We start from the raw sequence: 55,926 nt of genomic DNA on the forward strand, positions 1-55,926 counted from the left end.
TTAAAAACACGTCTCAAAATAATTATTCCTACCATTGGCACAATAAGACAATTTTTTAAAATTAAAAATCAACCAATTAACACGATTTTAGGGAAAGATAAAATTTTAAATTCAATTTGTTATGAGCAATATGTTTTAAAGGTATTTACATACAAAATTTAAATTCAATAATTTTATAAATATTTTGGAATATAAATAATCCAAGATGGTTAAATTTATGTTTGTCATTATTTTAGGGATATCAATCAAACACCGGTTTAGGAGAATTTACAAGAATTTAAAATCAATTTTTGAATGGTAGTAAATAATATCTATAGAAAATATTTCTAATAGTAAATAATATCTATAGAAAATATTCCTAATTTAATGATAATTACGTAACTAGATTGCATTATCGTTACAATTTATTTCCTAAAATAATGCTTTACCAATTTATTATTATTAATATGGTCAATCCGAATATGAAATAATTGCTATATGCATAGTTATAGGGAAGATACACCATTTATATGAAATTGTTATTATATAAAATGCATAATTTTAGGTAAAAGATATTATTTTAAATTCAAATTTTTGAATTTTCCAACGAAATCGATATTATTTTAAATTCAAATTTTTGAATCTTCCAACGAAATCTACAATCAACCAATAAGATAATCTGTTATAAATTTAAGGCATGGATGTAGAATTTAGTTAAATGAATCCAATACATAAAATAAATATTTATTTAATATTATTATAAAATTGAATGATATCCAAATACATCGTAATCGTAATTATGTGTTATGTTTTATTATTTTACATTTCACAAACACATTGTAATTAACAAAATGATATTCATTCTAGCAATGGGTAAAATCAATTGAAAAAATCTCAAAAAAATATATATCTTTTACAATTTTGCTAAAAATCAAATTATTTGTAAGTTTGCTATTTTCCAAACTTCACTCTATTATTTTTTCACTCTCACAAATTTGTCCAATGATAATAGGTTCCAAATCAATTTTGTTGTCACTTAGAATTTTAAATGTTGTATTTTAAGAAAAATTATGGAAAAACTATTATGGTGTTATAAAAAATTAAAATTTCAAAAACTTAAAATGGGTTATTGAAGTTTAAACATTTAATTTAATTGGTGGTAGGAAGTAGATAAGAGTTGGTTTAATTTAATAAGGTAGAAAGGGTATAAAAGTAATTTAACATGTTAAGTTTTGTTTTTCTACGTCATTCTTTCATTATTAAGGGGTCCAAAAATCAAGTATCCAACTTTCCAAACATAAAAATTTAGAGGGGCCATTTTTGCCAATTTCTTCATTTATTTGGGATCTTTAACCATTTAAAGATTCTAAAAATTTAAATTTTACAGTAGATGCCCCGCCCCTCTCTTCATTGTTTGAGTTTTCAATTTAGACATGCCTCCTCCCCCTCTTCTCCCTCGTTTTAATTAGTTTGACATAAAGTGACAGATTAAAAGAATATATACAAACATTGTATATTGTGAATTGATATAACTATCCTACAATTATGGTAGTCATAGATTCGTTCTTGTGATGATTTTGGTGCTTGTGATTAGAATGTTATGGAGTTTTAGGATTAGAGTCCCTTCAATGTTTTAGAATGTTTGAATTTTCAATTTAGACATGTCTCCCTCCCTCTTTCCCTCCCCACTCATTGCTTTAGAATGTTTGAGTTTCATCCATTTGAGAGTAGTATCATTATGCTTTGAAGTGCTAAGTTTCGTTTATTTAGTTCAATCATATTGAATTTGTTGCTTTTGATGTAGCTAGACATGCCCCTGCCTTTCATCATTATGGAGTTTGTTGCTTTCCCTTTAGACATGTCCCCTCCCTCTTCATTGTTTTAGAATGTTTGAGTTTATCCATTTGAGTAGTGTCATATTTAAAGTGCCTAAGTTTTTTTTTCTTTTTGCATGCTTACATGTTTTACTTATTTATTTTGTTATGTTACACATTTCAATTTTGATGCACAAATGGTCTTTTATACAAGATTTTGATGTTCACTTCAAATGAATATGAAAAGAGTTTTTTGGTTCGTATCTTATATAATTTTGTTAGGAAAGATCATTTCATGACTCCAAGATTTGTAGAAATTTTTTGTTAGACTAGAAGGAATTCCAAGACATGGAACTTCTTGATGTAACTTCATGGTTATAACTTTGGAACTAACTTTGGACATCCATTTATTTGATATAACTCTTATAACCTAAGTTGACATTGCTTGAACTATTTATGTAGTTATTAAAGTTTCTTGACATATATTTCTTGTGATAAAGTTGGTGTTATTGCATGTTGCTTAGTGATAGTTCTTAAGATTATTATATTTGACATTTTATAATAGGTTTATATAATAAATTGTATATTATTTTATATATAATAAAACACTTTTACTGGCATTTTTAATAACGTTGTCACAAAAGCATTGGTTTTTTTTTTAAAATAAACTCTAGGAATTTTTAGTGCAGCACTACAATACATCACAAAATATATTTGTAACGGTCATAGATTAACCTTTAGTGACAATATTATTTGTTACTAAAACATCACCTTTAGTGGCGAGTGCAATACGTCACTATAAAAATTAAATAGTGACATAACATATGTTACTAAAAGTAAACTTATAGTAATGCGAAAATGCCACTAAAAGTATATATTTTGCTACGCGTAATTGCTGCGTTGTTAAAACTTTTAGTGACAGTCCTAGCGACGAATGACTTTGTGTTGCTAATAACTTTTAGCCATGTGTTTTGTGTTTTAGTAACGTTTTTGGTATGCCACTAAAAACACAATTTCTTGTAGTGAATAAAAGAATAATTTGACTTCATTGTAGTTACAAACAACTTTGATTGATCGACTTATACGACTTGTAATTGTTATATCCTATATGGATACAAAAATATTCTACAGTGTTAAGAGCGCACCTATGAGTCTTTAGTACAATAACCATAATAGTTAATAAATGTTGATTAATGTAATTAAAGAGTTCAATTAATTAATCTCATATAATTGAAGTTTTAGGTTCATTAGATCCCTTCCAAGATCACTAACGGATAAAATCGTAATAATAAAAAAATCGAGAATCAGGTTTAAATTTTGGCCATATATTTGCAATTTTAGAAAACCATTGCTATATTTGTCAATATGTTATACGTACCATTTTCTTTCTTGGCTATCTATTCTAATTTCCTAAACATATTTCTATATTTTTTTCTTTGAGAAACTTTTCTTCACAAAATTGCTTAAAATATTTACTAATTTAGCAAACGTTATTCATAGTCCATCAAAGATATTGATAGACATCAATATACATATATTATTATTGATCAACAAATATTAGTAATATTTTATTATCTATAAATATTTTGATTCATTTGGCTATATTTCCAAACAAGTCTTTCTTTTTCTTTTGAACATATTTTAAAGAGCAAGAGAAAATGGAAGAGGTTATCAAATCATTTTTGGAGGTGGATGGAAACCAATTTTTTCCTATATTTTTATATAAGTGTTGTCATAAAGGTTTTAAGTGAATTAAACATGTCAACGTAATTGGATTAAAGGAGAAAATTATTTTAATAACCTTTCAAAAATTAGAGAATTTGCAATTGATAACCATTTCAACAATAATAATTAAGATATAGCAAAATTTAAAAAAAAATGCAAATACAGCAAAACTTTCACTAATAAACTTGTATTGTTAATAGACTTCGTATGATCTATCAGTGATAGACCAATATTTGCAACATGGTTTATCGATGATAGAATTAGACAAATTTTGCTATATTTACAAATTTTTAAAAATATTGCTATATACTTAATTATTTTGAATCTAATTACTAAATTTGCAACTATCTAAAAAATTATTAACAATGAAAAGTATGAAAGATAAGATTTCAAAATTGACATGTACTTTACTTACTTCTACGTTTCTTTCTTTCCCCTTTTAACTTCACTCATGTCTTTATATAAATGTCATCCCTTCACATTCTCATACACAATTCTCTTTCAATATCAACTCTCCGCTCTTAACTCACCTTTTTTTCAAATGGAAACAATGCAAACCATCGACTTTTCTTTTCAAGTACGAAAATGCAAACCAGAATTGATTGCACCAGCAAATCCTACACCCTACGAATTTAAACAACTTTCTGATATGGATGATCAACAAAGCTTAAGATTTCACATGCCATTGGTAAATATTTATCACCATAATCCAAGTTTGGAGGGACGAGATCCAGTGAAGGTAATAATCGATAATTACTTGAGACACCATCTCACGGGCAATATTTCACGATGAAATGAGCAAAATATATATTTCACATATGGTATTTTGTATCGTCAGATCCTCTTATATTTCTAATGTGCAGTTCTTAACAATATGATTGTTCTCTTTGTTTTCACTATTTAAATTTTTTTGTTTTCGACAAAAATAGGATGAAAAAAGAATCAGTCAGCGCTCACACACAGACATGTGTGTTAATTAGGTTAACATCTTTTAGAGCCAATTGATCAACTGTTCTTACATTATTTTTCTTACTTGTCTTGATTCGAACTTCCAGCTCTAATATCGTATGTAAATGTATCTCACAACCAATTGGTCTACTTAAAAATTTTGTGTTCAACAAGTGTTTTAAGATACTGTATTCTTTAAGTCAACTATGTTCTATATGAAATATACACGAGGTTCGTTCTATCTCACAAGATGACAATGAGGAAAAGATGTAACTCATATACATGTGAGATTTTCAATCTCGCAGGATGAGAATTAGATAAATGTATCCTATAAAGTTTGTGAGATGTCCCCATCATATTTTTTTAACATGAGATTTTCTTCAAACAACAGGTAATAAAGGAGGCAATTGGGAAGGCATTGGTGTTTTACTATCCTTTAGCAGGAAGATTGAGAGAAGGGCCAGGTAGAAAGCTTTTTGTAGAATGTACAGGTGAAGGAATCTTGTTCATTGAAGCGGATGCAGATGTTAGCTTAGAACAATTTAAGGATACTCTTCCATATTCACTTTCAAGTATGGAGATCAACATTATACATAACGCTTTAAATTATGAGGGAGTCCTTAATTCTCCATTATTGCTCATTCAGGTATACCATATTTGTCTTCCTTTTATGTTATGCTTTTTTTTTTTTTCATTAATATGAGGGGAAATGTAATTTTAAAAAGTTTAAAGCTTGGTTTTGGAAATCATATTTCGTTATACTTGGTTCTTTTTATTTGATGGTACGGTTCTATCCATCTTATAAAAAGTTTGAGTATTTTTAGTTATTTTCAATCACCTTTTACATAATATAATCTTTGAATTCTTACGTAAATTGTTGAAAGAAAAAATAATTGCTAAATTCGAAAAAACAAGTGCTTGGAGAGTTTTGAAAACATGATTAGAAAGTAGATAAATGAAACTAACAAAACTCAAATTTATTCCTTTTATCCTTCATCTATTTTTATAAAGAAACAAGACAGTATGAAATTAAAAGTTAATCCTAATTAAAAAACGAAACTAACAATTAGTTTGCCCTTTAATTTCACTTCATAGTTTTATTGGTCATGTAGGTGACACGACTCAAGTGTGGAGGTTTCATCTTTGGTCTTCATTTGAATCATACTATGGCAGATGGTTTGGGCATTGCCCAATTCATAAAGGCTACAGCAGAGATAGCTCGTGGAGCTTTTGCTCCATCTATTTTACCAGTATGGCAAAGAGCTCTGTTAACCGCAAGAGACCCTCCCAGAATCACTTTTCGCCATTATGAATACGACCAAGTAGTCGACACGAAGAGCACCCTCATTCCAGTCAATAACATGATCGATCAATTATTCTTCTTTAGCCAACATCAAATCTCCACTCTTTGCCAAACTTTGCCTGCCCATCTTCACGATTGCTCCTCCTTCGAGGTCTTCGCTGCCTATGTTTGGCGCCTCCGTACCATAGCCCTTCAATTTAAACCAGAGGAGGAAGTGCGGTTTCTTTGCGTTGTGAATATACGCTCGAAGATCGACATACCATTAGGGTATTATGGTAACGCCGTAGTTGTTCCTGCAGTAATCACCACCGTTGCGAAGCTTTGTGGGAACCCACTTGGTTATGCTATAGACTTGATTAGGAAGGCTAAGGCTAAGGCGACGGCGGAGTACATAAAGTCTACGGTGGATCTTATGGTGATTAAAGGACGACCCGGTTTCACTACAGTTGGATCATTTATCATGTCAGACTTAACGAGAATTGGGTTCGAAAATGTGGACTTTGGATGGGAAAAGGCCATTTTTGGAGGACCTATAACCGGAGGGTCCGGAATTATAAGAGGTATGGCAAGCTCGTGTATACCTTTCATGAATAGAAATGGAGAAAAGGGAATTGTGATAACTTTATGCTTGCCTCTTCCAGCCATGGAAAGATTTAGGGAAAATTTCCATGCCTCATTTCAAGTGAAATAAGTGGTTGATGAAGTTATTCCATCTGCTTTGTAATAAATAAGATTGTTTAAGGTGGGTCTCACTTGACTATATATATATATTATATAGTCATAATTGTGGTTTTAAAAATTATATTTGGAGTAAAATATATGTATAAAATTTCCATCCAAATAAGATTTGTTTTCAGGATCCTACTTTTGAAATACCTTTTTAAAGTACTTAAACTGTCCATTCAGACCCACCTTAATCATGTTTAATTATATTAATAATTTACTCGTCACATAACAAAAACATTTAGAGAAAAACAGTTCATGACAATTTTTTATTTTATTTTACGAATACTACAAAAATAACTACATGCCAACACCATTAATCAGAAATGCATTGGTGAGGATTTCCACAATGCCAAATGTTACGTTTGCAACGGCGTCACAAATAACACGTCTTAAGAAGCAATGGCGACGAACCAGACGAATGACGTCGGTATAGGCCATATGACGACTCATAATATGCCGACATGGTCAACACGTCGGCCTAACCCTTATCCCGACGTTGTTTCAGCACATCAACTTTAAGCCAACACCGACAACATTGTTGAAATCGCTGATGTGGCATCGCTCGAAGCTACCACGATGTCGTTTCTGCATCAGCGAAAGGTTTTACCCCTTTTTTTAATTTAATATGAAGTTTAATATTTATATTTTCATAATCCAATTCGATTTAATTTGATTAAAATTGACTGTGCTAAAATTAATAAAACATAAAAGTAAACGAATATATATTAAAATTAATTATAATATATTCGAAAAAAACATGTGTTTGGCTAGAAGAAAAATTACAATAAACTTAAACTAAAAACAAAACAACCAAAATCTAATATAAGTGGAGTTCCCCATGCCTTCCAACCCAAATTAAAGGATAAATATATATATCACACAAAAATTAATGAAAGAAACTACCTAAAAGTAGGAGAAGTTATTGAGTAATGGTTATCGATTTGAAGTATAATATAAAAGAATTAAAATGATACATAAAAATAAATGATGATGATGAGAAGTTTTCTATACCCATTATTGCAAACAAAATCTCATGAACAATAACGATGCAATTAACTATTTGACAAACAAAAGACAAAAAGAGAATAGAAATTGGTAATATTCAATATCATCAGTCATTCTATAACTATTACACCATCGATAATAAAAAATATGGTTGTAGGGTCTCATTAATAGATTTAATGTACTAAAATAATAATAAAAAAATATAGTTCATAATATAGAAAACTATTTAGTGAATATATTACTATGAGCATTCCCCCACCGTTTCTTTTACTATTTGACCGTTGGATATAAAATTTTGATACAATTATTGTCCTTTTTAACCCATCAAATTTTAATAGAGTTTCAACTTTGGGTACCTAAGACAGCTTGATAAAAACAAAAACAAAAAAAGCATGTCACGATACAAAGAATGCTTTAAGGGTCCATATACATTGTAAATGAACAACTATTAATCTCTAAAATTGGTGCAATCCGTGCAATGTGCCACACAATCAGTTATCTGTCACTATAGACCATTTCAAATGCAAGAAGATTCAATGAGCACTACCTTTACGTGAGGGTATGGTCAGCTGAACTTGAAAACATTATATCAAATAACTTCATAGCATTGATAAAATGTTATAAATTTTCTAAGTCACTGGGATACCCTCCGAAATAAATAAAAAATGTTTGAACAACCAATAAAACTGCATCATTAAGAAATGAAAAAAGTATATGCAAACAATCGAAAGTAGTTAATAACTTTCACGAAAATAAAAATAAAAAGTCTATCACTGATATCCCATATGAAATCTATCAGCGATACAAGTCTATCAGTGATAGTTTTGTTATATTTACAATTTTTTTTAAAATGTTGCTATATTCTTAATTATTATTGTTAAAATAGTCATCCATTGTAATTAAACTCTTATTATTTTTAGCTCAATTGAACTTAGCCTATGTAATTTAAACAAAATAATTAACTTGATCCAACGATTATGATGAAAACATGTGGCATGAACATAATTGGTCAATTTCTATTTTCAATTTTAATTTGGGACACGTCAATTTTTTAATTAGTCTCGAATTCAATTATTTATATTTTGTTAATTTAGTAAATGATGTGGCAATTTGTGATTGGTCTCAAAATTTTCTATTCAACAAATGTTCCTTTGCGAGATTTATGCATGTATATGGATGAATACATCTCGAAAAAGATAAATTTGAAGTCAAAGTAGGAGCTTTGTTTTAGTTATAATCAAACTATGAATTTTGTACATGAATTTGATTTAAATTTGAAATAAGAGTTGGAATATAGCCCAACCTTAATTAATTTGAGAAAAATTTAAAATTTTATTTACAATTTAATTTGATTTGAGGGTAAAAATTTTAATTTAATTTTTTAAAAAATAAAATTTGTAACATAACCAAATTTTAATTTAAAATAAAGATGAGGTTTATATGATACATTAATTTGTCTTGAGGATGCATGACAATTTGGAATGACTAATTTTAATTTAAGATAAAAATGTAGCCTCAATCTTGAGATAAAATTGGATTTATGACTCCGATTTAAATTTGAGATAAAAAAATGTCATATATGCAAGTTAAATTAACTTGAATTTTGAACCTAAATTTTAATATTAAATTTGGGATTAATTTTTTTTTTTTTTTTTGAAAATTTTGAAATATTTTAATTATCTCAAAAATGAATTTTGAGGTTTATCCCAAAATTAGTATTACAATTGTATTTTTTTAAAAAAAATATATATAATTGAATTATCTTTTCGTTATTTTAAAAAAAAAAGGTTAAATATCATTCTTAATGTTTTAGGAATTAGATTTGTTATATATAAAAAAAAATTAAATATCATTCTTAATCTTCCTAGAAATTGGATTTGTTGGCAACCAAATGTAGGAAATGTATGAAAAGTTTATCTTTCTTCCTTTTTCTCTTCTTTTTTTTCTTCTTTTTTGTTCGAGTAAGAACTTCTTCTTTTCTTTTTGCAATGGCTTGTCGTCGGCGATCCAACTTGTACTTGCAGTTAGATCCACCTTCTTAGTAGGAATGACTAGGCATCTCGGTTGGTTCTTCTTCATCGTCAGCAATCGAGATAATTGAGCATTCGTCGTTAGATGACGCAAATTTTGGGTCGTTGAAGTCCTAATTTTCGTCAATTTGCATGGTTAAAGTCCTAATTTGTAGAAGTGATCCCTCAAACTCCATCCCATAATCCCCCCTCTCATTCTCGTAATCCCTTCTCTCCATTCCTTTCCATTCTCCTCTTCTTCCCTCTTCTTTCATACTCCCTCTCTCTCTTTCCTCTCGCTTCGTTTCCATTCTCCTCTTCTTAATTCCCTCTCTCTTTTCGTATCCAAAAATTCATTTTCTCTCTTTCCCTCTAATGTCGAATTCACTAAGAAGGCCACCTTGAGTAGAGCTGGTGGAAGTCGCGAAAATCGTCGAGTGGAGAGGTGCAATTGAAGAAGGAAGTGGATATTTTTATTTCTGATTTTTGTTGAACAATTGCAGAAACCATCGCACTCTTGAGGCGGGTTGATTTTGATTTTTGTTAAAATTGGTTGATTTTGTTAGGCATTTTGTGGAATTTAGAGTTGGTGCAAGGTTCCAATCTGGTGAGTGAGGAAGCACCCGACGGCGGATGACATCGGAAAACTCTTATTCTTCGTTTCTTCGTTTCTTCGTTTCTTCTTCCTCTCTCTTTCTTCTTTCTTTTTTCTTTTATTCTCTTTCAGTTTTAAATTTGTTAATTGAAAACTTCTAAAAAGCAAACAAAAACAAAATCTAGAAATTGAATGAATTAAAATTACATACTACTTGATCTCTTTCTCTTTCTGTATGTTGAAATTAAATTATATATGTTTGTTAATTAGGCCAGCTCCTAAAGGAGTCCCTCAAAATTTCTTGTATATCTACATTGTAAAGCAGAATGAAAGTGTCTGTGGGTAGATGGATGTAAGTAGGGGTGTAAGAAAAATTCGATCAACCCCATCCAACGTGTAACACGGTATTATATGGGATGGCCGGTTGGATTAGTTTAAAATGTGGGTTGGGTTGGATTGAAAATTTTGAATTTTTTCGGGTTGAGTTGGGTTGAAGGGTTGAATTCCGGTTCAAACCAACCAAACCCGAATTAATATATATATATATATATATATATATATATATATATATATATATATATATATATATATATATATTATTTATTTGATAAAAGTTAAATAATTAGATTATCACTTTGAAATTTGCATTGCATTCCCCTCTTTTCATTTTGAACTTTTTTTTATTGAGAACAAGAACAATTTTGAACTTTATAAACATTAGAATCTAAAAAAATAGAAAAAAAAGTATAACCCGACAATCCAACCCAACCCATATTTTATGCGTTGGGTTGAAAGCTTAAATCCTATTCGGGTTGGCAACCCAACCTACCCAAAAATATGGGTTGGGTTGAGAATGTCTCTCAACCCAACCCATCCCAACGTGTTTACACCCTAGTTATATGTAGATCTTTTACTTGATTGGACTACTGTAAGGTTGTGTTTTGTCTAAATACGGTTAAGGTGGATGTAATATATTGTTGATGGAGTCAAAGTTGAATGAATAAAGTGCTAATGGAGCCAAAGTCCAATCACTTTAAACAATGGAGAAACATTAACTCAATATTGCTGATGGAGCCAAAGTTGAGTGAATAAAGTGCTAATGGTTTTAGGTAGTTTCTCTATTTCTTTCTCAATTAAACCGAAAAATTCATGATTTTTAAGACTTATCTGTTTTTCAGGAAAGAAACAGAATCTGGTGATGGAGATACAAGGGATTCTTATAGTGATTTTTAAGAATAGAGAGTGATAGTGATAAATTAGGGAGATGGGAAGGAAGTGGAAGTATTTCTTCTGAAGATGGAGGATCTGAACAAGAAGCACTTTTGCATCTAAATGATCGATTGGGTTCTCTTTATTTTCAGTTCTTTGAGAAACCAACTCCATATGGAAGAGTGCCTTTACTGTAAGGTTGTGTTTTGTCTAAACAAGTTAAAGAATTTAGAAACTTGATTAACACCATACTGTAAGGTGGATGAAATATATTGTCGTTGATGTTTGTATTTAACATGTCTCTATTTGATTAGCACCATAGTTCCCAGGAACTCTTTCTCTTTTTGTGTGTGTTGAAATGAAATTGAGAGGAAAAAGGATGGAAAAACTCATTTCAGATTCACTTATAAAAACACATTCACTTGCAAAAATTTAAAATTAACATTACATAATATTTTTATATATTCTTCCTTTAGTTGAACTTCAACAATGGTGGGATATGAAAGAAACCATTTAAGAAAATTCGATCTTGAATTATATGTTTACTTAAGTAGTTTTTTTTATTAAATTATTCAATTGAGTTTAAACCTAAAATCAACCTACCAATCTAATGTTTAGAGGCATTTCAATCTTATCTATAGAAAATTATCTTAGATTTTATTGTTTTTTAATAAAAGTTAGTACTTACTTTATTTTGTTTAAAAAATAATTTTAATTAATTTTGTTTTAAAAATATTTTTAATACACTCTATAAACTTTTTTAAAGGTTTAAAATACTTGCCATTAGTACGTGGTAAAAGAAAATAGTGTTTAGATGTAATGTAGATTTTTGTACTTATGTTTTGTGTGCTGACATGTGAGAAAATAAAAAAACAACTATGCCCAGAATAGATAGTTTTTAGGAAAATATTTTAATCAAAAATTAAATAAGATGAGCAACATGGAAATGTGTATTTGAAATGTCTTTTATATTGGTTTGCTATCAAAGTTACGAATAGTAGCGATGTATGCTTAATTCAATTAGGATTTCGCACAATAACGTAACTTGTTGAGATAAGTAGTATGTTGTTTTAGATTGAAATGTATTGGAATAAGAATCATATGTAAGCAATTTTATTATATTAGCAGTTTGTGTTTACTTGTTTACGAGTATCATGTATACACTAGACAAAGAAAAAATAGGAGTGAAATATAACAATTTAATAATAAATTTATGTAATGAATGTTTTAATATTAAGTATCTATTGTCGTGTACATCCCAAAATTCAATGGATGAAAATAGACGGTCACAAAAGCTAAAAATCCACATTTTTTTTTTGTAGGAAAAGACGAATTTTTTTTTATTTCACTTTTCGCGACAGTTATTTGGTGTCATAAAAGATACACAAATAATTTATTTAATTTATTAAAATAAAATTCATTTTAAATCAAAAGTTTATTAAAATCAGATTTTTTCCTAATTCTAAAAACATTACATAGTTTATTTATTAAAATAAAACTTATAAAATATTTCCAAACCCTTTCTCTGCCTCCTTCTCTTCTTCTTCTTCATGGAAGATCCACGCGCCGCCCCTCCTTCTTCATTTTTCCTCCCTTCCGCTAACCATTTCTCTCCCTCTCTCACGCACGTCAGGAACGACGCGACTTTTCATCGACGATATGTCTGCACCCCTTGTGCTGCTAAACTCGCCTGACATCGACGATATGTCTTTTTTTTTTTTTTTTGTATTTATGCATTCAATTATTGTAAATCTAACATATTGGTTATTTTGAACATAAAGATTATACGTAGGTACCTAAGCAATGTGCTCAAATTTAACACTATCTGGAATAAGTTAGGATATGCTCTTAATTACAGTGTAGTTCCGAGAACGACTTGTTATGGGCATAGTTTAATTATATTAATATTGACTTTGTCCCTCATTATAGGATAATTTATAGATTCAAAATATAATGTATTTTAATAAATCCAACACGGGGCAGAATATCATGCATTTGAGAAAGGTAGTGTATTTTACAAACAACCTTCAACTTTAGTAAATCCTAACTAAATTTGAAATTTTGTTTATGGACGAGATTGCAACGTCTCTCTATAAAATATATTGTCCTTTAAAATAGTTAATTTGGTTAGTCCTACTAAGTAAGTACAAACAATACATCTTCATTGATCGTGGTAATGTTGTTCAGAACCAATCGTCTTTCTAGAAGCTTGTGACAAATAAGTCTATAAGAATGACCCAACCATCCTTAGACAACTTCACGATACCAAATTACTATCAAATATTCAACTATTAAGCATTATAAAATAGTAATTTGAATTTTGTACTAAAAGCATTTTTGGCAAACAAGTTATTTTTTAGTACTTAAAAGCACATGTCATTGTAGTTGATTATCAAAGGTGATTTTCATTGAAGTTTATTGTAGAAAGGTAGTTGTTGGAGTCCAAAGTAGAAGTTTTTGTTGTGGAAGTTGATCATCAAATGTGATCTTCACCAAATTAAAGTTTATAGTTGTAAGTGGTCATCAGAGACAAAAGTTGGTTGACCAAAATTGATGTTGGAAATAGTCGCCTGAGTTTGTTGTCGGAGCCTGAAATTCATCACATGCAAGTGGTCATCAAAGTTGATTTTCATTGGAGTTTGTTATTGAAGCCCAAAATTGGTCGTGGAGTTGGTTACACATAGGTGGTTGTTAGAGGTGGTCATCGCAGCTTATCATTGGAGGTGGTTTGTTGGAGCCAAAAAACGATCGTTGAAGGTAGTTTTCAAAGTCAGAAATCGATCATCAAAGGTGGTTGTTGGAGCCAGATATCGGTTGTCGAAGGCGTGGTTGCAGGAGTCAAAAATCGATTGTCGGAGTAAAAAATTAGTCATTGGAATTGAATGTGAAAAAATGGTAATTGTCAATAATATATGGTTGATGGATGAACCATTGGAAATATTGGAAAGGGAGAGTTGGGGTGAGTTGGTATATTGGTGAGTTGATATATAATATACCAACTCAATACTATATTTAAACCACAATAATTTAGTACAAAAATCATTATATCTTAGTATTAGTATTAGTTTAGTACTAAACATTATTGCTACTTTTTAATTTTTTCTAGTTTAAAAGCTAAATCTTTCCAAATTGTTTCTCTTCATTTCACAACTAAAATTTTAATTGCCATTATTTAAAACCTACAACACACATAATCTTAGCTTAGATTGAGTCAAAAGATTGTATATTATAGTAATTACAAATTTTAAGACCCATTTGATCATTTTTATTCTAAAATTTGAAAATTCACCTTATAATTCTCACTTCTATTCTACTATGGTTTTCATGCTATTTGCCTATTTTCTATATAAAATTTGCAAAATCAAGCCAAATTTTCAAACGAAAATAAATAATAAATAATAAATAATAAATAATCTAATTTTGTTTTGATAACCATTTCTTTTTTTATGTTTTATTTATATTTTCAAAAACTAAGTCAACAAACACTCTTTTATCTCTCTAAATTTCTTACTTTGTTGTCTATCTTTTATCAATGTTTTTAAAAGTTGGATTTAAAAACTAACCCAATTTTTTAAAAGTAGAAAAGCTAAATTTTAAATGTTTGTTTTTGTTTCTTAAATTTCATCAAGAATTCAACTTGTACCTAAATTTATGTGTAAAGTATTGAGAGAGAGAGATTTTATCAACGTAGTTGGAAAAGGAAAAAAAAAAACAAAAGAATGTATAACTTTTGGAAAACAAAATCAGTGTAAAATGGAATAGCAATTGCAAAGGAAGATTATACTTCAATTTCACAACAATTTCTTTTAAAAATGTTGTTTGAAGATAAGAACAAAACTTCCTTGAATTAGATTAGAAACACCAATGAAATTTCATATAGAAAACATTGACTGTATTAAAAAAATAAATGCCCTTTGGTATATTTTCCCACTTTGATAGGGACTCTTCACCATTTACTTTTTAAAGTCTTACAGATAATAATGTATATATATTATTACAAATTGTTGTTGCATACACACACCGCTTATTTGAAAAAAAAACGGGGTTTATTTTGGTAAAAGGAGTAATTTTTTTAGCATTATTAGAATGCATCTCTTCAGAAAAAACGTATTCCATGTTTTTACCATTATTATTGTTATTATTATTATCTTTTCTATTATTATTATTATCTTTATTATAATTATTACAATATTAAAATTTTAAAATAATAAAAATTATGTAAAAATTATTATTTAAAAAATTATGAATAATTGTAATTTATGGTCATTTCACTAATAATAATTAGGGCTTAGGGTTTAGGAAATAATAAAAAGTAAACTATCGCTAATACTTACAAAAAAAATACCAAAAAAACCACATATTTTACCTAAATAGTTTGGAAAATATCCGTTTTCTGAATCTTTTTTAGAAACAACCTTTTTTTTTCAATTGCCCCACACACACAAATGTGAAAATGCAACACACACATACCCACCACATGCAATACCAAAGCCAAAAATCTAGTCTTTAAAGCAATGAAAGTTCGTTGATGATATATTTGACATGAAACTGCCACCACAATTTCTAGTATCCCTCCTAGCTACCTCCCTCTCACAATTTCCTATTACATTCCTAACTACTTTCCATTTCTTTTCCCATTTCTTTCTCTCTATAAATTCATCCTCCTCTCCATTTTACTCTCACTCAAATCTCACACATCATATAATATTCTAATTATATTCAATCCCTCAATATGGCTTCTTCTCTTGTCTTTCAAGTTCAAAGATCCCAACCTCAACTAATTCCTCCATCAGACCCTACTCCTCATGAGTTCAAGCAACTCTCTGATATTGATGACCAAGAAGGCCTTCGCTTTCAAATCCCTGTTATTCAATTCTACCGTCACGATCCGAGAATGGCTGGGACTGACCCTGCAAGGGTTATAAAGGAAGCCATTGCCAAGGCCTTGGTGTTTTATTATCCCTTTGCCGGTCGGCTTAGGGAAGGACCCGGACGGAAGCTTTTTGTTGAATGCACGGGAGAAGGTGTTTTGTTTACTGAAGCGGATGCGGATGTTAGTTTGGAACAATTTGGCGATGCACTTCAGCCTCCGTTTCCTTGTTTGGAAGAGCTTCTTTTCGATGTTCCGAACTCTAGCGGGGTTCTTGATTGTCCGTTATTGCTCATCCAGGTTACGAGACTCAAGTGTGGTGGTTTTATCTTGGCTCTTCGTTTGAATCATACCATGAGTGATGCTTCTGGTCTTGTTCAATTCATGATGGCTGTTGGTGAGATGGCTCGTGGAGCAACTGCTCCCTCGGTTCGTCCTGTTTGGCAAAGGGCTCTCTTAAATGCACGGGATCCGCCAAAAGTTACATGTCATCATCGCGAGTACGATGAAGTTGTCGATACCAAAGGCACTATCATCCCGCTTGACGACATGGCACATAGGTCCTTTTTCTTTGGCCCATCCGAGATCGCAGCTATTCGTAATGCCTTACCTAGCCACCTTCGTCAGTGCTCTTCCTTTGAGGTCCTCACTGCTTGCCTCTGGCGCTTCCGCACTATATCTCTCCAGCCCGATCCGGAAGAGGAAGTGCGAGTACTCTGCATCGTCAACTCTCGCTCCAAGTTCAACCCTCCATTGCCAACCGGATATTACGGTAACGCGTTTGCTTTTCCAGTAGCACTCACAACTGCAGGGAAGCTTTGTCAAAACCCATTAGGGTATGCTTTGGAATTAGTCCGAAAGGCTAAGGCGGACGTGACGGAGGAGTACATGAAGTCAGTGGCAGACCTTATGATGATAAAAGGAAGGCCTCATTTCACTGTGGTGAGGTCGTACCTTGTGTCAGACGTGACAAGAGCGGGGTTCGAGGATGTAGACTTCGGGTGGGGAAAGGCTACGTATGGAGGACCGGCCAAAGGAGGCGTAGGAGCAATCCCAGGCGTGGCGAGCTTCTATATACCATTCAAAAACAAGAAAGAAGAGAGAGGAATTTTGGTGCCTCTATGTTTGCCTGCTCCAGCTATGGAAAGATTTGTGAAAGAACTTGATGCTTTGTTGAAGGCAGAAAAAAGCATTGATAGAGTTGAAAATCAGAAGCCATTGTTCATTGCATCTGCTCTATAATTAGGGAAACCAATAAAACCCTTCAAAAAAGAACTCTTGATTATTATAGCCATAATACAAATAAGAAGAATAATATACAATGAGGTATGAGGTAGTGTGTAATACATGTCGTGTAATGTTTTATAAGGTTTGTAATTTATAAAATTTTGTGTTTATTTGTAACTTATTACCTTATTAGTTTGGATTTATATATGATGGAAAACGCATCAACTCTCAATAAACTTTCTCTTTTTTCTTTTGAACTTTTTGAAAGACAAAATTTACACTCAAAGCCAAATTGAAGGATGTGTTTGCCATCTTCTCAATGTTTAACTTATTGGTTTACTTATTTAGGGAATCAAACAAGAATGGCATGAATTTTCTGGTAAGGCTTCTATAAAGAATATTATATGAATTGTATTTTAAAATAGACAAATTATTTTACAAAACGTTTACAAATATAATAAAAAAAATTCATTTGTTTTTCATTTGAATACTTTATTTTTTTCAAAATTTTATTTTAGATGATAAAAGCTCAAGTGCTTTTTTATTTATTATTATTTAGTAGAATATAAGATGATGGGACGAGTTGAATGATAGATGCAGTGCTGCGTAATAGTATCATCTACAGTTCTTTAACTATTAAGACTGTGTGGTGCACATTCATTCTTTTTACATTTATGATCAAATATCTGCACACCCTGGGACAACTGGAAAAAAATGTTGTTTTTAAAAAAAAAAAAATTGGGGAAAAGTGACATTTTCAAAACTATTTAGGGAAAAATGGTGGTTTTTTTCAAATCACCCCAAACAAATACCTAAGCTAATGTCAATTATTAAACCCCAAACCCTTTTTTGTATCTTTGAAAGGGATTTCAACTGTACTCAACTCTTTGTACTACCAATTTGGAATAGTTATTTAAAAGAAAAAAGTTCCTTTTTTAAGTATTTTCTTTTATTCTGCTTAATAAATGAAATGTACTTTAAAAAGTTGAGTTAATTAATCTAAGAACTAATTTTTGAAGAACCACTTCGAAGATGGATTGCGTACCAAGCTGGCTTTGTGATAATAATAATTAACCAAAAAGCTTCCAAATATGTAGTAATCTACAGTATAACTTAAAGTAATAAAAACAAATTTGTTTAATCTCAAACACTCTTTTACAGATAAAAAAAATGAAATATAGAAAAACATTTAATTAAAAAAATAATAAGAATTGCTTAAATTAAGAAGTAGCTTCTTAAAAGTGGGATTTAAACAGATAAACATAACCACGAAATTTTGAGAGATTTTGAAATGAAAAAGTGCTTAAATTAGAAGTCAAAATGTTTTTATCAAAGTCTTTTTCCAGTATATATGTATGATAACAATATTAGAAGTTTCATCGCTATTTCTTGAGAAATTTATAGAAATTTTCTAAAGAAATTGTTGATTAAAATCAATCATTTTGCTAGACCTCTTATTATTATTAGCAGAGAATATAAATGAAACACATTTTTAGATATATGTTTGCTATGCATATTATTCATTAGATTTATAAACTAGATTCAGTTTAAACAATTTCATGAGATGTATTTGATATTTATAAATCATAAAACAAGGTTGATTATCCTCTTGAGTATTAGGTTGGCTATAAATTATTATTAATTAATCTATCAGCGTGGTTTGCATTGAAAAATAATTAGTCTATCTATATATGATAGATTAAGTAGACTCTTATTTTTGCATATCGTAATTGATACAAACATTAGTCTATTGCGATAAATTGTAGTATATCTATAATATAATGATATTTTTGTTGTATTTTTAAATATTTTCAACATTTTTACGATTAAAATATATTTTGTAATACATATTTTAATTTTAAAAAATGATATAATATATTTTATTCAAAATATTTTTTATATTTAATTATTTAAAACATGTTTGACTATTTGTTTTTTTTTTTTTATTTAACTTTTTTAAAAAAACAAGATGTTTGACAACTAATTCATTTTTTGATTTTTTTTTAAACAAAAAAACTTGTTTTTAAATTAGGAAGGTTAATTGAAAATGAAAAAAAATTAAAAATCATTTTCTTTCTAAAAACAAAATTAATTAGTTACCAAACATATATGGATTTTGTTTTTTATAAACAAAAGTTAAAAAAAAAAAAGTTACTTAACGAAATCTTAATCATATCGTTAGAACATAATTAAAATCGTCTTTCACACACATATTCAAAATTAGTAAATTATAAGTATATATATATATATGTAACATAATCGAAATTTCTTAATTAAGTGTGTGTATGACCTTCTGCTCCAACTCATAAACGAATAAAGGAAAGTTCAAATAACTCTAATGTGATATTCAGACAGGTGAATGGAAAAACTTGTTTATTTTAGCTTTGATATAATATTGAACTCACCCTTACAATCATGCTCAGAAAGGTGAGTAAAGTTGTAGTTTAAAAACAAAGAGAATAAGCATTTGAGAATAGTATGATTCATAATTGATTTTATGTAATGTGAGGATATATCAAATGCTAAATGGAAGTTGGAAATATCAAGCTATACTAGAAGGCTTTCCTATAAAATGGTTAGAAATAATATAAAATATTTTGAAGAGTTCAATTAATTTCTAGGGGCTGAATTTTAGAAGAAATTTTCTTCAATTAAATTACAATCAGAATGGTAAGCATACCATTGTTTACGCATAAAGATTATTCTAATGTTTTTGGAAGTTAATATAATGAGTAATTAATAATTGCAATATATAGATGGGTACAATAGAATAATGACCATGTTTTACAGAATTAGATATCTAAGGTACTCAAATGAAGCACGTAACTTTCTTATTCGTTGATTTTGTTGTAGGCAAGAGGGTATTTGGGCATATAATTAAATCAATGGATAACATAGCATTTTGAGTTTTTCATTTGTGACAGAGAGTTATCCTTCTTGATTATTTTATGCTAATTGTCATGTGTGTTGGTGATGAGTTTTTAATTGATAGATATTAGATGATGATGATGGTCAAATTTTCTTTTTAAAGAATTATTTCATGGGTGAATTGATTTCCTTCTATATTCATTTTTTAAATGGTGTGTTGACCAAGTTATCCGACTGATTCAACATATTAAATGTTCACTTTGTGATGCTTATATTGATTGTCATTTATGCACCTAATAGATAGTAAAATATTCCCCATTTACATGATTGTGGTTAAAGGTGGTTTGTTACGTAAATGCTTCTGATTTTGTTATTTCTAAATTATTCTCAATTTGGATAATCATGGTTTAATTTGGTGGTTTGCTTGATTGATTCAAATACATTGAATATACTTTGATTGGTGGGTTGTTCCACATGTGAGAATTTAGCAAGTTTATGAGTAGCAAGAAAATAATAATGCTATGTCATTGCATTGCTTTCCATACCCCAAATGAAATGCTATTGCGATAAATTTGAGAAAGTTTAATTCTCATAAATGAAAGTAATATTTCATATGCTATGGTTGACAAAGATTATGTATGGCTTATGTCTATATGTATTTTCCAATAAAGTTGATGAATGTTAAGCATATAAGTTCTAGGTTATCTAAAATAAAATATATCCGGTTTATTCCAAAGAACAATCCACACAAAAATTGGTTAAGACACCATACGAACTTTATAGAGACGGTATAAATTTAAGTATCTGAGAATGTGCGGTTAATTAAAGACGTGTATAGTATGATCTCAAACATTTTCCTGTTTTTAATAGTTATGATAATATTGTGTTATATATATATATATATATATATATATATCATGTGCTTAAACTGAAAATTAATTTGTGAATATAGAGATACCAAATTTTTTAGCATATACTTCTCTCATGATCAAAATAGTTAATAGGTACATAGTGCACCTAATAATGTTAAAAACAATTATTTCTTTACTTTCTTCTTCTACTAGTGTGCATGAAATTGAATCCACAAGAAGTTAAGACAAATAATAGAGAAAAGTTTTGGTCATGAGTTCTTAAGCCTTAACTACTTTTTCAAGTGTCGAACAGTGAAACTTCGAAAGTACTAATGGTGTGATTGAACTCTATCAGACAGAAGGTATGCTTTGATGAAAAGAATTAAGTTTGTCCAAATAAGAGTTAGATGGATAAAGGACTACTTGAGGGTAGGGGTGAAAAAAAATCAAACTGAACCGATTCGATTTAGTTCGGGTTGGACTGATTTACAAGAATATTAGTATCGAACCAAACCAATTTGGTTCAATTCGATTTGGTTGGTGGTTCACTTATTAGCACTACAAGAAAAGAGACTCTCCCAACGCACAAAATTGAGCGTCGAAAAAAACTTTCCCAATGCATAAATATATGTCGAGATACGAGTAAAAAAAAAAGTGTCAGGAGAGCAACTTCTGACACACAATATGCAGTGTCGAGAGTTCCTAGACATCTTTCGACGTATGAATGTCGAAGACGCTGTCAATATAGCGTCGAGAAGTTAAACATCAAGCTATTTAAACAATCTCAGTGTATCCAATATCTTGCAGCAAAATCAATCTCATCAAAATCAATCTCATCAAAATCAATTAGTAATTTCAAATCAAATCAAGTATTTATGACCTATACCTACAATGGAATATGGAAGTAGCCCCATATGGGTACCACCACACCTAATTTGGAGAAGTTTATTACTAAAATTTCCAATTCAGATAACAATACTCGAAGTTATGGAAAAGTTTATTACTAAACAAAACTAATAACTTATCAAGTACTTCAACGAACTAGTAGTCTTAGTAGCAAGTTGAACAACAAATATTGATACAATAACAACATTCCACAATATTCATCCATAAACTAACTCCAATTCAACCACTCCTACAAAATCAAATATAAATCCAATTCAACCACAAACTAACTATAAATTGTAAAAGCAACATATTTTAACCAAACCTTAACTAAAATGTACTCAACAATAACATTCACCAACAATATTCATCCACATACAAATTATTTAGAGCAACGTCTACAATCCACAATATAACCCCCCCTCCTCACCCACTCAATTCAATATAACCCTCCTCGAATTCAATATAATTCCTAAATTCAAATTGGAGAAGAGAAAACGAAAACATTGTTGTTGCTACCATCAGTAGAAGTATAGTGATTATTACTGCTCACATAGTATGTGATTCTTAGTTTGTTACTATTAAAAATGGGCATTTAACGTGGAAAATGAGTAATTATAGCCTTAGATTATTATATAATTAAATTATAATAATTTACGTTGAACTATAAATTATTTTAGTTTAAATTAAAAATAATATTATTTGTTGTAGCAGAATTTTAGATGATCGAACATGGAAGTAGAGAAGAGAGAATAAGAGAATGAAGTGATTGAAAAGATGAAAAGAAAAGGAAAAGATATGATAGTGATGAAATAGTTGGGAGGTAGGGTTTCTAATAATGAGCTGTGGGGTTCAACTTTCTAAGGTTATTGTTTATTACATTTTATAATTATATATTTGGTTTGGTATCATTTTATTGGCTTTCCCATCAGTTCAGATGCAAAATTAATCCCAAAAAGTTATTCCATTTGGTTTGATTTCTTGTGTTTTTTCCATTTCTTCCACATCCGAGTATGAGCTCCTACATTCATTCAACCACTCGTTTTTTTACGGTTCATTGTTTTTACCATATTTGTTTTGAAAATGTTTGAGAATATATAATGTAATTTCGACAAGTTTCTTACAATTATTTATTAATTTATCATTATTTTAGTTTAAAATTAAAAATGAATATTTTTTTAAAAGAAAATAAGGAGTTGCGATATAACAAAAAAAAAAAAAAAAAGAGATATGTGTGTGAAATAAAAAATAAAAAGAACAAAAAAGTAAAATAGAGATGGGAACCATGTTTGAAAAAGGAGTCCCAAAATTATCCTCATGTCGTCCGTCTAACCATCCTATAATGCATGAGAATCTTTAGATATTAGAGAATCTTACGATATTACAAAGTAAATTACACATGATAGTCTAAATGCTCACCCCATAAAAATTTAAGATGTATGTGAAACAAACGATTCCTAAAGAAGTTGACAAAATGAAAAATTTCAACATATTATATCATTAACAGACATGGATAGAAGACTACTACTAACTATCAATAATAAAAGTATATCACTTTTTATCACTAATACACAATGATAGAAGACTGCCAAACTATTGGTTACTACTTATTTAAAGACTAAACTAATTTAAAGAATTTGATAAGAAATACAATTTTCATACATGTTCTATCGGTAATAGATACTTTAAATTTATTAGATACAAAATTATAAATTTAGGAATGAATTAGATAGTTGAAGGAACTAAATAGACGTTACCTAAAATTCATAAACTAAACTTGTTATTTAAATTTACAAAAATATTTTTCAAACTTTGCTCTTGTTTGAAAAACAGTGTTTCTATACTTTGCAATCTTCAACTTTTCATAAACGTTGAAAACTACTTTTGAGTAGAAATTGTTGAACTGGTGTATGAATTTTATTTTTTAAGGTCACCACTACATCTTTCCTAATCCTAATTTTAGTTTGAAGTTTGAAACAATTTCTATTACAATAGTAGTTTTGAAACGTGAGGGAAGTTGCTAACAATTTTTTTAAGCAAATGGGCATACTCATGGGTAAAGTTTTTATAATTTAATCAATTGAATGATAAAGTTTGGTCTACGTTCTCAACTCTGTGTCTAGTCTATCTATGACATATTTAATTTTTATAAAAAAGTAACTTATCTATTAGATGTGACTGAATTTTATGTCCTATCAAATTCTAAGACTTACAATTTAATAAGACAAAACGTCTTAAAATTTTGTAAAGAATTTCTAAGATTCAAAGAAAAAAATGACATAAACTCAAATGTTGAGGGAGTTTCAATATGGTCAAATATATATACAAATATAAAGATAAAAGGTAAGAGAGATTTGACAAATAAATAAAACCAAATCAACCATAATTATTTCATTCAATTGCTTTCATGTATTCAAGAAACATATGTCTTTCAATTGCCTTTAATTCCCTACAGGCAATGAATTCATAAACGGTTTGCTCTATATAACTTGACTAAAAACTCCATGTAAAAACCATAATGAACTTACTGTTACATATATCCTTAATTCAATCTCTATAAATACATTGACCAATTAGAAAAGTTAAATATCAACAAACACAAGAATTTGAAGAATATCGGCTATGGCACGAGTTAATTGCCTCATTGCTGCTCTATCACTACACACAATTTGGCTGCTAGTAGTTCTCACCAAACCGTGCAGTTCTCTAGAGCCAAAAACTACTCCATCATTTCCTGCCATTCTCATATTCGGCGATTCTACAGTGGATACCGGAAATAACAACTTCATTCCCACAATTTTCAAGGGCAATTACTCCCCATATGGCAAAAATTTCCCTGGTCATCTTGCTACTGGAAGGTTTAGTGATGGAAAACTCATTCCTGATATGGTAGCTTCTAGGCTAGGGATAAAAGAGCTTGTTCCTCCATTTTTGGATCCAAAATTGTCAAATGATGACATAAAAACAGGTGTTAGTTTTGCATCTGCTGGCACGGGATTCGATGATCTAACTGCTGCTATATCCAAAGTCATTCCTGTGATGAAGCAAATTGATCATTTCAAGAACTACATTCAGAGGCTTCAAGGGGTTGTGGGTGTGGATGAAAGTAAGAGGATAATTAACAATGCTTTGGTTGTTATTAGTGCAGGAACCAACGACTTGAACATCAATTTTTATGACCTTCCCACTAGGCAGTTGCAGTACAATATTAGTGGCTATCAAGATTTTCTTCAGAATAGGCTACAAAGTTTAATCAAGGTAAATTATACAATATGCACATCACAAGAATCCAAAGGCTAAATTATAACTTTCCATTTCAGTTTATCCCTATACTCTTAAGAAAGTTTAGTAAGTCTTCAAACTACAGTCCTATTTTCAAAAGGTTACTAATTTTGTTACTATCAGTTTACACTCGAATCAACTAAAAATAAGGACTTTAACTCTGTCTATAGGAAATTTACCAACTTGGATGCCGAAACATAGTGGTTGCCGGCCTCCCACCTGTTGGTTGTCTTCCCATTCAAGAGACCATAGCATTTGAGAATCCCCTAAAGCGAAATTGTTTAAAAGATCAAAACTCAGATTCCGTAGCCTACAATCAGAAACTTTCAAAGCTGCTGACCAATTTACAGCCACAGCTCGCAGGAAGCAAAATTCTGTATGCGGACATTTACACCCCTCTCATCGACATGCTAAACAATCCTCAAAAATATGGTAAGTCAGTGCCCTGCCACTCAAAATTTACAGAACCCATCCACTTATTGACTATAATTCAGTAAATATTAGAGAGAAATCATGTTCTGAAAACAATTTTCACCTCATTATCTTTGGGGCATTTCATCAAACAGGTTTTGATCACACGAACAGAGGTTGCTGTGGAACTGGATTGGTGGAAGCAGGGCCTTTGTGTAATCCAAAAACCCCAACGTGTGAAAATTCATCAAAATTCATGTTTTGGGACAGCATTCATCCGACTGAAGCAGCCTACAAATTCATCGCCGAGGCACTTCTTAAGAAACTTGGAGACACCCAGAATTGGAATTGATGGCTTCACCTGGCGGATTTTAGTTCGCTTGAAAATTGTTAGCTCATTTAGAACTCTAAAAAAATTTTCCTTCCCAGCTGTAGCAAAAAAAAAAAAGATTATAGTTATTGAAAAAGAAGAGAATAATAGATGCGTAATTTGAAGTTCAAATTCACTACAAAATGTGTATTAAATTCACTAACAAAATATGTATTTCTTTTCTAACCAAAACAAACCATTTTGAAGATTTTTATTTTAAACATTTTTTTAAACTAAGGTCACATTTACTTAGTGGAAACATATGTAATATAAACTATAAGTTGCCAACATGAGCTTAGCTCAACACATGTATGTTCTTGTAGACAAGAGGTTCCGTATTCAAATCTCCACCTAACATTACACCCACTAATACTAACTAAGCGATATCTAACCCCAACATTTTCTAACATATTAAAATATGTAACATATGAGAAGTGAAAGAATTGAGAGGGAGTGGTGACCAAGTAGGAAAAATTTGTTAAAATTTGGTGGATTTGTAAAGGTTTGAATATTTGTTTTGAAAAGATAAAAATAAATAAATAAGATCGGAGATGAGTTGAAAAACGGTAGAATCTCAATCTCGAGATGTGTCGAGAAAATCCAAAACAATCAATAAATTGGAAACTTTTAATATTCTAGGAAAATCTCGACCGATCAGAGTCGAGGTTGACATACAAAAACAAAATTAAGATTTTTTCTAAACTATCTAATTTTGAAATGCAAAACAAAAAAAAACATTATTTCTAAAAAATTACACATCTTCTCATATGGTTGTAGTTTGTTTGAATCAATTTGAAATTCTATGTTATTTTGTGTTTTCTCTAATACTGAATTATCAACCACCCTATGTTCTTGGGACAAGATTTTAAAGAAAGAACTCAAGTTTAAAGGGGCACTTGAATCATTAGAAGAAAAAAAAATTAACTAAATTAGGTTTGTGTTAGTTCGATTTTTAAATTGTAAAAATAGCAAATTTAATCAATCCAACCCAAATTTGCTGGTGGACTTGAAATAAAAAGTTGAAAATGCCCCTCATTTTTTAAAACAATTTGATTGTCACACTAATACAAAAACAACATTACTTGACGCATGTAGTTTTGATATACTTGACAGTTTTAAAACTGTGAAGTAAAATGATAAAACGTCAAGAATAACAAAAAAGTGAAAAAATGCATATATTTTTTTTAAAGAAAAATCAATATTTGACAGGTTAAAAGCGTCGTGTCAAACGTTTGATGTACTTGACATTTTAAAAATGTCAAAAAAAAAAAAAAAGTTTTCCCTTTGTCTAAATAAATTTATATATCTTTACTTTTTTTACTTTTCTTTACTTTTAATTTCCTCTTTTCCATATCCACAAATTAAATCCTCAAGCTCTCTGTTCCTCTTAGGTCAAAGGTATGTATTTTTTCTCTATAGTCAAAATATGGTCTGTCTCATGTGAATTGTTCCTCACACACGCAAAGTTAGTGTATTGTTTTCACTAGTGAATTGTCTGCTAAAACTCCATCCATTTTTACTGTGTTTGGTGTTGAGAAGCATTTTTTTTACCTACTATTTCTTTCTATTGTGGTGCTAAGTTGATAAGAATACTAAGTATTAAGATTGACAGTCAATGACTTTGATCATGAAGTTTAGTTTGTTTGTGTAAATTTGATGACTTTGTTGACACCCTTACTATTTTGTTTAATGGCTTTGTTGATCATGATTTCAGAATGTGTTGACTGTTTACTGTGTACTCAGGTTTTTTGTTTTTATTTCAAAAGGATTAAGAAAGTGTTCGTGAATTGGTATCTCTACGTCTTCTATTTCAAAATTGTTTAATTGGTTTTGTTTTCTTTTCATTTTTTTTAGAATTGGTTAACTTTTTATTTGCAAAAGGAAAAGTTTGAAAGTGTGAACTCCATATGATACAATTTTTACTGATTCCACCCATTTTATAGAAACATTTTAATTTTTTTTTGTTAGATTTAAGATAAATAGATTTATCTTAAAAGGAGCAATTTTTTTAATAAAAAATTGAATATGGAAGAGGAAACATAATAAAATTATGGTTGGCTTTCAACTCTAAGAAAGATTTTAAATTTGGTAATATTTTCAAAATACAGTTGTTTCCTTCTACGGAAGTGTTATGTGATAAATATTAGTCAAACAAATATTGAAGTCATTATTTTTTATAGAGTTGTAAAATATTGGTGGTTATATCTCCAAAAAGAAGAAAACACAAATGTATTTAAAGAAGTTATGGAGATGAGCTATTTGCACCATTAAATATATACTTTTTGGTAATTTATGTATTAGAATGTTCTTCCGAAGTTGGAGTAGTTGAATGTGGGTACTATGTGATGAGATACATCAAAGATATAATCGTTAATGGGAGCATAGTAGTCATAGATTCGGTATGTTGAGTTTTAAATTATTATTTGAATTATTTTCTACAATTCAAGTAATCAAAGTATTAACTTTAATATTTTTAATTTCATATCAGATTGATACAAGAAGTTCATATAGTCAATTCAAGTTGGATGAAGTGTGCATGGAGCTTGCTGATTTTTTGGGTGGCCACATATGATTTTATGGTGAATTTTATGGCCACAAGAAGTACATATAGATAGACAAGCTTTTGTTGATACAGGATGTACATATGTGTGCTATTTTGTTGATATACTTGGATATATCTAGGTGAATTAGGTTTAGTTGATATTTTTGTTGATACGCTTATAGTTAGGCTACACATGGATGGAAAGTTTAGGTGGAAAGTTTAAGCTGTTGTTAGAAAAGTTAGGCTAACTACATGTATGTATATGGTTCATTGATATATATATGTTAAAATATTTTTAGTTCTTTGATGGAAAAAGTTTAGTTCATTTAATTATTCAATTAGTGCATGTGTACTTTAGCACATTTGTACGTGTACTCTCTTGCTTTATTTATATACGTTTGGCTTCAAAACAGGTACACGAAAGATTAGGAAGATATTTTTAAAAAAAAAAAATTGACGTGCAAAACGTGTCAAGAGTAACACACATTCTTGACATGTAAAAAATGTCAAGAAATCTACATTTATAAACTGTCAAGTATAATTCTACTTGACGCTTAAAATATGTCAAATAAAATTGTTCTTATTCTTAACATTGGATTACTTGACGAGTAAAAAGTGTCAAGTAATCTCATATACTTGACGTTTTTTACCTGTCAAGTAAACTAGGCTTTACTTGATGCTTAAAAACAGTCAAGTATACCTTCCTTATTCTTGACATTGGATTATTTGACACTTTTAAAAGCGTCAAGTAAACTTTTACTTAGAAATCACAAATTAAAGTACTTTAAATAATCTAATGAGAATAAAACAGAAATCACAAAGTAAACCCTAAACGGCAAGTCTAGTATAGGTTTCGAAGTCTTTCTCCTTATTTTGCAGGTATAAAAACACCGTTATGGTTCCATACAAGGTAACTAAGAGCTATTAACTTATTCCCAAATCTATAATTCTCTTGCTGACTTAGGCATCAGAGCTCTTCTTCTTTGTTTTTGCAGGCTCTCTCTTTCTCAAATTAAAATTTATTATTGCTGTCACATGAATGTAATTGCCAGGTATGTTTTCCTTAAAATATCACGTGAATTTGCATTACCATATTATCATTCAACAAAACACAAACAGAAAACATAGCATTTTACACCCAAGAACATAAAACACAAAAGGATTGGTGATAAGAAACACACAACCAAGCAAGTTATTATGAAATGGATGGTTGTTCAGCAATTTGGGAAAGGAGTTCCATAATCATTAGCTACTTTTCTTACATTTGGGGAATTAACAAAGTTCTTAAGAAAAGGGTTTCTGAGGTTTACCTCAGAGACGACAAGGCTTTTGCTCTTTGATCTTGCTGGAACATTGGTTTGATGGTGGAGTTCCTGATATGATTGAGTTCATACAACTACAAGAACTCATTTGCATTGGATTGCATGTCACTTGAAGTGTTTGCTTCCACCATCACTTCATTTGAGTTTGATATTGATAATATCACTCCTACTATTATTAGGATTATCCCAATTCTTGATGCCTTCATCTTTTCTTTTAGTACTCTTCTTGATGATTCTTTGGGTTACTGTGCGTGTGGGGTTTAAGAAAAGTTTGCTACTTGAAACTTGAAGTTGGCCACTTGGGTGAATTGCAAAAAGATGAGTTTTTAAATGTTTTTTTAATTTTTTCTCTTATGTGGTTGAAGTCGACCGCAAAAAGATGAGTGCAGCACATGATACAATCGTGTGTATATATTCCAAGCACATATCTAGATGAGGAGGAAAGTAAGTTGTACATTTTGAATTCCATGTTAATTAAAGTCCTTGGCAATTGTGAGTGTTTTGGGATAATAACTGATATTATCTACAAGTCTCTGAGAAATCAAATTGTTAGGAGTTGATAAGTCATGAAATTGATGTTAATACATGGTGAAGCCTATAATGAATTTAAGAACTCCTTTAGCCAAACAAGAGGTGAATTTCAAATAAAACAGTCATCATTCCTCGACAATTTGACCATGTGTAGTCATTTGACAGAACTACTCGTGGATGTGCACCAATAAATCAGATAGATAGAAAGATACGATCAAGATTTACATCCATAAGGTATGCAGGCTGATGAATATTGGAAAATAAGTACTAAGGTATTTACCCATATTTATTTAATACAAAGATCAAAATTCTAAATTACCCAAAAAAAGAGGGAAAATAAACTCACAATGCAATGTTATCCCGATGAAGGAAACCGCCATGGCCTCTGGACTTTGTGAACTTGTACACAGCACCAGAAACAACATTCAAAATTTCACTATAATCAGATCACAGTTACCAGATTACTTCCGATGTTAATTTTATGGGACTTTAGCCTGTTTGATAACAACATTTAATTTTTAGTTTTTGCAAAATTGTGATTGCGTTCTTCCTAACAGAACCATTTGAATTTATATGCAAATTTCAAAAACGTTTAATTTTTAGTCTTTGATAGCTATTTAAGTTTTTGAAAGCGTGTTTTTTTTACCGTGACTTTAGATGTGTTTTAAGGGAAGATTTGAATTCTTAGCCAACTTTCAAAAACAATAAAAACAAGAATAAAAACTGGTTTTTTAGGTATCGTCTCCTAACCATGCTGTTTTTTGTTTTTGAAACTTAAGCTATAATTCACCTCAAAATTCCTTCTTTGTTGTCACCAAAACAAGCCTTAATTTTAAAGTTTTAGGTTTGATTTTGAAAGCATACCTAAAAAGTAGATAGCAAACTAAAGAAATCCATAGGCAAGACCACAAGGCTCGGAGTGTTCAAAAGTTTAATTTAAAAAACAAATAGTTTTAGATGGAAAATATAAAAGTAGATAGCAAAATATTTACACCATATAGAACAATTTTGGAAACGAAAAAAATTCACATACACACAATAAAAAATATAAAAAATGTTTCTCATTAGTTGATATCTAACCTACGTAATATATTTGGAAAACAATAATTTAGATTTGGGTATTCTTCCTTATTTACACTTATTGTTTAGATTTGAACCCAACTATTTTGTTCACGATATTTTATATTTGGCACAAAATCTTAAAAAACCAAATAATAGTTTGAAAAAAAATAGCACGATTTTGAACCAAATAACAATTTGAAAAAATATAAAACAAATTATCGAAGAAAGAAAAAGACGATGGAAAGGAAAAGAAAAAAAAATACAGAAGAAGAGAAAAAGACGACGAGAAAGAAAATAAAAATTGGAGAAGAAAGAATATGAGAAGGAATGACAAGTGAAAATATTTAAAAAGAAAATTGCAAAATAAGAGAAACAAACAATGAAAAGAAAAAAGATCGCAAAAGAGGAAAAGAAAAAAGATCCCACAAGAGAAGAAAGTCGTTTTGTTATAGACCGTCAATATTTTGCTAATTTATTATATTTATGGATAGTTGCAAATTTAGTAATTAGATTCAAAATAATTAAGTATTTAGCAACGTTTAAAAAAATATGCAAATATAGCAAAATTTGTCAAATTATATCGATGATAGAAGTCTTGTGGAAGATCATTAATCTATCGTCAATATTTTGCTAATTTATTATATTTAAGATCTTGTGGAAGATCATTTGTGAACGTTTGAATAATTTTTTTTTATAAGATAAAAATAAATAAATAAAATTGTGGATGATTTGAATGATAAACCAACGTTAATAATCCGTCTTTTCAAAAACGATATTATTTCATTCTTTTCTCCGACATTAAATGCCAGATTTCTTGTAGTGTAACTCCAATACCACTGTGTGATGCGACCCATTTTAGGCTTTGGCTGCTTCCAACTACGAACTTTAGCGAAGATCGTCTTCAATAATCAACTGGAACAAACACTTTTGACTATTATTTAAGAATGATAACGGTTAAATTTGTATGTTGTAGGGTTTGATTATTTAAATAATAGTATTTAATTTACATTAATTAAGTGCAATTTATAAAATATATTTTTATTTAATTGAACTCACGTTATCAAATGAATGTAAAAGGTATTTTGAAATATTGGTTGTTGAAAAGTATGTAGCATATAACAAAACAAAACTATAAAATGGAGATTTTTTCCTACAACATTTCCTAGCCATAATTAGTGAAAAATGAAGATAATGTATTTTTTATGATCCTCCAAGATTTGAAGAAATTGAAAGTGAAAGTGATAAAGAAATGTGTTAGCATTGAATTGGTTGTTAAGGTGACGGGGAGATTAAATAAAAAAAAATTATTTAATAAAAGGTGATCTACGATAGATTTCTATTATCGATAGAATTTGATAAATTTTGCTATATTTATACATTTTTTAAAATGTTGTTATATACTTAATTCTTTTCGGCTAAATTTACACTATTCTTTTTATTTAATTATTTTAATCATTATTTTTTTTTTCAAAGAAATGTAGAGTATTAATTGTTATTCATTTTACCAGAAAAAAAAGAAATAAAATCTTCAAAAATTTAAACAACAAAGTTGCAATCCATATTTTATACAAACCTATGGGAAGAACTATGTAATAAAAAAAATTTCAAAACATTTAGGCTTTATTTCAAAATCATTTTTTTTTTCCGTTTCAAAATTTAGTCTATTTCTTCTCTATGTTTTACAATAATTTGCATACTTTTTAAATATAATGATTGAATTCTTAGACAAATTCTAAAAACAGATTGTTAACAATGTACTTTTTGTTTTGTTTTCAAATTTTGGCTCCGATTTTTAAATGACTTGATAGAGCAGATATATAATAAAAGAAGAAAGTTCGAGGTGAAACTAATGTCTATAGACTTAGTTTTCAAAATCAAAAATCAAAAAACAAAATGGTACTACACATAGAGCTTTAGAATTTAAAAGACTGCACCAATAGATACCTTAAACATATGAACTCAACTTTGCACCTCAAACACATACATATAAACTTAGACCAAATAGCATGCACGTCAAACATAAACATATGAACTCCATAGATATATGAACCATTCACATAATATACGAACATTACATAGAACTTTGCAGTCATCCTATCAACCTAAGCACCCCAAACAGGTCCTAAACACACATGTTGATATCATATCATATAAACCATGGAACAATCAAATTTATAATCATACTTGTCCTTGCTTAGATAATCTTACCCTTTCTACTAAGTTTGAATTATTTGAATTTCTACTAAGTTATTTTATTATTCCCATGATTTTTTTTTCATAACAGGAGGTTTGTACATATACTAGAGTTTTAAAAACATTAAAGGTAAAATAGATATAAATAAAATATCAAGAACTAAGGTAGAGAATTAGTTATGGGAAGTATTGCATATGTTTAAAGTGAATAAAAGAAAGAGGAAGAAAAGAAAAGAAAAGAGGAAATGTTTACACGAGTCTATTTGATTGTGTGGTTCAGCCAACTTCACCAAATTTTATTGTCTTATATATAATATATAGTTCTTAAATAAATATTTATTTAAAATAATAAGGAGAAAAAGAAAAGTGTAATTTACCCAAAGAGTTTTGAGACCACTCAAGGGTGGGCCCAATATCTATTCCAACCAATAGCATCTCAGCTTCCCATATCTCCAATTCTCAAACATTTTCCTCTCTATTTTTTTCCCATTATCTTACGTTTTTTTTTCCAACATTCTTGCATTCCCATTTTTCTCTCTATTTCTTTCCATTAATTGTTTAATTCAACCCCACCAGAAATTTTGCATCAAATTCTCAAAAATATCCTTGATATTCATTCTATCAATCCAACACCAACAAACCATTCTGCCTTCTTCTTCCTTTGGATTCACCGTCCTCTTTCTCTCTCTCTAGTGTTTTGGAGTGAAAGACACCACGGTTTTGTTCTCATTTCTCCTTTTCAGGTACCTTTTTTCTTTCATTTCTCTTTCTGGGATCTCCCATTTTTGCTGTTTCCATGTTCCATTCAAGTAAAATTCAATCTGAAGTTCGTTCTTGTAGACTCATTTTGTTCTGTTTCCTCTTATTCTAATCCTTGTGCGTTGTTTTCGAGTTTATTTTCTTTGATTCTTTGTCAATTTCACGTGGGAATTTAATCTCCTTTCTGCTCTGTTTGATGAACTTAGGACTGTTTGTGGTAACAATTTGAAGTCATTGATCCACTGTTGCTGCCGAAGAAAATAGAGTTTGAAGTTTGATTTGGTGTAACTGATTTTGATGATAAGAGTTTTGTGCACAAGAAGAAGAGAAGCCATATGATGGCAACAGCTGCAATAATTGGGCTTGGTGCAGCTAAGAGGCTGTTGAATTCTTCATCCTATTATTCTGATTTCACAGAAAAGATTTTGTATGCTAATGACTATAGGTTGGGACAAACTCAAGTTTCCTCTTCAAAGAGTGTGGTAATAGCAAAAAGTTCAGCTAACTTCTCTCCAAGGTATCCGTCGTCGAATCGGCACTCTCAGCAATGCATCAAAGCTGTGAAGGAACATGTAGAAACTCCATCTTCTCCGATAGCAGAGCCGTGGCATAACACCACAAGCTGGGAAGATGAAGAAACTGAGCTGAAATATACTGTGGAGGCTCTTCTTTTGCTGCAAAAGTCCATGCTGGAGAAGCAATGGAGTCTATCTTTTGAGCAAACCGTGTCAACCGATACACCTAAAGAAAAGACGCTGAAGAAAGTACCCGTCACTTGTTCTGGTGTGTCTGCACGGCAAAGGAGAATGAGTTCTAAAAGGAAAATACAGAGTAAACATGTTTTTATGGCTCAACCAAAAATCAGCAAACAGTTGAGACCTACCATTAGTCCTGAGCTACTCCAAAATCGATTAAAGGGCTATGTGAAAGGTCTATTGAGTGAAGAGTTACTTTCTCATGCCGAGGTTGTTCGCCTTTCGAAGAAAATTAAGGTTGGTCTCACATTGGAGGAGCGTAAAACCAGGTCAGGACGTACTTCTTGTTCAGTTTCTCATGGTTTACTTCAGCTCTGATGTACCTATACAATTTAGTAGATAGATAGTATTATTCCTGCTTTGTTTTCTGTTCATGATTAATCGCTGTTTTTATCCTAGCTTCCTGATGTGAGAAAGAAAAATATAAAGTGTTTATTTAGTTCTATTACTCCATTGATAAAACACAGTTCTAATAATGGTATCATGAACTTTACACTTGCTCTCAGACTGAAGCAAAGACTAGGATGTGAGCCCTCTGAAGACCAACTAGCAATATCACTTAAGATTTCTCGTGCCGAATTACGATCAAGAATGATGGAAAGTTCCTTGGCAAGAGAGAAGCTAGCGATGAGCAATGTTCGTTTGGTAATGTCTATTGCACAAAGATATGATAACATGGGAGCTGAAATGGCGGACTTGGTTCAGGTGAAAAGCTTGTGACAACACAAACAACTTAACTCTACACCCTTTTAGTAGCTTCCTTCCAATTGAAGAATTTGTTTGTGTTTAATGTAGGGCGGCTTGATTGGACTTCTCCGTGGGATTGAGAAGTTTGATTCTTCAAAGGGGTTTAAAATCTCAACCTATGTGTATTGGTGGATACGGCAGGTAAGGTTTCAAATTCTTAGAAAAAGAGATGGATACCTCATTACCAGTTTTGTAACTGTTTTCTTATTTCGAAAAGTTGAAAGAGGTATTTTCCCATAAAAGAAAATGAAATACAAATTTGCTGGAGGTAAAATGGAATAAGAGACGTTATCATACATGCCTAGAATAAAAGGAGAGATGAAAGGAGTATTGATAAACCAAAAGAAGAGCCTTTTGGGAGGAAAAGTGAATCTTTGAGCTTAAACAATTAATGTAAGCATCTTTAACTTGGTGCAAGTGCAAGCATTGATGGTTCAATGTCTTCATCCATACACAGGGTGTTTCAAGAGCATTAGTTGAGAATTCAAGAACGCTGAGATTGCCTACACATTTGCACGAAAGATTAGGATTGATTCGCAATGCCAAAGTTAAACTGCAAGAGAAAGGAATCACTCCATCACTTGATGTAAGTGAAATATTGTTCCCATTCAAAGGCAAATTAAATTGCAAACTAAACTAATATAAACTTATTGAACTTTTTGGGATTGCTCCTAACACTCTATTAATCTCAGAGGATTGCAGAATCCCTCAACATGTCCAAAAAGAAAGTCCAGAATGCCACAGAGGTATTATAAATTTCCAATAAACAATCCACTTTGCTCCTTCCTGTTGAGTATCTGCTTTTCATTTTCTTTATCAAACCAACAATTCATCTCTTTCAGGCAATCAGCAAGGTGTTTTCGCTCGACCGAGAAGCATTCCCTTCATTGAATGGTCTTCCTGGCGAAACCCATCACAGCGTAAGCCTCGAATACCAACTCTGTTTCTGCAAACATAACATGATTAGAAATTTGTTCTCGGTTCTTGCCACTTCTTGAATTTTTTTTCATTGTCATTTTGTTTTCACAGTATATCGCAGATAACTGCCTTGAGAACAACCCATGGCATGGAACAGACACATGGATTCTGAAGGTAAAATGATGATAGATAGACCACCAAAAATAAATAGACTTAAGGGAGTGAAAAACTACACCATTTTCATCAATATAAGATGAAGAATGGACAGCTAGTTTGCCTATCTAAATGAATAATTGACCAAATTACACTAAAAAATATTGGCAGGTTGAGGTTAACCAACTCATAAATATGACACTCGGGGACCGAGAAAGAGAGATCATACGCCTTTACCATGGTCTGGATAATGAATGTCTTACATGGGAGGAAATAAGCAAACGGTAAGTCAAAGGAACTTATGTCAGCAAAATGCTAATTTCATTTTAAGTCAGCTGACAAAATGCATTTTGCTCCGAGTTTTTCAGCATAGGGTTGTCCAGAGAAAGAGTAAGGCAAGTTGGATTGGTGGCACTGGAGAAACTAAAGAAGGCAGCCAAGACAAGGAAGATGGAAGCCATGTTGCTTAAACATTAATTTGTTAAAAACATATAATTACAAGTCATACATTGTAGAGACCGTCCATTGTCTACTGTATATATACAGAAAGCGATATTGTGTTATTCGCCATTGTGATTTTGATCAGAAATAGCGATAACAGATAATAGGGAAAGCTTCTGGAACGAGATTTGCATCCGTTGCCAAAGGAAGTCTTGTTGATTTGTGTCGCCATCTACTAAATGTGAATCAATTTTTTGTGAAATTTGATTTCGAGCCATGTGGTCTCATTGGTGTCATGATCCTGTACAATGCTGCATCATCTATTGTAAGAAAGTATTCTCTCAACAATTAGAAAAATGTCGAGCAGAAAATAGCTAGATACTGCAAGCGTTGGGGTGGGGAATTCAATAATCAGATTTCCTATGTAGCATAATGAATCCATACAGGAATACTTTGTTTCCCAGTTTCGCAACACAGAAGTGAACCGCTTGAGATATATGTTTACCCAATAAGATGAAAATTTCTAATCTCCAATATCCCTATACCACTAAGGTCATCTTTGGGAGTGATTATTTTCCCGTATATGTTTTAACTGACTGCTTTCCGTCCTTTCCCTGATGTTCTCAAGTGGAAAGGAGTCGATTTTCTTCAATGTTTTTAAGACCTAAGTATTAAAAGTTCAAAATGCTACAACTAGAGCGTTTCTATCTTAGAAGAATGGGACAAATTGGTGTTACTCATTGAATTGGCACAAATAATTACAGTACATTTATATAGAGTTTTAAGGAAACCTAACTTTTCTTAGATAAAATGAAAGGACACTAATGCTAAAAAAAAATACATTAACCTTCAAGAGAACAGAGAAGTTGAGAAAACAAAAAAGAAGAGGGAAAGACATCACACAACAAATACTTCTAGGAGGGGAGGAGTATTTAAGATCAACCTAAAAAGACAAAATATATATAGATGTATCAGGTTTGAAACCATGATCATCTAGAAAACCTCACTTAATAGGAGGGAAGCAGGGACAATTAGCCAAAATGAATCAAAATAGGTTCTCTGAAAATAACAGCACATGACAAGAAACCAGAGATTTGGATTCAGGAACCCCCCAAATAAATAGAACATTATGCTATGAAACTTCCATTTCAAATAAAAGAGAATACCATTAATAGTAGTGAATTAAAGTTAAAAGACTAAAATATCTACCTGGAAACTGATTAAATATTAGATAAAGTAAAAGAGACATTGTATATTAGTGAATTAAAATTAAAACACTAAAAGTAGATATTTTGATCTTCTAGTTTTAATTCATTAATATAAAAGTTCTTCTCTTCTAGTTGATCTCATATTTAATCAGCTTTCAGTAGATATTTTAGCCTTTTACTTTTTAGTCTTAATTCACTAATATAAAAGGCATTCTCTTCTAGCTGATCCAATATGAAACTTCCATTTCAAAAGATAAATTTTTACAACTTTTGTAATCTGATTTTATTTAAAAATTTTGGACGATTATGCACAGAAAGAAGAAGCATAGATTCCATAACAAACATATAAAAAGATGGAACGAAAAGAGAAGTTAAGACAAGGATGGTGAGAAAACATGTCAATACAAAAGGCTTTGAAAATACAATGGTTTGTATTACCCATGCTAATGTTATGATTTTCTTATGCAAATTCTCCAGTCCATACAACAAAATGAGGTCAAATGTTTAATAAAATCAATAACAAAAAACTCTCATCTCAAACATCAAGCCCACTACTTTACCTTTTTAGTAACAAACAATAGGAACTCTTATACTCTCATTCACTTGATAAAAGCTTAAATTTTACATTTGAGAACAATGAAAAGGAAAAGAAAAAAAAAAGAGGGAAATCCAACATCTTCCCTCACCAATCAATAATAAATTTGAAGTGCATTTATTTAATTTTTCTTCTCTTATCCTTTTTTATTTTCCTCTGCAAATTCCCAGATAATATTTCTCATGGATCTACCAGCATATTGATAACTGCGCTAGGAATTTTAAACACTCCTGTTTTTCTCTCTAATTTTCAAATGTACTTTACCAGCATCGTAACACCATATAAGGGACAAGACCCATAGTTAACACAAGTCAAAACTATATTTCATCAGTCTCTCATCCTTGATGAACCAGGCCTTGCACCTCCTTGCAACCATCGGCATTTGGATTTTGTCTTACTGAAGCTTTTTTAGTGTTTTGTTTCTCTACTTCAACAGTACTCAGCTTAACTCTATTTTTCCCCACCCAGAAAATGCTCCATCATCCCAATAAATTTTCTCTAGCCATCGACAACTGCCCCAGTTGCAAAATCATATTCACCTTATAACAGTTGTTGGTTTTTTGTTTAAGGAGACAAGCTTCTTTATTAATATAAAACCCAAGAGAAATATACAATGAGGATAATAGAGAACTCTAAAATAAAAGGAGAGGGAGAGAGAGGGGACTTGGAGGTGCACCCAAACATCTCAACTTAGGTTGACACCCCTAGCGCCATCAGCAAATCCCAAAAATAAAAAATTCAATAAAACAACTAAAAACCAGCTACTCTGGGAACATACAAAAGCAGAAACCAAAAGCAAAAAAGGAAGAGTACAGAAGAGATAAAACCCCCAAGGCCCCTAAACATATAATCTCCTATATAGCTAAAAAACTCAGAAGTATTTCGTCTAATAAAAGCAAAAGCCGCAAAGATGCAAAGTCTTGAGCTTCTGAGGAGTGCATAAAATCAGCCCCCATTAAAGTGGTTGATGGATGAAAGTCGCCCACTTTAAACATATATCCTGAATTGAATAATCTTTGAATCCCACATTTAAAGAGCTTCAGGCTGTAGCATTCCTCTTTGTTGTGTCCAAAGTGTCAAACCAGCCCCTTTCCTTGTCGAGAAAAAATGCACTGATTGCATTCAAACCAGATTTGAGAGCCCAAACCACATTAAAAATAGAAAGAATACTCCTCCAGCAATTATTGATATAGGGGCATAAAATAAATAATTGTAGTAAGCCCTCACTGTCCTTTAAGCAAAGAGGGCACACTGAAGGCAAGAAGCACTTGTCAGCGATTTTCCTTTGCATGATCAAGGAGCAGTTTAGGAGACTGAACTTCATATCCAAATTAATATGTTGACTCTCCTTGGGCTGCTGGTCTTCCAAAGAGCTTTATAAATAGCTTTGTCCAGCAGACACTCTGGAGTTCTCAAACTCTTCTTCCCATTTGCTATTAATAAAAAAAACTATCCAGCAAGGACCTTGAGGCAGATCCTCCCTCTCTAGACCATGTGTATCTGCCGTTTTGAAGAGGAAGTTCCATGATATTAACCGAATCAATGAAGTTATTAAAAAGCCTTATTCCTCTTGTGTTTCTGCCAGTGAGCCCAGTGAATAACTTTGAAATCTCCTCAACACCGCATTCTAAAATGGATAAGAGCTCTGGCCAAATGAGTCTTCTTTCTCTGTAACCACACAGACCATATACATTGCTAATCCAACCGCATTTCTTGCATATCGTATCGCCTTTAATTGAGAGAGAAAACCTCCTTTTGATAATCTCAACCACTGTAATTTTGCTCGTCCCACATTGTGAGAATACCTCCTGATGCACCGACTGATTCCACAAACTCCCATATGATTTCTTTGGAACTCCATATTGATTTAATAAATAATGCATCAAAGCTTTCCATTTTCAATTTTTGAATCATAACCACATCCGAATGATGGTTCTTGATGGATTTCTTAAGGGCTATGCGCTTGGTAGGATCTTTCAGCCCCTTGTATTCCATGGAATTATCTTCATGGGTTAGGTACCTTTGAAAATATCAACACAACAGCTTACTCAAACCAGCACAATACCACTATCATTTATAATGGGCAACAACTCCTTTGGAACTTCTGATAATTTAATAGGGGAGGACCAAGGAGCTTCACCAATATCAGCATCATTAACTTTAAATAGTTCAAATCCACTCCTTCTACTTCAGCATTTGTTTGACCCTCATAAGTGTATTTCAAGCCTGCAGATTCTTTTCTGCTACCACTATAGGGAGAGAATAATTCTGTATTCTTCTTCTTCAGAACAAAATCAACTGAGTGGCATGGAGAACCTCGTAATAAGGTGATTTTAGTGTTAGGATCCGTGAAACTCGAGTAATTGAAAAGTTTAGGAGCTGGGGGAGCTGTAACTGACCTGTTTTGAACTGTATCAATTCGAACTTTGGAGCTGCAGGCCTCCAGGAGATCCGAGTTATCCTCAGATAGAGAGGGCTTGATAATTAAGTTCTGCTGTGGAGCCACTTTTGTAGCTTTGAAAGAGCAAGCAACAAGTGATTCAGACTTTAGCACAGCAGTCCAAGCATTATCAAAAGATGTTTTTTTTCTGATGAAATGCTTTAGGGGGGATTTTCGGAGAACTGCCTTTTTTCGTTCAAGCTTGATTGGGGTAACAACCTTTGTTGAGGATTGGGCATCACCGGCTAACTAAAATTCTTTGATAGAGAGGCCGTTTAAAATCTACAGTGAAAAGGGTGGGCTGGCAGCAGCATTTTCAGAACCACAGTAATCGAAGGTGCCATTCTGTTTTCTTTTTCTCTATCCAACCCTTCGGCTGACTTTTGGAAAAGGAATCAAAATTTGTGGGGCCCACAGACTTATTCGAACATTTGTCTTTAGCCGGTTTAACAAAGGCCATTAATTGTGACCCTTCATTCTCCGACGCAATTAATGCTATTTTGGCATGCTTCCCTCTTCTCTGGCGCCGCTAGGAACCTCTTCTTCTTCAGATAGGCGATTACTAGGTCTCCAATTTGAAAATACCTTCTTCGAATTAACTCCATCGTTTTTTTGCTAAGAGGCATTAGGACAATCTTATTATTCATCCACTGGAATTCATATGTATTCTCCCTTCCTCTATGGACTGCTTGAACATCATACTGCCACGACCTCCCAAGCAAGATATGGCAAGCATCCATATCTAACACATCAGACGATTTGGTCTTTATAACTTCCTCAAATTGACAAAGGAACCGAGCAAATCTCATTTATCTGTGTATCTCCACCTTTCACGATCCATCCTATTTTGTAAGGATTGGAATGAGGTTCTGTGTTCAGTTTAAGGCCAGTAGCTTCTTAGAAATGAAATTCTCACTGCTGCCACTATCAATAATCATGTTGCATACCTTACTTTGAACAGTGCAATGGGTCTTGGAAAGACTATGCCATTGCTGGTGGAGTTGTCATTTTTAGGTGCAATTAGTACTCTTTGAAGTACACAAGAGTCTTTCCCCTTTATCCGGCTCAAGGATCTCTTCATCTTGATCAAAATTTCCTTCTTGTTCCTCAACGAGGTCTTCATCTTCCTCTAGAATGGCTACGGTCTTTCTTTTAGGGCAAGAGTTGGAAAGATAGCCAGTTTGTCCATAACGAAAGCATTTACTCATATTAGGCCCTTGATACACGTTCTCTGTTTGTTTCTTGGAATTGCTTCAGTCTTCTTCCCATTTGGATCACTTGTATTGTCTTTCTCTTGCTTTTCAGTGGACTAAGTAAGAGAAGAGTTTGTAGCTGTAGTCTTGCTGGTAGTATTGATATTCCAGGGGCTTCTTCTGGTATTCTTTCTTGAACCTAGTTCAATAATCTCCTCTACAGGTTTTGCATAAGTGATAGCATCAGAAAGGGTTAGGAAAGGTTGAAGTTTAACATTTTCTTTTATATCAAACCTCAATCCTCCAACAAACCAACCAATGAGATGTTCATTCTCCATCAGATTCGTTCTAGCCCCTCATCGGTGAAATTCTTCAATGTAATCTGCTATAGTTTGAGTTCCTAGCCGGCAGTTTTGATATCGGTTGTAGAGAGTTTGTTCATAGTTGGGTGGAAGAAACCGAGCTTTCATCAACTTCTTCATTTTCTCCCAAGAAGCAATGGATCTTTTACCATTTCTCCTCCTATTGACTTCGATTTGTTCCCACCAAGCTCAAGCTCCAGCGTTCAACTTCAAAGTAACTAAATGCACCTTCTTTCCCTTGAGTGAGTTCATGTAATTAAAAAAAATCAGTATTCTTGAGCCAATCTAAAAAAATTTCTATATCTCTTACCATCGTAGCTAGGCAAGTCTATTTTCATTTTATATTCGGCCAGCTCCCTTCTATCATCAAAACGTGGCAGGAACCTTCTATCTTGATTATTTACTAACCTTTCTTGAGTTTCATCATCAATAGAGCTCCATTCTTGAAGTTCTTGATAGTAATCTTGGATTCTTGGAGGGAGTTCTTGATAACCTTGAACCGGTCTCTAAGTAAATCTGATATTGCTGTCAAAATCCATTGGAGATGGTTTTCAAAGACTGATAGAATTCTGTGAGCTTCCACATCTTCAATGCGAAAACCACCATCCTCTTTCCAAATGCAATAATGCAACTGACTTACTTGCAACTAACTACCTTCATTTTGTGACTTGAAACTCATCGAAGGAGGCTGGAAGGGAACGCTGGAAGCTAGATAGGGGAGAGGCGAGGGGAGAGAAAACTCACCTATCATACCTTATTATAACAATTGTTGGCATTCTAGTCAGTTACAGAAAACGACCTCTTTCACTCCTATACCTCTCCAGCCAAAGAACAAAGCATTAGGCTTGTAAGTTTTAGGAACAACATAATTTTGGATATCAGCATTCTATAGTGCTCATTAAGCCAAACAAAATGTGTTTGAGTCCTTCTCTAAAGAAACTCATCCATTCTTTTTTTCTTTCTTTTCTTTTAACAAAAAACAATTTCTAATAGAGTTCATCTTCAAAGAAACTCTTCCATTCATTACCTTCAATCAAAACCTAAATAAATCCCAATAGATATAATAGTTTAAAGAAATCTAAAATACATGTTCTCAACCCTAATCTTTTTGAGCGGCATATATTCATCTTAGAGAGCATATATCATATGACCCTTTCTTAGTTCTTTTTGAGTTTTGAAAGTTGGATAACATCTTCTCAAGATGAAAGTGTAGTCTATGTAGATCTTTCAAGAAGAGTGTAGAAAAAGACATTTTTTAGATGGCAAAGCTTTTTTCTAATTATCATTTAATGGTTTTGTTACTTAACTGGAATGCCCTGTGTATAGCTGGCCTTTGCCTCCCTGAAAAGGGATTCCGATGTCCAGTTCATTAGAAGTGTCCATGTTTGATTATGGCACCATGATCATATAAACAATTATTAAAGACAAAAAAAATCTCACAATCTCAAAACCTTATGCTCTTTATTCAACAAAAATTATGAACAACAATTTTTCTTCACATACACTTTTAATAGAAAAACTTTTTGTTCAAAGTTTTTAAGAAATGATAAATTAATGTCCCCCATTCGGTAACCATTTTGTTTTTACTTTCTTACTTCTGAAATTTGTGTTGTTTCTCACAATTTCTTACTCAAGTTTACACACTTCTCCTATATAAACATTTGAATTCTTAGATAATTTTCAAAAACAAAACAAGATTGTAAAAACTAACTTTTTAAGTTTTCAAATTCTGGCTTTAATTTTGAAAACACTCCTAAAATATAAACAACATATAGAACACAATAGATGGAACTGCACTTATAGGCTTAATTTGCAAAAACCAAAAACTAAATAATTACCAAATGGACCTATAAAATAACTAATAAGTTTACCCTGTTGCCATTTTAGTTCCAAAATTTTCAAAACGTTAATCTCAGTCCGTCTACTTCCATCCAATCTTCATCTTAGTCTCAGTTCCTAGACTTTTAGAAAGCTACTTTTAACCTCAAGTCTTATTAAACTCCCTTTATCAATTTATGACACCGCACATTTACTCAATCTTTAGCCGCTATGCAAGACCTATGTTTCTTTTTAAAACCTGTTCATTATTTAAATGTCACATCCAAACTGCATATCTAAACCAATTATCAAGTATAGTTATTAAGACATGAACCCAAACCTAATAAGAACCAATAAATTTAGAACGCAAATCATCATCAAGAATACCCATTTGTAATTTCTCCATGCCTACTAAAAATGCAATATAGAAGTTTACAAGAAAAAAATTGATGATAAGATAGTAATTCACATGAAAGAAAAATCAGTACATATTGATGAAAAAAGAATTTTCAGATCATATCTAATGATTTTTTTGTTTGAGGAGAGACCAGATCATATCTAATGATGAAAGAGACTTGCTCACTAGTGGCTGAGAGATTAAAGACATACTAACCTTTTAGTTTCTCCTATGGTACAAGCAGTCTACATAATCTAAACACTGCTTAAAGTTGCTTCAAAACATGGAAAATTCTTCAGAAAGTTATGTCAAGCTTACATCTACCGTCTCTTAGTTGTAGAACTACTGTGCATGTCCAGCAATCGTTCAAGGGATACTAGGGACCACGATTCCTCAGTTTGGGCATACACTTTTTGATTTAGAGCGTCCACTATTATGCTTATATTTCCAAAGCCATATATCTGGTGCCCATTGTGCATCCTTCCAGGTTTAGGCTTAAAGAGCAAACCATGCTGTTGGGCATGGGCCTCAAGTACTTCTTTCAGAGTCATCTCAAGTGTACCACCCATACTATCCAAATTAGATGTGTTACCCAATCCAGCTGATCCTTGCTGTTTAGCTTGCGCAGCAGCCTTCTGCTGAGCTTCAAATTGCCGTTGCTCAAGAACCCGAAGGTAAGAAATATTTTCTTTCAAACCTGGTTGAACCACCTCCATCCCTTCAACAGCTTGATTCATCATATCTAGTCCACAACTAAGCTGGTACCGGATACTTTCATTAGCCAGAAGCTCCTTTGGAAAAAGTTCTTTCCAGCCCATATACCACTTTGTAACCTCCTCGAAATTTGGATTCGAACATAACCAGTGATATAATACCTGTAGCCACTTGGAGAAGAAGAATTTCTCCATCATATCAACCATGAGGTGGATCGGTAGGGCAGAAGCCCAACTAGTAACCCAGTAAAACTGATCGAGTTTTTGATTTCCTGGATTTACTTGGAATTCTTGCAAGACAAGCTGCAGTTTAGGTACTATAAAGCGACGCATAAGCTGCTCCCAACTACCAGAATCAAATACAGCTTTCCAAGGTGACAATATAGTATAGGCAGAAGCATCACTTGGATGCCAAGCACCAAGAACAAAACTCAACTTCGTACGTATGACCTGATACATACCCTCCAGCTTATGCCCTAACAATGGCAGCCATGGATGTACCCACATATGGATAGGAACAGGATCTCGCTGAGGTTCCCACAAATCTACTGCACCTGCCAGTTTAGGCATGACAACATTGTCCAATACGGTATGAAGCACTGAAGGAGGCAGCAATTTTTCCCAAGACTCTAAGAACCGAAGCATTGGTTCAGGGTCCCTAGCCTGCCATGTATTTATGCCAGAAATTCTTACGGCGGGTAGCACAACTTCTGAAACCAGGAGAGTATAGGGCGATGTCATGTCCCAGATGTCAACACAGTCTTCATCTTGAAGCAGCATCTTCCACAACGATATCACTTCTAACCCATGAGAAGGATTTTGAAGAGGATCCCAGCCCTGAAATACTCTAATCAATAAAGGTAGTGCAAATGAACATGCAATGCAAGACAGGTTGCATAACTTGTAGTCTTCACCAAATTTTCTTCGCAAGCCACTGAAGCACTTGGCAAGTCCATCTAATGTCAATGTTCCAGCAGAATTATCTTCTCCTATTCGTTCAATCGTGCTCATAATTTCTTCCATACTATTCAACTGCTTCTTCTGACGAGCCAGCTCAATCTCTAACTTTTGCTTCTCTTCCTGTAAGCTCAATGCAGTTTCCTTCTCATTTCTCAAATCTCTATCAATTTTTTGAATATCCAACTCAGCCAAATCTACAATCAACCTCACATTATGCTGAAGCTCTGGCATAGGAATGTCATTTTCTCTGGCTTTCTCTTCAGCATTCAGATTCTCTAAATTAGTCAACACCCGCACCTGAGGTCCACGCATATCAAACACCTTCTGAACAACTTCCAATGCCTGGTCCTGCTTGCGAGCCAGTAATTCCTCAGCTGTTAAATATGCTTCTTTCTTCTTTTTAGACCTAACTTGCTTCGACCATAGCCTCTCCTTTGCCTTGGACGTTGGTTGGGGCAATGTTTTCTCCTCAACTTCCTGCAAAGCAGGTATCTTAGGTGCCTCTTTGAAGTCATTAAAACCCATACCCATATTCTTAGGCCTCAGTTTAGCTTCGATGGGAGCTACAATCCCCTGTTCGTTTTTTCCAAGCCCACCTCCTTTGTATCCCATTTTTTCAAGTAGTTTCAGACCAATGCCCTTAGTATGCTTCTCAAACGCACCAACATTCCCAGGGTCAGAATCTTTTCTGCTCCCGGATACAATTCGACTTTTCTTCTCTATCTGTGATTTCACTCTTTCCCTCTCCCTCCTTTCAGCTCCCTCCTTAATCCTTTTCCCAAAGGCAGTGGGCAAAAATAAATCATCACCATCTTCATCTCCATCAACATTAGAACCATTTTCCTTAAACCCATTGGGATTTCTGTCAGAACTTGAAGAATTAAATCCGAGGCCAGAACCAGACGTGCTAGAACCCAAGCCAAGGCCAGTTTGGTCATCGTCCACATTGTCAGTATCTCCATCCTTAGAAATCCTATCAATCTCCTGGTTGGGCATGACGGTGCCGGTGGATACAAAATTGACAGGCTTGGTGAGGTCAGGTTTCCTAGACAAGTCCCGGTCCTTGCGGCGCTTCCTAGACGAAAATCCATCACCATCAGAGTCCGAATCCGACCCAGTTGCGAACACACCATAAACAACATCTTCTTTCGTTTGGGACCTCTTCTCTTTGCGCTTACGGTAATAAAACTCACCGCCAATCCATTGGCCATCATCGTAATCATTCTCCATACCAAACCTCTCCATTTCCTGATAATCATCCATTTCTCGCTCTCTCCCCCCCTTCTCAAAGACACAAAAAGTTAAACGCTAATTTAAGGAACAAGAAGGAATTTGGAAAAAGAAAAAAACCCTGATTTCCTAATTTCACTAAGGGAAACAAATTACGGTTGAAAGAGAAGAAAACCTACTGATGCCCAGTGGCGGACGGATTCAAAGATTGTGACAGTAGGAGCGGTGATTCGCCATAGTGGCGGCTGCAGCGGAAGCCTTTGAAACCGGCTTGGAGCTGTGGAGGCGGAAGCTCTTGCCCTTCTCTCTTCAGAAGTTGGGTTGTCGTAGTGGAAGTTCTCAGGTTTTGGTGGAGTCGGCGCTGGTCAATCTCGTGAAGGTTGAATCGGGATGGGCCGTCCTTGGGGGCTGTTTTGGTGGAAACTCCAAACACACCAATAATGTTTCAAAACTATTCATTATCAAAATACAAAAACCCATTACTTTACTTTACTTTACTTTACAAATACCAAATCTAAAATTTAAATCATATTAACTGATATTTTAATTTATTTCTAACTTATACCAAAATTTTAAATTTTATCTAAACTTAAATACATCAAACTGACTTTTATCCGTAAATATTTACATCAAATTTGCTATTTTTTACCATTTTCCATTTTATTATTTATTACAACCGGTGAAAAATCAGGATTCTGTTCATTTTTTTAAATCTGAATTTTTCAAATTTTTAATTTCAAATTACTTTCCACCATCAACCTACCTAACAACAAAAATGAGCATAAACAAATACAAACAAATATTTTGAGTTTAAGTTAATTAGTCCCACAAATTTGTCATTCTAAAAAACACATGGAATTCAAAAGAATAAGCAACCAATTTCAACAGGGTCAAATAAATATATAAAATATTAGTAGAGACGAGGATTATAATAGTTTGGATATTAGAGATTATAATAGTACGAGGTTTATGATAGTATCCTTTTATGGTGCAGACTATTATCTCAGCTTTTGTCGACGTTGCTTTCTTTTTGTAGTGGATGCTACTTGAATTTTTTGTTTTGGCTTTACTTTATACTTTTACTCATAAATATTTGGAGCTTAGTAAGAGCAAGTGTGAGAAAGAGGAGCAAGGAGACTAACGAGAGTGGGAGCAAGTATTGTCATTCCAACTATAGGGGTAAATAGCTCTTCAAAATTCAATGAAATAGTTATGATGTATTTAAATTATATTTTATGGCTATCTTAATAAATTAAATCATATCTAATATAAATTGTTTACCATGGTTCTTCTAAATAAAGAAAACTTTATAGGTCTATTTTAATAGGTCCGATTACACTACTACCTATTTTAGTAGCTCAATTACATAAATGATTTAATAGAATATGATATTTTTAAAAAATAAAAGAAAAACCAATATCAAATATCGTATAGACTTCTAAACCATATTTTTAAATATATTATAAATATAACAAATAATTAGTAATCGGTTTTTAGAAGGCTATTGAACATTATCAAATATATTATTGGTATTTAAATTTGCTATTTTTACAATTTAAATAATAAAACTTAATTTTGTTTTTCTATTTTTCAAGAACCCTTTAAAAAATTTAAGAAATTACATAATTTATTTTCTCAAAATGGTTTTTACATTAAAGAAAAAAACCCCAAATCTTCAACTAAGGTAGGACAACCTTTCCATGTTTGTGCACCATCTCGATGATAGACGCAACCCTCAGCGAAGTGAGGGTTTGATCTAAACCTAGATTCGTCAGAAATCCACTCCCTCACCGCCGAGAAGCTTCAAAATTCGGTAACTCCCGTATGCCCCAACACCTTTCTCTAGTCTTATGCAATATTTGTGACCGAAACCTTCAAATTTCAAAACTCATTGTCTTAAAAAAAATCGGTACTTCCTGTATTTGAGAACTGAAACCTTCAGTTTATTATTCTGTTTTGCGTAACTTCGAGGTTGAAATCAATACTTATATTCTATATATTTGTCTGTATTCCTAGATATATAAATCAAAATGTTATACGTATTGGTAATATCGATACTTATATTCCCTATATTTGTATTTCTAGATATGTAAACCATAATGTGTTATATGTATCGGTAGTATTGCTAATATTCGTCATTATATTTGTGTTATGTAATGTAGTAATACCGCTGGTAGAAATGGGTATATAGGTCCAATTGAAAGGGGCGAATGGACACAAAACAAATGCATATATTGTTATTGCTCACACATATGCATGGGAGATTTTTGTTACCTGTTTACACATTTTGTAGATGAGGCTATATGAATAAAATACATTTGAGATCGGTATCATATGTACTGTATATAATGTTATATACAGGCATATATATATTATATGGCTAATATCTGTATGTTATATGGGTTGAATTTTTTTCACTAAAATATCTAACATGTAATGTGGTAATATGATTAATATATAGGTATATGACTAGAATGTGCAATATGGTTATATGATTAATGTACAGATTACCACTTGCGAAATAATGTAACTTTAAAAAATCATTGGAAATATAACATAGTATATGTATTATGGGTTATGCTCATCTATCCCTCGAAAAAAAGTTGATCAATACTAATCACCCGAAGTGATCTTATTGTTTTTAACCTTTATGATGATTTCACTTTTTATGTCATCCTTGTGTTGCAGAAAATAGATGTTCAATCTTATTACTAGACTATGAGTTAGATATGATCAACTCATGTTTGATGGTTATTGATCTATGCTAGATAACTTTTTTTCCAACTAGCAGGTTAATTCAATGGGACGGAAGAAAACTGAAGAAGGTGGTGGAAACGCCAAAGTCAAGCCTGGTAAAGATGTTTCTGGGAAGAGAGAGAAGCTTTCGGTGTCAGAAATGCTTGCCAGTATGGATCAGAAATCAGATAAACCGAGAAAAGGATCTTCATCGTTGGGTGGTGGTGCTAAACCACAAGCAAAAGCTCCAAAAAAGGTTGCAGCTTACACCGATGGCATTGATCTCCCTCCCTCAGATGATGAGGAAGAAGAAATTGTGTCTGATGGGGAGCAACAGAGTACCAGTTCCCAGAAACGGCTACCCTGGCAGGACAGGGCTGAGTTGAAGCCTTTGGAGGTGGCTGTAAGTGATAAAGAGTTGAAGAAACGAGAGAGGAAAGATATGTTTGCTGCCCATGCTGCAGAACAGGCCAGGCAAGAAGCTCTAAAAGATGACCATGATGCTTTCACTGTTGTAATTGGCAGTCGAGCTTCGGTTCTTGATGGTAATGATGAAGCTGATGCAAATGTCAAAGACATTACAATTGATAATTTTTCTGTCTCGGCTAGAGGGAAAGAACTTTTAAAAAATGCATCAGTGAAGATATCTCATGGGAAGAGGTATGGTTTAGTTGGGCCTAATGGTATGGGAAAGTCCACACTATTAAAACTCCTTGCTTGGAGGAAGATACCCGTCCCTAAAAATATTGATGTTCTTTTGGTTGAACAAGAGGTGGTTGGTGATGATAGAAGTGCACTTCAAGCGGTTGTTTCTGCTAATGAGGAGCTGGTCAAGCTTCGACAAGAAGTTGCTGATTTGCAGAATTCTGATGGTGGCCAAGATCAAAATGATGATGATGATGCTGGAGAGAGGCTTGCTGAGTTATATGAAAAGCTGCAGCTCTTGGGATCAGATGCAGCTGAGGCTCAAGCTTCCAAAATTCTTGCTGGACTGGGTTTTACCAAGAATATGCAAGCACGACCCACCCGTTCATTTAGTGGTGGATGGAGAATGAGAATTTCATTGGCTCGGGCTCTTTTTGTTCAGCCAACACTTCTGTTACTAGATGAACCCACAAATCATCTAGACCTTAGGGCTGTTCTCTGGTTGGAGGAGTACCTTTGTCGGTGGAAGAAAACTCTTGTTGTTGTGTCTCACGATCGAGATTTCCTCAACAGTGTTTGCAATGAAATTATTCATCTTCATGATTTTAGGCTTCATTTTTATCGTGGCAATTTTGATGGTTTTGAAAGTGGGTACGAGCAGCGTCGGAAAGAAATGAACAAGAAGTTTGAAATATATGATAAGCAGGTTAAAGCAGCTAAGAGGTCTGGAAGCAGGGCGCAACAAGAGAAGGTGAAAGACCGAGCAAAATTTGCTGCTGCTAAGGAAGCCTCAAAGAACAAGTCCAAGGGAAAGGTTGATGAGGATGAGCCCCTGCCAGAGGCCCCTAGAAAGTGGAGAGACTACAGTGTAGAATTCCATTTCCCTGAACCCACTGAACTCACCCCACCTTTATTGCAGTTGATTGAAGTAAGCTTTAGCTATCCAAATAGGGAAGATTTTAGACTTTCTGATGTTGATGTGGGTATTGATATGGGAACGCGGGTTGCTATAGTTGGGCCCAATGGAGCGGGGAAATCTACTCTTCTGAACCTGCTAGCAGGTGATTTAGTACCAACAGAAGGTGAAGTACGTAGGAGTCAGAAGTTAAGGATTGGGAGGTACTCGCAACATTTCGTAGACCTTCTGACAATGGAGGAAACACCAGTTCAATATCTTCTTCGTCTTCATCCCGACCAAGAGGGTCTAAGCAAGCAGGAGGCTGTTCGTGCTAAGTTGGGGAAGTTTGGACTTCCAAGCCACAATCACCTCACGCCAATTGCTAAACTATCTGGGGGCCAAAAATCCAGGGTTGTTTTTACCTCAATTTCCATGTCAAAGCCACACATATTACTGCTGGATGAACCAACGAATCACTTGGACATGCAGAGTATTGATGCACTTGCAGATGCCTTAGATGAATTCACCGGCGGAGTTGTTCTGGTTAGTCATGATTCACGACTCATTTCACGTGTCTGTGAGGATGAAGAAAAAAGTGAAATTTGGGTCGTCGAAAATGGCACTGTGGAGTTTTTCCCTGGCACTTTCGAGGAATACAAGGAAGAATTGCAAAAGGAGATTAAAGCTGAGGTTGATGATTAGTCAATTATCTTGATAAAGACGTTGGATTTTCAAGTAGCACGTTCTACTTCATCCTTTTTAGTTTCTAAGGTTCATTTTACATTTCAAGGATTCCGATCAATGTGTTCTAATTCTGTAATCCTTTGTACGTGAAGTACTTATAATTTGGGTTTGTACAATTAGAGAGAGAGTTGTCATGAGTTTTGCTGGAGTTACTACTGTAACATAGTCTATGAAAAATTTCACAGTGTTCAAAATTTCCTTCTCTATTAATGTCTCTATTAGTGCTCTCAGATTATATTTTCCCCTCCGGAAAATGTATGATGTAATACATTTTATTATTGAATATATTTTGTGTTATCTGACTAATAACTATCATAAAGCTTTTCTTTGGCTTTTGAACAAGGAGGCTTGCTTGGAATAAGGTGTGAACAATTAAACCCAGTCTATTGTCAAGACTTTGAGTATTGACAATACTAGACCAGGAGAAGAGAAAGCTACTCCTGAAGACCCGGGTCAGTAGCTTATACTCTCAGACTTCATATTTGGCTAGGGTTTCCCTAGAGAATTTGAAAACAATGGATTCAATGAGAACAAAGTTGTATTTTATGTCTTCAAATATGCGTTTGGTGGCAGATTCAAAAATTGGATTTTAGTTTTAGAAAATGTTTAAATGTGTTTAGTAAATTAGATTTTGTGAGAATTTGAGATAATGAGAGAATAAAGAAGTTAAATATGTGATTTTGCATTGTATCTTGATATAGCATTCAACTTTTCTTTGATATCATAAACTGTTCTTAGTGCTGTCAATTAATATTACACTGCCATGTGAGTGTTGTATTGTCCTGCATATGTGGTTAAGTTCTGAGTTTACGCTTAAGTTCTCATGAGTAGTATTAGTGCTAGTATGTCTTATGGGTTTTGAATTTGTGGAAGTACATGTGAACTAGTTTGGTTTTCATAAAGTTCATGTCGATCACATGTTTGGTTTCATTTTTCTATCTATAAAAATTGGCTCTTAATGGATACTGAATTTATGGAGTTAATTTGATGTGGTTCCAATTTTTATTTTAGCATTGAATTTACTGTTGGTAACTAAAGGAGAACCTATTTGAGTTAACTTTGGGTATTATCATGTGGATGTTTGAGTAAATCTGCATTTTTTAAAACTAATTTGGGTGTTTGCACTTTCTGTATTTTGATTGTGCTTTGGAGAAGACCCACCAAGCAAGAGATCCTTTGGAGACCTATCCAAAAGTTGAAAAAAATGTTACAATAGGAAAAAAGAAAGGATTCATCCATGCCAATAAGTTCAAGACATATGGGAAAGGTACACACAAATTTTACCGTGGCCGACTTGTACTAAATTACCAATACTACCTTTTTTCTTTTTCTTTTTTCACAAAGAACTGATTCCTGTTTGGAAATGTGTTCATGTGGGGTTGATAGTCTTTGGAATTTTCTTTAGTTTAAGAATATGATACTGATAGATGGAATTTTCTTTAGTTTAAGGACATGATATTGATAGATGGAAAGTAAATGAAGCAATTAAAGAGTCAATGCACTGTGCACACATATTAATTGAAGTTGTAGCACTTTCATGGTTCTAATTCGGACCTTGTTGGAATATTGGAAATGTTATCCTTGTGGTGTCATTGCCAAATGATATACCTTTTTTTTGCCAAATAATATACTTCAAGTAGGTAGCTTTTCTTTTTGTATGTTCTTGTATTATTTCATTATACTTGAAATTGGTAACCATTACTTATTATTTTTCTTACTAGATTTACACTTATGGATAAATCATGGATGCACAAGAGTACGTTATCCAAAGCCTACAAAGATAAGTTTGTTGGTGGTTTCCATGAGTTGCTTATGTGTATAAGTTTGTTATTTTATGTTTTATAGTTTGGATTCTTACTTTCTTTTTCTCCTAAACTGTTAGAGTTTAGAGGTTATGTTCAATTACATATTTTTTTAGGACTAGAATTAGTGACAAAATGAGGAAGCTTCGAGAGGTTGTCCCCAACATGGATAAGGTAAACTATGTCATTATTGATCATTATGAATGAATTTGGATCTTTCTTTTGTGGCATATTATTGAAAATTTTGTTATGCCTTGTGGTTCTTGTACTTCCTTGAATTCCATTTTTAGCGTTTGGCTGGAACTTTACTTTATGATTAATGAAGTCTAACATGTACTCAATTAGTTGAGTAATGGGGATAAAGTTTATGGTAATTTTACTTTTGCTCGATCATGTTGTCTTGGCTTTTGTAGCTTGTGGTTAAGGTATCTGAGCTATGATCTTAATATGGAATGAGACCTAAATGCAATTCGAGTTTGTTTGATGCTTTAACATGAGAATAAAGCTGCTTAATGTCGATGAAATGAATTAAGAAGCAAGATTTTTGTAAGATAGTGGAAATAATGCACACTTTCTACCGTTATATCGCTTTGATGAATGTCGGTTAAAAGTTGCCCTATAACTGTTGTTGTGATAGAAGAAATTTACTACGTTATTCTTCTCTTCTTGCAAATAGCATTCTTAT

The 55,926-nt window shown here is 32.4% G+C and overlaps 6 protein-coding genes and 1 long non-coding RNA gene across 9 annotated transcripts; 6 read left to right on the forward strand and 1 right to left on the reverse strand.

The window, feature by feature from the left end:
- Positions 1-3,994: 3,994 nt before the first annotated feature.
- LOC105434699 (benzyl alcohol O-benzoyltransferase) lies at positions 3,995-6,630 on the forward strand. Its single transcript, XM_011651744.2, has 3 exons — positions 3,995-4,257; positions 4,858-5,112; positions 5,579-6,630. Exons 1-3 carry the CDS (start codon positions 4,060-4,062, stop codon positions 6,458-6,460), a joined length of 1,335 nt encoding a protein of 444 aa, XP_011650046.2. The 5' UTR covers positions 3,995-4,059; the 3' UTR covers positions 6,461-6,630.
- Positions 6,631-15,838: 9,208 nt separating this feature from the next.
- Positions 15,839-17,667, forward strand: LOC101205621 (benzyl alcohol O-benzoyltransferase). The gene has a single exon (XM_004151010.3). It carries the CDS (start codon positions 16,046-16,048, stop codon positions 17,423-17,425), a length of 1,380 nt encoding a protein of 459 aa, XP_004151058.1. The 5' UTR covers positions 15,839-16,045; the 3' UTR covers positions 17,426-17,667.
- A 6,969-nt stretch (positions 17,668-24,636) lies between these two features.
- Positions 24,637-26,174, forward strand: LOC101205856 (GDSL esterase/lipase At2g30310). Its single transcript, XM_004151011.3, has 3 exons — positions 24,637-25,272; positions 25,467-25,728; positions 25,863-26,174. Exons 1-3 carry the CDS (start codon positions 24,637-24,639, stop codon positions 26,057-26,059), a joined length of 1,095 nt encoding a protein of 364 aa, XP_004151059.1. The 3' UTR covers positions 26,060-26,174.
- Positions 26,175-27,533: 1,359 nt separating this feature from the next.
- On the forward strand, positions 27,534-28,952 carry LOC116402217. The gene is made up of 2 exons (XR_004214674.1): positions 27,534-28,476; positions 28,566-28,952. It is a non-coding gene; the product is annotated as an uncharacterized LOC116402217 (long non-coding RNA).
- A 5,260-nt stretch (positions 28,953-34,212) lies between these two features.
- Positions 34,213-37,796, forward strand: LOC101207786 (RNA polymerase sigma factor sigA). Its single transcript, XM_004151807.3, has 10 exons — positions 34,213-34,470; positions 34,693-35,510; positions 35,748-35,946; positions 36,037-36,129; positions 36,446-36,574; positions 36,681-36,734; positions 36,831-36,908; positions 37,018-37,080; positions 37,231-37,343; positions 37,428-37,796. The coding sequence occupies exons 2-10, from the start codon at positions 34,822-34,824 to the stop codon at positions 37,534-37,536; spliced, it is 1,527 nt and encodes a 508-aa protein (XP_004151855.1). The 5' UTR covers positions 34,213-34,470; positions 34,693-34,821; the 3' UTR covers positions 37,537-37,796.
- Positions 37,797-45,489: 7,693 nt separating this feature from the next.
- LOC101207544 (septin and tuftelin-interacting protein 1 homolog 1) lies at positions 45,490-48,861 on the reverse strand. Its single transcript, XM_011651745.2, has 2 exons — positions 48,596-48,861; positions 45,490-48,467 (listed from the first exon to the last, which is right to left on the reverse strand). Exon 2 carries the CDS (start codon positions 48,447-48,449, stop codon positions 45,834-45,836), a length of 2,616 nt encoding a protein of 871 aa, XP_011650047.1. The 5' UTR covers positions 48,450-48,467; positions 48,596-48,861; the 3' UTR covers positions 45,490-45,833.
- A 1,166-nt stretch (positions 48,862-50,027) lies between these two features.
- Positions 50,028-53,745, forward strand: LOC101207291 (ABC transporter F family member 4). Of its 3 annotated transcripts, none has more exons than XM_011651746.2 (2): positions 50,028-50,229; positions 51,208-53,745. In XM_011651746.2, the coding sequence occupies exon 2, from the start codon at positions 51,217-51,219 to the stop codon at positions 53,395-53,397; it is 2,181 nt and encodes a 726-aa protein (XP_011650048.2). In that variant the 5' UTR covers positions 50,028-50,229; positions 51,208-51,216; the 3' UTR covers positions 53,398-53,745. The 3 variants fall into 3 exon arrangements, with proteins under 3 accessions (XP_011650048.2, XP_004151853.3, XP_031736813.1); XM_004151805.3 differs by having other exon boundaries at positions 50,081-50,238; XM_031880953.1 differs by having other exon boundaries at positions 50,081-50,229; positions 51,205-53,745.
- Positions 53,746-55,926: the final 2,181 nt, after the last annotated feature.

Source organism: Cucumis sativus, chromosome 2, assembly GCF_000004075.3.
Source record: "Cucumis sativus cultivar 9930 chromosome 2, Cucumber_9930_V3, whole genome shotgun sequence".
NCBI classification, from domain to species: domain Eukaryota; kingdom Viridiplantae; phylum Streptophyta; class Magnoliopsida; order Cucurbitales; family Cucurbitaceae; genus Cucumis; species Cucumis sativus.

Bases quoted from the DNA above. Each gene is read 5' to 3' on its own strand.
- LOC101207544 (XM_011651745.2), bottom strand. From the start codon at position 48,449: ATGGATGATTATCAGGAAATGGAGAGGTTTGGTATGGAGAATGATTAC.
- LOC101205621 (XM_004151010.3), top strand. From the start codon at position 16,046: ATGGCTTCTTCTCTTGTCTTTCAAGTTCAAAGATCCCAACCTCAACTA.
- LOC101207786 (XM_004151807.3), top strand. From the start codon at position 34,822: ATGATGGCAACAGCTGCAATAATTGGGCTTGGTGCAGCTAAGAGGCTG. The intron at 35,511-35,747 runs GTCAGGACGTAC...ACTTGCTCTCAG, and splicing joins TTGGAGGAGCGTAAAACCAG to ACTGAAGCAAAGACTAGGAT. The intron at 36,909-37,017 runs GTAAGCCTCGAA...TTGTTTTCACAG, and splicing joins CTGGCGAAACCCATCACAGC to TATATCGCAGATAACTGCCT.
- LOC105434699 (XM_011651744.2), top strand. From the start codon at position 4,060: ATGGAAACAATGCAAACCATCGACTTTTCTTTTCAAGTACGAAAATGC. The intron at 4,258-4,857 runs GTAATAATCGAT...TTCAAACAACAG, and splicing joins AGGGACGAGATCCAGTGAAG to GTAATAAAGGAGGCAATTGG. The intron at 5,113-5,578 runs GTATACCATATT...TTGGTCATGTAG, and splicing joins CTCCATTATTGCTCATTCAG to GTGACACGACTCAAGTGTGG.
- LOC101207291 (XM_011651746.2), top strand. From the start codon at position 51,217: ATGGGACGGAAGAAAACTGAAGAAGGTGGTGGAAACGCCAAAGTCAAG.
- LOC101205856 (XM_004151011.3), top strand. From the start codon at position 24,637: ATGGCACGAGTTAATTGCCTCATTGCTGCTCTATCACTACACACAATT. The intron at 25,273-25,466 runs GTAAATTATACA...CTCTGTCTATAG, and splicing joins GGCTACAAAGTTTAATCAAG to GAAATTTACCAACTTGGATG. The intron at 25,729-25,862 runs GTAAGTCAGTGC...TTCATCAAACAG, and splicing joins AAACAATCCTCAAAAATATG to GTTTTGATCACACGAACAGA.